Here is a 72,089-nt window from a genome sequence, read left to right on the forward strand (position 1 = left end):
GACACAAGCCTCAGTTCTGAGAGTAAATAAACACAATGTTGTTTTGAAATGCATTTATATCTCTGGACTGCCAAAGTCACCTTGTATGCAGTCTACAACCTGCACTAGGTTACAACGTGGGCCTCAGTTGACGTCTAAGCTGCGCTTCCTGGGTATAACTGGGCAAAGCAGCTGCGCAATGACAACATTCAAATTGCAATTCAGTGATGGGTAGAAAAATGGGGCACCTGGATTAGAATTGCATCTCAAATCGTGTTCGCAACACCATTCCAAACAAGTTTTGAAACATGATTCTCTCTCTTTTAAAAGTTAGATAAATGCAGCCAATGAGATTGATCAAAGTAAATCACAGATAAAAGTTCAATCATTGAAGTCAATGTTGCTGGCCTCTTATATGCAGTCACATTAAGTCGTATGACAAAACATTTTCACTTGCGTTGTGTAAATCGCACTGGTCTGGAATTCCAACTATCCCTAGTAGTCTATGTGCCAGACCCATCATCTCCTGCACCCTTCACTAGCCTTTAAGTTCCCCATGGGAATGGCAATATGGCTGTAGATGTAGCTGTATAGCAAATGAAAAGAAAAAAAAATGTGCTATAACAGTTTTTTCCAAAGTAGTGGATATCATATATCCCTTCTTTTGTCACAAGTAAACCTGCCCTGAATGTGCAAATACTGCTTCACTGTTTAGCCATTTCATGACTGCCGCTTCATAATTGCTCTGCATGCAAACAAGCGAACTCTTGTTCTCACCGAGTTTAATCATCTTAAATGTGTCCATGCATCTCAAAACAAGCAAAAACTTGCATGCAGTGATTTTCTGTGAGGACTAGAAATAGGTGAAATGGTTCAACCTAGGCAATCTTCAATTTTTCGTATTATCTGAAAGAGCAAGTCTTCTTCTACATTATGTTAAAGTTTTGGATCATAAAACAAACAGGAAACTGTGTTTTTAGCAGTTTTTCTCAAACACTTTATTGTAAAACAGTGTGATAAGAAGTTCTAATAGAGTTCCCTTTCCATTTGTTAAAAACCCTGTACACACTCTTCGCTTTTAACTAAAAAAACTTTTGAAATGATTATGCTACTGCTTTAAAAATTGTCATTAATCATGGACAAAATGTGTTGATAAAGCATGCCTGATTTCAGCTTAATCTGATAATCCCTTCATTATAATTGCTCTGGTGGGTAACACTGTTTTTTGTCCCATTCATGGCACAGCTAGCGTGACTTGGAAAGGATTAAGTGCTTGAATGGACTCTTTATTTCAGAGCCTCTTTTCTCAGTTCACACTTTTCCAGAGTGTGTGTTTTCTTTTGAATATTTAGATAGGTTAGGAGAGTCCATTTGAATTGAGTTATGAAATACATCATTTTAAAGCTTAGGTTCTAATCTTTCAGAATCTGCCCTCACTAAAAATCCATGTCTGGCGACTTTTTGTCTGTTTTGTGGTGCAGGGTCGTGAATAGAATGATAAATTTTAATACCATCTGTAATTCTAGATAGACCATATGTTCAGGAAGTAAATTTCCATTTTCTGTAAGTGCATGTATGTTGGGGGTGGAGTGAGGTTGGGGGAGCTGATAAATCAATGGAACAAGCATTGATTTTGTGAAGTACAGTGTTGATTTAGTGAATAGAGAGAGAGAGAGAAAGATGCACACACACACACACACACACACACACACACACACACACACACACACACACACACACACACACACACTCTCACCCTCTACTGAGAACCAGTTTACGTATGTAGATGAGATTTATGTTCCAGAGTTAGATATTTGATATCCTAAAGTACATTGTTTGCTCTAGTAAATGTGGAGATTGAATAACATATGACAGGTGATGAAATCCTAAAAGCTGTTGGCATGTTGAATTGTGAACTTAAAGGGACTGTACAGTACTGGTTGAGGTCAGGATTCAGGTTTATAACATTCCTAAGTGAGATAATGAGAAACCTTTCATGAAATATGAAGAGCATGTAATTTTATAAGGGATTCAACATTTACTTGATGAAAATTGGTTTTCAACTGGCTGAAATATCCGAAAAAAAAAAAGTGATGATGATAAAAGACGACAGGCCACATCTTTTATTAGGATCTCTTTGTTTCACTTTGTTTTTGGATATCTCAGCCATTTCAAAACCGATTTTCATCAAATAAACATTTGATTCCCCTTAGAATTGTATGCTCTTTGACATCTCATAGAGTGGTTTCTGAATATCTCACAAACGTTAAAAGCTAAATCCTCACCTCAACCAGAACTGTACAGTCTCTTCAAGCAGTGGCTGGCAGTGAAACAAGAGACATGAAATGTGGAAACCACCCACCGTGTCCTCAAATATCTCTGTCATGAAAACGAGGAATGCCTATTCATTTCCGAACATCTGTTGCTGCTGTCTCCCCGTCACATATTGGACCCCATGATGCGGGAACATGCTAGAGATCTCATTGTTTTTTATGACTATCCATCCACACTGTTATCTCAACTCATCGTTGAAATTTATTGAAAATTATTGGAATAACATCATGGTACAGATGTATAGAATACCTTGTTGAATACTACAATTATATTAAGTCTACAGATTGGAAGATATCCTTAAATGTGAGAGGGTTTGCACTGACCCTAACTTGAAATTGAAATCCTTTGTGGGAGCTAGTCCCTGCAATCAGTATGGCTTTTTGACAATGCCCTTTTGCTGCATGATGGCTGTAATGGGTGAGCAAAGCAAGCCCAGCCGAGCGTGACACCATAAAGGGCCTTTTGAGATCTTCCTCACACATAATGAGTTGTGGTTAGCCAGTAGAATTGCGTGCTGCTGACATCCTCTGTCTTGGCATTATCCCGCATGTTTGTATACTGTATGTAAATTGGGCTCGGGCAGATAAGACATGCAGATTGGGTAGCAAAAACTGGTAATTCGAAGGGCTATCACAAGGATGCAAAATCAGGGTCCCGTTACATAAAGCTTATTATCAGTGACAACTGCTACATTCTGTCACAAATTTGCTCTCAGCCAATCATATGCAAGGATTTCTGTAGCTTGTAACAACTTGTCACTGATAACAAGTTTTATGAAACTGGGCCTCAATCTCAAAAGGCCCTCGCACCATCGCACTCAGCAAGGCTCACTTTGCTAGCTCCGTTCGCTTGCCACCACACAGCGGAGGGCCTTGGTAAAAGGCTACAACTACCATCAGTACAGTTAGCGAACTTCCAAATCACCTTCAACTTGTGCATGCCCAGTGTGAACCAGGCTCAATATTTGTACATAAAATGTATGTATGTGACTCTTCTTTATCTCCACTGCCCAGGTCGTGTACTTCACAGCCACTTTCCCCTTCCTCGTCCTCTTCATCCTCCTCATCCGAGGGGCCACTCTGGAAGGGGCGGGCCAGGGCATTCTCTACTTCATCAGGCCAAGGTTCGAAAAGCTCAAGGAGGCGAAGGTATGGCTTTTCATTTTTCCGACAAATGCCCGTCGCTGCCTATATTTACCACATTGTCCATCAGAGATGGAGTTGTTGCACTCAGAGCAAATGCCACTTTTAAAATGCAGAAATTATTCCTTGTCTCTCTCCATCAAGAAACTTGATGAAGTCAATTTATAGTAGTGATTTACTTCAACAGAATATGACTGCATAATCAAACCTTTGCTATCATGCAAGAGTATCCTATGTAAACTTCATGGCAGTGCTCACTTGAATTCTACTGGCTTCTGGACACCTGCTGAAAATTGATGTTATTCTGAAGCTGTAGATGAATATCCACATTTGTCCTGCCAAATGAGCAAGTGAAATTTTTACTTTTGTTTTCCCCACCTGAGCTCTCAGTGTAGTGGCTGAAGTAAAACTGAGTGCAAAACTTTGTCTCTTGAATGGCATTTCATATAAGAGCTGTATGAGGTCATTTTGCCTTGAATTTATGAGAGCAATGGAAAGCACTGTCAAGACCATCTGTTCAAAAGGTTTATAACATTTTGAGACACAAGCAGACTGCTTATCATAATTGTGGTTGTTTTGCAATTCAAATGCTCTTTTTAAACCTTTACATTCCTTGTTAAAATATTTCTACTATTCACTATGTACATGTACATTATATTTCAAAGTCATCTGTTTCAATTTTGAGAAAGCCAGAAACTGAGCTTCAGTAAGATTTACAAAGCCAGTTAAATGTGTTCTGTTCCCAAACACCGAAATGATTTCTATACCACTCAATACTACATGTCTTTCCCTTTAACGGTATTAGTCTATGTTTTCACCTTGTATTTGATGAACTAATTCAGTCATGGTGAACAGATACTATCCTTTTTTGTCTCTTTGTAAACGGTATGTGTATTGTCGTGAAAGGTCATGTGAAAATGTTCACACAGTGTGTATGAGAGATACAGGACTTGTGCGTTTTGTAGTATGTAGTTCTTGCAAGATAATTCCAGAGTTACCAGTCCTTTCTTTAAAGTTCCACAGCGACTGCAATCCAGCCATGTGCAAGTCTGATCAATTCACAATGTGTTTGTCCATCCTCTCATGGCCTTTTGTCAAGGCCTTCTCGCTGAATGATGGCTGTAATGGGCGAGCGGAGCAAGCCCAGCCAAGCGCAACAGCGCGAGGGCCTTTTGAGATCTACTTCACACATTATTCATGACTCATGAACCTTACTGAACCTTACTAGTCATGATATTAACGGGTTCCTGTTGACCGATGGAATGGTGCACTCCCCACATCATCCATCTTGGGGTCATCTGGCCTGTTCGCATGCATCTCTGACCACCCATGGAGGTCTGTGGTGTGCATTCGCTGTGTGCAAATCGAGTTTCAGGCAGACAGACACGCGGATTGGTTGATTTTAGCTTCCAAAATCAGGAAGCACAAAGTAGGTATTTCATAAGGATGCAAATCAGATCTCACAAGGCCCTTGTGCTGTCCAATTCAGCTGAGCTGGCTCACCACCATATAGCAAGAAGGCCTTGGCAAAAGGCTAATCCTCTCCTGGCTTGTAGAGCTGTTACATTGCTGCCTGATCATTCCTTCAGGGGCCATGGAACTTGAAGGGGGAGGGGGGCAATTACACCTCCAGATTCCTCCTTAGTCCGTTTTTCCCCTCCACCCCTCCAGGAATTGTCAGATGGACACCCCCTCACCCCCTTGCCCCCCACCCCCTTTAAAAAATGGTCCGCAGCCCCTCATTGTTTTCAGCATGCATGGATGTGTCTATGTGCTGTACATTGCGTGGCTGGATGCTTCTTTTTTCTCAATGCCTAGAACATTCCACTTTGCTTCTGTTTATGTGTGTGTGTTTGTGTGTTTCAAATTGTAATTTTTGGCTGAAATTTGTATCATTTTCTTTCTTTTTTTTTTAGGAAAAAAAATCAGGATGTGTTTTGCATACAGTCATCATCCATTTCCAAGGGTAAAAAATTTCACAAACATAACATTATTTGAGTTTCCATGAATAGCCATTATGAAAATGTGTGTGAAATTAGCTTGCGCTATTCATGGTAAACTTGGTTCTAGAAAATGGTCTTTCATCATCCACAGGTACTTCTTTTATCTGCAATTAGTCGTTGTAACATAATGATATTATTGACAAACCAACTTCATTTGTAAACAGAAATCAAAGAATAAAGATAATAGAACAAGCAGAATTCACATACCCCAGAAAATTCAAAATGAAAATTTGGAAATGATTTATGTTGTTCATTTATATGTTTATTACGTACCAAATTGTAGTGAATCATGAAAGTACAAATACAATGTAAATATAAATTCTGTGAACCAAATTACAATTTACAATTACATTCACTCCTGAATTTGTTTGGCAAGAGCTGTATTGCATTGAAAGAAAGGAAGGTATAATTTTTTGGTTTTTCAAAATATATCAAATGTATGCAGACCAACTTGAGACCAAATAGGTTGAGCCAGTTCAAACTGATAGTTCCTCGCTTTGAAAAGAAATATCTCACAGTATGCCTGGTTGAAATTCTACATAATACAGCATGAATTATTTTTTATTGCCAATTCCATATATGGCTTCCCCAAAGCTCCCAAGCAAATTGCTATAAAGCCTAGCAAATGACCAATGTATGCTGTGCCCTGTATCTAGTGTTTATTAAACATACGGGTCACGAAACAGCTCAGTGGCTTTTTGTGCTCTTCATCAGACACTGGTCCCGAAACACCCATTTAAAAAAACTAGAAAATAAAACGGGCTTGTGAAAATTTGTTCGCTGACCTTTACAGTTCGTTATGTCTTTTCTCTATTATATTGCTATGTCGTGTTGTTTGATGTCCACGTACCTGTACACCTTCCTTTCTTTCAGAAGTTGTGTGCAAGGGCAGCTATTTCTGGAGCCTAGAGTATTTCATAAAGATAGTGTCTGTCTGCATGGCCTTGCTCCTATTGATGGTAATCTACATCAATAGACAAGTCTACTACAGTTCGACCTCGATTATCCGGCCATGTCGGGACCGGCGCTCATCCGGATAAGCGAATTGGCCGGATATGGGAGACACAATGTTAATGTATATAGCTGCCATCCAACCTGCCTTCCCAGTGCACTGGCAGCTAGGCAGGTAGCGTACCCCGCAACGGTGGTGTAATCTATGCTAGCCTGCGCAAAATTGTAGTCCCTTCTTCACAAAAATAAAGTATATGATTTATGTGAAAATCATACATGTTTTACCTCATCAGATATTGAGAAGCCTATCATGCGCACATCTTATGAAATTAGTGTTTTTTCTCAATTATTGGATGAAAAAAAAAAGTCCTTCACTGCATGAACGCGTCTGGATAAAAGAGATTTCCGGATAAGAGGAGGCCGGCTTGTCGAGGTCGAACTGTAATATACCGGTATTCAAAAATTGTCTTATTGTCCTAGACAGCCAGAAAACGTGCCCAATGCTTGCCAGACAAAGCAACGCCTCAAGCATGCAAACAAGAGTCCATAGGAGCAGGGAGAAGTGAATAGGAGTGATATTTTAGAGGCTGGGGGGGGGGGGGGTGGGGAAGAAGAGGCTACCCATCAGATTCTAAAATTGTTAAGTAAGCTAGGGATGGGTGTGTGGTGCCGTCACCCTGCAAAGAATTTATTCCATGTGCTTGCTAACATTTCACTAAGAGTCTCGTGAATGACATTTGGTTTGCATAATATGCCAGATTTTGCTTTGTCGTGTGAAACTGATGAAAAGTTTCAGGGCTGCTAGGGGAAAGAAGTTATGAAAAGGAAATTTACAGAAGAATTACAGAATACATCAGTAGCACTATTCCAGTGGCAGTAATCTTCCAAGAAATGTAATGCCAATACATGCCCACATCTACGCAAGCACACAAACACACACTTTTTTGGGGGGACAGTGATCTGTATTGATTTCATGGAAGTCATACAGATGATGGGTAAAAAAACACACAACAAAAAAATAGAAACACATACACTTCAAGACAAATTTTACATAATTTTGCACGATTTACCTCAATAATCTCTTAAACTGTGACAGTGATGATATTTCCGAATAACCACACACACACACACACACACACACACACACACACACACACACACACACACACAAATGCACATGCAGTTCACAAGCACACACACACCCACATACACATTGTAAACATCTTTAATGCACAAATGGAATTTGCAACAATTGTACTACAGCAAGTAGAAACATCAGCAGTAGTGATAGAAGTAGTGTCAGAAGTAACAATTAGTAGTAGTAGAAGTAGTAGTTCGTAGTTGTAGCTAAATAGTAGTAGTAATAGTGGCAGAAGAAATAGCAGCAGCAGCAGCAGCAGCAGCAGAATAAGTGCCAACGTAGAAATATTTGTGGAAATGCTGAAATGCAGTGTTGTAGAGCTACTTGCAGTTGTGAAGCTTGATGAGTGTGTCAGGTAAGTGGAGAAACAGAAAGTTGTACAAAGTTCTCACAAACCCCTACAATTATGAATAAATAGCATTTGTACAAAGTTAGTTTCGAAAAAAAAAATATGTATGGTTTTACACCAAATATGTATGGAAGTACTTCTGGCTTCAACATGATTAGGCACCTGTTAGATATTACAGTGTTGAAATAATTCCACTTGCTTTTGTGAAATTTGGGAGAGCTCTATCATCATTGAAAAGATTCAAAGATAGTGGAAATGAATGAAATGAGACTATGAATTTCTGAAAAAGAGAATTTGTGTCTACTTGCATTGTAAACCCAGCAGTTGATCAGGTCAATGAAATATCCCCCTCCCAAAAAAAAAAAATTAATAAATAAATCCAGTTTGGCAAGTTCATGTGTTGGACAAGAAATATGTGTACACTTTCAGATGCAGTATTAGCCTTGATTAACCCCTTTAGTTTGACAGGTTAATGAATGAGCATGGCGTAAATTGTTTCAACACTGTATATGAAGACGAGAACATTTTTGGAATTTTTGTTGTTCCTGGCTTGCATGTGAATGTGAATGACTCAAAAAAGTGTGTGTGCTCTGCTCTCGGTGTTTCCCTTAACTTCTGTTATTGTACCGTATGTCCCCCCCCCCCCCAAAAAAAAAAAAAAAAAAATTACAATGGTACCCTCCGCAACAATAACTGAAAATAGTGAATCAATCCAAATACAATTCCAGGTAATGAAACTATAAGTCATTGCCCACATCTTACAGAAAACCCATTAGATTTGCTTCAGTGATCAAAGAGAAATGAGGAATTTTGTAGAGCATGTCAGGAATCTCTTCCCTCCAAGTTCTGTCTATTGTGTTCACATGTTAATATGCAGTTCCAAGAGCATCCAAGTGCTAAACTTTAAAGAATCGGACTCATGACATGCTTTACAGCAATCCACATTTCTTTGTGACTGCTTAACCAAATTGAATAGGGTTTCCTGCAAAATAGAGCTAAGATGTTATATTTTAAGACCCTGAAGAGATAGTTTAATTATATTGGGTGTTATCAATGTGAAAATCTGATTGTAATTTTTTTGGGGGACATACTTTATAGTGATTCCCTACATGCTTTTCCCCTTCCTCATGTCCAAGAAATGTTTATTCGTGTTTAACAGTATTTTCTTACATGCCAAAATTACACCAGTCATTCATTTGCCCTGCTGCCTTTTAATGAAAGATCTACTGCAAGCTGCTTCAGTTGACAAAAAGACATGCTGTTTGTTCTTTTTATGCCTCCACCCGAAGGGTGCCGGAGGCATTATTTATTTTTTTTCTGGGATGTGTTTTGATCAGTTGCATGTGGCTGGCTTTTAAGAATAAACAAAAAGAAATTGAAAATAAAAAGAAGGAATAACCTACCAAAGCAACATTTAACAGCATTTTGTAACAACTGCTTTATCATTGCATGTCCTTCATGAATTTTATGTCACTTTCAGACACAAGACCAGAAAACTTGCTGTTGTTTCTGTTTGTGTATGTATAACTGAACTTTTTCAAAGATTGTATCATTATACTGGGCCTCAGTTACAAGTTCAAAAAAAAAAGAGAAAAATGTCTGTGTGTCTTCATGAGCTTGAGATTTTCAGGAGTCAGCATTCTCTAATTTTCCATTTGTGATTGGGACTCCAAATTAATCCCTTTGAAGAGGCAGTTGGCACGAGTCTGTCTTCAAATCTTGTTTGGGAAATCTGTTGCATGTTTTTGAAAGCAGTGGGCTCCTCCTCCTCATTCATGTTTATAAGAATAAATTCTTGTCGAAACCCCGCAGGTCGTTAAGTCTGCCTCACTGAGCAGCAAAAAAACCAAAACAAAACACTAAGCCCTATCTCCGTCTTGAGCTCGTGAAGACGTCACGGTGTTGTATTACTGTGAGAATGTTGGTGTCATTTTTATGAGTCAGGAAGCACACTCTGCTGGAGTTAGTGTTCCATACTGGCACCAGTCTATTCCCCATATACTGGTCTGATCTTTTGTCGTCACCTTCAAGCACACTGCGGCTCATGTTCAACCCATTAAGTCAGGCCCATTCATTCCATCAAAATGGTGGTATGACTATAAAATGCCATTTCTATACAACACACCCTTACTCCTTGAAAATGGTGAGATGCACTGCATTGAATTGTCTCTGTTTCTTGAATAGAATTGCAGAAATTGCATCTACATACAAACACTTCACTGAGCTTCACACAGCCTCTTTTGTGTGTGTCCCATTGAATTTTGAAAAAGAGAAAATGCAAAGTCAGTCATAAAGCCCCCCCCCCCCCCATCTCTCATTGCATCATACATAAACTTTAAGTCCAAAGATATCAAACAGTTGTCTAACTTTACCAGTTTGAATGTGAGCTGCCCTGTGTCACTGGCAGAAGCTCTATCAAGTGCTGGTTTCACAATTCTACAAGTTGAAACAAAAGTAAAGGTAGTAGATTGTCCATTCTGTGACGTTCTCAAAGCGGTACCTTTAGTTTTTTTAAAAATAGACAAAAGAAGAAAAAACTCAAGATGGGAATACTGCACTTAAAATTGCAGGTGAAGGAGTGACACAACTTGTTTTGTTCAGTTTACAGTATTCCACGTCTGAAAAAGTGGGAGAGCCTTTTATCTCAGACTGCTGATATGAATGTGATTGGAAAGCCACATAGCTTGGAAGGGATTGTGCAGTTGTGATCCGGCCATCTACATTTCCAAATTTCTTGGGGTAGATCAACTTATAATTTTGTGGACAATTTGTGCTCCATAATACCTCAACAGTGTCAAAATGGCACATCAAATTTCCAAAAGTTTCATTAAAACTTTATGCCATTCTCTCAGAGTTGAAAATAGTAATTTTCTTTTATACTGTTTTGTAAGTGTCACAGCTAGCAAACTCACAACTGTCCAACTCCCCAAAGGGCATTTCCAGGGAAAAAGTAACTGGCATTCTGTAGGATTGTCATAAAATCTGCTTACTCCCTCTGGCCACTTTGAGATCAAATGCCACTTTCGGAAAATATTCCACATGACACTAGTACAGTTAGCAAATGGTGGTAAATATCCTTCTATGTTGGATAATTCAATTTTACTGTCATATTCTTAAAATGCTGTAGAGTCATGTGTACAGTGACATATACTGCAGCATATTCTTGGAGAATTGATTCACATTCTCAACTCCCTTTGATTTCAACTTTACAAAACAAAGCGGGTCAGAGGGACAGTAAGCAGTCACTGTTTGTAATAGGCTGTCAAAACATACGCATACTTCACGGCATATCTGCTGGTGTAATGTTTCTGAAATTTTAAGTCAAAAGCTTTGTAGGCGTGAAGTTTTTTCTTCAGTGAGTTTGGTCCATGGAATCTGGTTTTTAAAAGTGAAGGGTTTGGAAAGTTATTCAAGAGTGAAATTGTGAGAAAGAATGGAGGAGGTACATTTTACCATTGAACTTATTCAGTGTTCCGAACTTTTTAAGTGTATTGTGTTACTGAAATATGGAAGGCCAAGCACTGAATCACATACACATGAGCTGTTCACACAGAAATTGTTTGATTCAAACATTTGAATCAACATCAAGTACTTCAGTTTCTGTTTCTTCTGTCTATCTGTCTCTCTTTTTGTGTGTGAAGAAACCCAAAATATCACAAATGATGACCTGCCATATGATGTGTTGACGTAGTTCATGACTGGGGTTGCAAATCATCCGTCATCTGAATATTGCCCCAAAAGTGATTTTTCCTCTTAAACGAAACTAGATTTGCCCTCCACAAAAGTGTCAGATGAGAATGATATTGAAAATGTGATTGGAACCAACTTTTGTGCATGTGTGAACAGCCCCATTGTTATGTGCAGGGTTTACATGTACCTATAATCAATAAGGAACATAAACCAGTGGTGTGGCGTTCATACCAGTCTTCCCTAGAATGAGGCACAGAAATGGAACTATGATCAGCTGTCATGGCAGCAAGCAGAAATCACGGAGGCTGATTGGCCGTTGGTATGGCAAGTTTTAATCTGACGTTTTGTAAAATTTGTAAGAACAGAGCCCTGCTTCCATTAGTCATGGCATCCTGAAATTTGGCTTTTTTAGAATTATATAGTAATAATAATGTCAAGTAATAATGATGATAAAGCAAGATGAATATACCGCTTGAAGTCGCTGTCGATTGAAGTGCCTTGATTGATTGAATTACAGGGACTGTTCGATTAAACTAAACAAGCTTAACGTGAGTTTTAAACATTTCAAACAGTAGAGGCATTGCAGTCTACTTGTGTAGCTTGTTGTAAAGGTGTGTGACACCTACTACAAAAGTTGAAAAAAAAGTTCCGTAACTGTGCCTGTTGTAGGGAATGGTAGAACATGCCTGCACATTTACAAATTTATCCGTTTGTCACTCATGGGGAAAAATTCAACAGTTGATGCCGGATTCAACCCCCCCCCCCCCATTTTTTTTTTTAATCTGCCCAAAGTTTTGCCTGTGAGAAGATGTGTGTGGGGAAGGGTGCAATAGTCTGTGAAATGTTTTTCGTAACGATCCTTCATGATTTCCATGGTAACGCTGACATCTATGTAAATGAGCCATCTCTCTCCTCCATTCTAATCTTGTTTCTTTGTATCCAGCCGTCGGTCGCTTGGGGAAGTCGCGTTGACATTCGATTTCTCTCAAGCGCAGACTTCCCGCAGGCTTTTCATTGCTTTACCCGAGAGGGTCCCACCTTAGCAAATTTGTCGTAAGTCCACAACGAAGTATTGAACAGTATGTCAATGTCATGTGATGATGTTACGATGCACACAATAAGTAATCATATCGCTATTTTGAGTGTATGTGTTTATATTTATTTAATGGAAAATAATTTTTTTTTAAAGATGTAATAATGTAATGACATGTTATGCATTGTCTTTGATAATATGAGGTACAATGTGTATGAAGTACCAGTTCACCTACATATGTTGTATGTACATCATGTAAGTCGTCGTGCATACTGGAAATATGAATGTAAGAGAAGATTTGAATACTGGTATTATGCTTGGTTGTATGTAATCAGATAAGGGATGCATTGATTTCATTTGGATGTATTCAGCATGTTTATCTGCTACTTGCGGCAGGCATTCATGTGCATACATGAACTCATAATGACATATTCACATTTCTGCAGTATTACATGTATCACATTTTTTGCTGTCTGTGAATGTTGTAGATTGATTAGTACATGTGTCTGGTTTGTTATGTACCAGAGGTGTGGCAAAGTCAATTGATTAAACTGTGTTACACCTCATGTATATTCTTCAAAACTAATGTGAATGTTTAATGCCATTTACTGTACAATCTGTCCAGTTTTCTTCGTATGGGACTACAATATATACTGAAAACGGGACTTAGATTGTCTCGGGTTTTTACCCTCTCTGTGATGAAAAACCAGGAGAGTCTGAACAGAAAAGAAAATGCAGACTCTTCCTTGTCACATTCAAATTTTGAATGTGGATGGTACAGTCAAACATGTGATGTGCTATACTTATTATACTAACACATGACTTGGGTAGACAGGCATGAAGGAGCTATGGTCACTGATGAAAAAAAAAAAAGAAGAAGTAGAAAACAACGACATGGATGACATACCACAGGACCATAATTCTCATGTCACATGATATGCCGTTCGTATGTATGTGTATTTGTTTGTTTGTTGGCCTGCCTGTGTGTGTGTTTGTTTGTGTTTGTGTGTGTGTAAGTAAATGGTGACTCAACGGGCCTGCCCAAGTGATCGCACACTATGGATAATTGGAATTAGCTCAAGCTATGTAGATACATGCAGTACTAATCACTTTAGCTTCATCAGAACATCGCCATGGTTATGGGTGCACTCAAAGTCATTGTACTCTCTGCCTGCTTTTTTGACGGGTCTTGGTGATTTTCATCTCATGTCTGATGGCATTTTACTCTTCAGTGACGTCTCAACTTTGCCCCATCACTATGTAATAGAAGGATGCATCTCTTACAGATTAATGACTGTAAAAGAAGAAATTTTCATCCATTTTGCATGACACACACACACAAACACAAAAGTAGATTGCTTGCTATACGTGTAATATTATAAACATGTATCTGTCATTCATCAGAAATGAAATCACACAAAACTCATCCCACCCAGCTCAGTATGAGAAATTTTCTGAAAATTTCAACTTGTACAGTATACAACAAAATAGCCAGAACTAGACAGAAGTGGAAGGACTCGTGTACACTTATCTTTAATACACATCCGATACTAGTGGAACACATTGACTGGATTTAGAACAAAATTTACACAAGCAAAAAAATGGAATCGGGTTCTATGTGTAGGAGCAGTATATAGTTTCATGCAGATTATCATGCCAAATTGCAGTGGACAATGCAGCCAGAGTATTATGTAGCAAGATACAAGATACAGGGAACTCCCCAATGAACAAAGGCTTGGTCATGATGTTCATTTCTCTCTCTCTCTCTCTCTCTCTCTCTCTCTAATGTTTTGAGGCACATCTTCAGCATCTGCATTGCCATTGAGTACTTATTGCGTGTTGTATTTTTAGCTCACCTGAGCCAAAGGCTCAAGTGAGCTATTGCGATCGCCCTTCGTCCGGCGTCCGTCGTGCGTCGTCCGTCGTCCGTCGTCCGTCGTCCGTCGTGCGTCGTCCGTCGTGCGTCGTGCGTAAACTTTTTACATTTTCATCTTCTTCTTGAAAACCCCAAGACCGATTTTCATCAAACTTGGCAGGTAGCATCCCTATCTAATGGGGCCTAAATTGTACATTTTCATCGTCTTCTTGAGAACCCCATGACCCATTTTCACCAAACTTGGTAGGTAGCATCCCTAGGGGGTTAGGAAATCAATTTGTGAAAATGGGCACCATGCCCCACCCAGGGGGCCCCCAGGGGGCCCAAACCCCCCAAAATTAAGGAATATCTGCAAAAATCTTCTTCTCTAGAACCAGAAGTGATAGAGCTAAGTTAATACTATGAGTTAGTACATTGATGACTGTAGTTTCAAGTTTGTTCATGGCAGAATCAGGGGTGCCCCCCTTGGGACCCAGGGGAGGGGGTGAGGAGGGGTCCTAATGGGGCCTAAATTGTACATTTTTATCTTCTTCTTGAGAACCCCATGACCTATTTTCACCAAACTTGGCAGGTAGCATCCCTAGGGGGTTAGGATCTCAATTTGTTAAAATGGGCACCATGCCCCACCCAGGGGGCCCCCAGGGGTCCCAAATCCCCCAAATGAAGGAATCTTTATAAATCTTCTCTAGAATCAGAAGTTATATATAGAGCTGAGATAATACTATGAGTGAGTACATCAATGACTGTAGTTTCAAGTTTGTTCATAGGAGATCCAGGGGTGCCCCTCTTGGGTAGGGGGGGGGGGTGGTTGGAAGGGTCCAAATGGGGGCCTGAATTGTACATTTTCATCTTCTTCCTGAAAACCTCATGATGGATTTTTGTCAAACTTGGCAGGTAGCATCCCTAGGGGGTCAGGATCTCAATTTATCAAAATGGGCACCATGCCCCACCCAGAGGGCCCCAGGGGGCCCCAATCCCCCCAAATTAAGGAATCTTAATTGGGCCCTTATTGTACATTTTCACCTTCTACTTGAGAATGCCTGGTCAAATTTTGGTAGAGCTGTGAATAATTTAGATTAGTGACTGCGTGAAAGGTGAACTTGCGATACTCAGGTGAGCGCTAGACCCGCGGGTCTCTTGTTTAGTCTTTTTGGAGTTGATTAAAAACATACCCGGGTAGTCTATGACTTCATTTTTCATTGTAAGTGAGTGAATTTTTTGGAGACATATGTAGGCCTACACTTCTCTCACTGTCTGATTGTACATCATGTCAAAGCTGGAAGTTTAAAATGTTGTTCCACACCAAAAATGTGTGTAGGTGCAGTGCAAAGGTCATAGTAAAGGATGTTTGACATCTTTTTCTAATAGCACTCATTTATGCTTGTAGAAGTTTAGATTTAGGTGGTGTTGCTCACAGAAGTGTTGTGTTACACTTGTGTTGTTTAGGGCCATATTTCTTTTGAATGTAAACTGATCATTTGGACAGTATACTATAGAATTGATGCAGTATGCCGTGCCTATCGTCAAAATAAGCTTTTATGCAAAATATCAAGAAGGTGAGATGGCTCCTTATGAGCCCAAATATTACTTTTGATGAAACATTCTGACACCACTTCAAATGGTGATCCCCACTGACTCTGCTTGTGATCCCCACTGACTCTGCTTGTGATCCCCACTGACTCTGCTGGTGATTCCCACTGACTCTGCTGGTGATCCTCACTAACTCTGAACTGTTGTTCCCCACTGACTCTGCTGGCGGTCCCCATTGACTCTGCTTGTGATCCCCACTGACTCTGCTGGTGATACCCACGGACTCTGCTGGTGATCCTCACTAACTCTGAACTGTTGTTTCCCACTGACTCTGCTGGCGGTCCCCATTGACTCTGCTTGTGATCCCCACTGACTCCGATGGTGATCCCTGCTGACTTTACTGTTCTTTTTACACTGAATATATATAAATGTATATACACATATATATTTATATATATATATATATAAAGCTCACAAATAAAAGTAGATATTCTGTACAATGCCATGCATCGCATAATTTGACAAAGGCATGGGCTGTCTTTTCTCATGCCCTGCTTAGCACCACTTTCCTCTTGGTACTGCAAAAGTTGAACTTACTGTACTGCTGTTGAATATTATGCCAGATAGCTTTTGCTTTTATACCACAAACCTGAAGAAAAAGGAGGAAAAGAAGAAGAATAAGAAGAAAGAAAAACCCTCTTACAATGTGTTATTTCATAGCCAAACCTAAGTTGGTAGAAGGAAGGAAAAAGAGATTTCAAGTGTCCATTTTGTGATTGGTGAAATTTTTGGTCCCCTGTTCTTGAGAATCCATTGGGTGTGGTATGTCTTCTGCATCAAGGGGTTTTGATCTGCGGTAATTTTATTTCTAGAGAGCAATAATACAACTGCAAGATAAGCTTATTTACTTCTCTAATTATTTGCGTTTTAGTGGGAGGAAATGTTGTCTCCCAATTTTGTTAGAGACTGCATTTGGTGCTGTCATGTGTGCAGTCTCACTGAAGCATCTTTCTTTCTCTCTTTCTTTCTCTCTTTTAAAAAAAAAAAACTGTTAATCAATTATCTTGGAAAGGAATTCAGGAGTTTAATCTTCATTAGATGTGAAGTATGTGTGTCTTCATAACCAGGGCCTACATTTAGTAACGTTAAAAACAAAAGGTGGATTGTGATTTTTAGCATTGATCATGATTGGGGGGGGGGGGGGGGGGGGGGTATTGATGCAGTTAGGTAATCAATAGTAAAACATACACATAATCAACCAATAACTGATAATTAGATCCTACCTGAATATTTTTTGGTCATTGAAGAGCCCACATATTTTGTCATTCAAGCATCCATACATATCGGTCTGTGTTTAAGAATTAAACTATCTCTCCCAATGCGGGATAATCTCTCTGTTATCCTCCTATTCAAGTAGCCAATTTGAAGACTATGACCTATCCGTAAACTCATGCGGAAATTAAGGTGTGCATCAATTGGGCAGTTGTGTGTACTCTAATAGATCATGCTGGCTCATAATAATGCATTCTCCAGTCGGTGTTGGTATGGTAGATGTGATGATGAATACTGTGTGGTAATTGCATTCTTGCCACTTGTCTCACCACTGAGGAGTGAGGCTATTTGAAATGCTCATATCCCTCTGTCAAACAGCTGAAAACAGAACGGTGGTCAGGCTCTCCCAAGCGTTTCCCCTTCCATCTTGAGAAAGAAGGATGCTATTTGTATATATCCTGCAGCATTTTGAGACCCTAATTCCTAGTAAACTTACCGTTGAGTCTTAAAAGCAATGAAGAATGCGCTTTCTGTTTTTCTCTTCATTTGCTATTGAAAAAAAGAAATATCCTTTGATTTTCGGGCTGGTAAATTATTCTCAACCAGAGCAACATAGTACTCCTTGAATATAAGATGGGCAGTGAAATTGGGAGGTGACAATTTAACAATAATAAGATGATGATTTCTGTGGCAAACTCTTCTATAAGTGAGAGATTGGATAGTTTTGGTTGAGACCTAACATCAGGTTTCTAACATTTTTTGATGAGATTTATTATGAGACACCTCTAATGAAATATGAAAGACCATGTAATTCCAAAAGGAATTCAATGTTGATTTGATGAGCAATCCTAATTAAAGGTGGGACCCACCTTTTATTACAGTTGCTTGTTTTTCTCTGTTTTTGACTGTCTCGGCCATTTCAAAACCAATTTTCATGAAAAAAGACCTTTGAATTCCTCTAAGAATGGTATGCTCTGTACTATTTGATATGTGGTGTCTTGGTATCTCACAGAAAGTCAAAAGCCCAATCCTCATCTCCACTGAATATTAAACCATCTCTCTAAATCTTCCCAGCCTTCCCTTCTAGACCATGTTGAAGTCAAGGTCTTCGACGATTTCATCAACATATTGCGCGTCTTGTTTCATCGGGCCAAATTTTGTTAAACAAAAGTCACTGGGCCTGTCTACACATATCCCAATTCAATGGTTTTCAAAAAAATCTTTTTGAAATGAGCTGTAAAAACTGACAGTTCTTGTCTGTAGACACAAAAACATCACCTTCACAAATTCAAAATCTGTCCATCATGCTTCTCGTTTTCTTTACCATTTTCTTTTGTTCAAACCGTTGTTATATTGTGTTTCACACAGTGTGTGCAACAAAAAATGTTTTTTTTTTTAATTTATTTATTTTTTTAGTCTCATTCAACTGACTGCATTATGCAGTGCACTGTTTGGAGATAGTGCTTTGGGTGTAGCAGTTACATGTATGTGAAGTTGTTTGTTCTTTGTGTTTTGGTGGTGTTTTTTTTTTTTTTTTAGTTTTTTTTTGTTGGTTTTTTTTGCCCTGTATCTGTAACGAAGGTGAATAAACTAAGTTTTGCTGTGCAAGCTAAAAACCGATAATGCTTGCCTAGGCCTATTGCATCCATTACCCTCAGTGTCATCTGTTATTAAGATCAGTTTCATTCCAGCAGGGTAGAGGCTCTTACAATCTGTAAATTCAAGGAGTTGGATCAATATTTGCACAATTGTCCCCTGTAATTCATCGTGTGTTATAGATTTATGATTCTAAAGATCACATTATGAATGTCATAGTGTTTTAAAGATGTATAAGAAGATGACAATAAATCATTAAAACAAAAAGAGTAGGAATATAAAAGAAGAAGAGGCTGTTTTTAAAAGCATTAAAGAAGAGTGACAGACAGATACTGATAAAACTTGAACAGAGACTACAGTGCATATGGGGGGATGGGGTTGCATGATGTGAATCGCAGCTTACTGGGTAGGGAATTTACCTTATCTCAAGAGTTAGAGGAAACTTTTAAAAAAAACTTGGAATAACATTTACCTTAGTGGTGTTAGAGGGAACTTTTTTTATTAAACATGGGATAACGTCATCTTTAAATACTGCACAGTCAGGCAATTGTATTTTAACATGGGATAATGTCATCTTACAGCACAGTCTAGCAAGTTCTACAATTTTTTTTTTACTTCAGCCACCAAAATGTTAAACTGTGTCTTTATTCATAGGAAAATTTTTCACATGGCACTTCGATAAATGCATATTCCATGGTTTATTATTTATCAGCTGACACTAAAACAAGTCCAAACTTTAATGGATGTGAGACATTATGTCAACATTGCAGTCCAAACCCTGTAAATCATCAGATGAAATAAAAATGTCAGAAAAATGATACAACCTCAGATTCACCTCAACACTCTTTACAACTTTGTTATCTGATGCCATCGTGACGGACGCTTAATAATGCCTTGAGCTTTCCACGAGAGTGTCATGCAGTGGTATTCAGCAAACAAAATGATAGAAATTTTGAGTTCTTTTGGGCCCTTTGCCACAGTACAGAACACCAATGCAGAGAATATTCTTGGTCCAGGGCCCGTATGTGGCACCAATTTTTTCCTCTGGTGGCCCATTTGGCCCGTTTGGCCCAACTGGCGCACTGAAATCTTTTATCTGAAATGTTTGCATCCGGAGAAGTATACTGTAAAACAAGATATATTCGCGGCATTAAATTTTTTGCGAATTGGAGCTGACAGCCTTTTTCGTGGCATGAAATTTTCGCGAAGTGCCACTGGCGTTCAATGCATATAGTGTAAACATGAACTTTCGCGTGCATTCTAATTTCGCGATTCTTTGCGCTCGCGAAATTCGCGAAATTAAAGTGCATGCGAAAATTCCTCGTTTTACAGTAGTGGCTCGCAATAGGGGAAACCTGGCAATCCATTTTGAATCTTATTTGCCAGATTGGGCCACCACGTGATATCCTGTGCGGACATTTTGGCGGCCAAACATCACTGTTTGTTGGCCACCACTAATGTCAAGCCCTATTCGACCAATCACTTTGATTGGTCATGTCTGCAAGTGAAGTCATTGGCATGAATGCTGTCTTCAGCCAAATGTTACAAGATGATGTATTCAATCCGTTGAGCCCTAGATTCATTTTGATGCATAAATCATCTTGCATATCTTACCTGGAATAAAAAACAAAAACAAAAAAACAAAACAAAACATTAGATGGAACTGCTTGATTATATGGAACTGCTTGATATTCCATCTACACAAAATCCGAAAACAGACAAAAATATTATGCAAAGATATACCCAATTTCGAATAAGATTATTAACTTTAATCTTGTAAAAGTGTTGGCCAACTAAGTATCAGTTTATGCATTTAGCAGATTTGATGATTTTGATAATTCTCCAACTGAATTTACGATGGAAGGTATATTACCATTACATAGGGCTGAAATTTAAAGTTCTCATTCTAAATGGAGAAATGCTAGTGAAGAGTGAAAATAATGATGCTAAGATACAGCACCGAATCACAGAAACATTATTAGTTTCTGGGACTCTGCGGGTGGTGACATATGGTCTATTCACAGAAATACATACCACTTCCCAGGAGATGTGGTCTTCCCTTTAAAGATCTGATCTTCACTCTAAAAAATATAATGACATGTTTAATCCAACATTTTAGATGTTGTCACCCTCAAACCTTTTGCAAATGTTAAATGAAACACAATGTTGGTTTTTCCATTTAGCTAAAAAATTAGATGGTGTGTAGAGTGTTAAATTTAACAATTACCAAAGTTTTCAGGAGTGACAACATTTAAAATGTTGGATTTACCATTTCATTATGTTTTGAGTGCTCTTACAAGATGAAGTCACACTGGAAGAACCTTTCAAAGGTTTAAGTTCTTTAGGTTTTTCCAGTGTGGCCACAGACTTTGCAAAAACTTCTCATGAAACTTCCACTAAAACTAGGGAAATTTCCTGAACCCTTCAAAATCTTCTAGGAGTTTTTATGCTTGTGAAGTTTGTCATGTGATCAGTCCACTTCCAATTTGTGGTGCCTCCAAAGCTGTGAGACAGCACACACTCTCTTCTGTTGTGCATGTGCGCTACTGACCCAATCTTTGAGAACAGAAACTTTAAGAATTTTGGCTGCCATAGTGAATGGATGAACAGACTTCACAGAGTGTTCTGAAAGTTGAATTTTGTATAGTTTTGCTAGAAAGTGAAACTGCAGCTTTCTTGCAGATAGCAGAAACACTTATGATGGACACTGTATGTTCTAGTGAAATCTCGACGTCATAGGCATCAGCAGAATTCTTGTATAGCATTTCACCTCCAAATATTGTAACATTTGCTTGATTGTGATGATTGATAGCCATGTAGAATCAACAAACGACTAGGGTTGTTGGTGGAATATTTCACCTCAGAGCGATGGTTAACAGATAAGGGATGATGCGAGAGTGTACACTTCAGGTACAGTAGCAGCCTCCATTGGCTGGATCAGGCTATCTTTTGTCTAGTTCTGGAGATACAGCTAAATAGAGATAACATTAGTAAATAATACTGAATGCCCCGAAGACCCATGGCCTACCCAGTTTGATTGCAGTTCAAATATTGACAGACTAAACTCAAGCGAAGATTAATCTTGCAAAGATGGAGCATTGATAGAGACTATTTGGTGTCTGTTTGTGCGCGAACTGCCAGAAGTGCTCAATCGTCAACAAAATCAGCAATTTACATGGTCTGCTGCCAAAATGGTACATCTGTCATAATTCATAATTACACATATTATGCACACATGGCAATCCAAAGTCACATCTTAACAGAGCCTTTCAAATTAGGGTCATCGCATCAGTGGACACACCCCCTTCATGGAAACCCACCCTGAGGTTTTTGGTGTGTGTCTGAATGGTACCTCTTGATCTCTCCCGCATTATTATTGCTCAAGGCAAAGAATTTTGACCTCCGGATGTTGTTGCAACATTGTTGCTGAAAGGTCTGTTAAAACAGGGTTGAGGCAGGACTAACAAGTGACGTAGATTTTTTTTTTTTTCACAGTGTTCTGCCTGTCTGCAAATGAAAGCACTTAATACAAAAGATTGCAGGTTGAAGTGTTGTACTGTAAAAGTGGAAATTTCCATATGTTGAGGTTTTGCTGAGAGAGTTAGTTACCTTGTTCTCAAGATGGTTTGCCAAATTGGTCCCGAGAGGATCAACTAACTTTGTCATGAAATGGTTAGCTCGCTTTTTCCCAAGATGGTTAGCTAGCTTGGTCCTGATAGGGTTAGTCAACCCAGTCCCGAGAAGGTTAGTCAACTTGGTCCCAAGAGGATTAGTCAACCTCATCTGGAGAGGGCTAGTCAGTTTGGTCCCAGGAGGGTTACTCAACCCAGTCCCAAAAGGATTAGTCAAGTCAGTCCCGAGAGGGTTAGTCAACCCAGTCCCGAGAAGGTTAGGTAACCTGGTCCGCGAGGGTTACTCAACCCAATCACGCGAAGGTTTGTCAACCTGGTCCCACAAGGGTCAGTCAACCCCGTCTCGTGAGGGTTAGTCAACCCGGTCATGCGAAGGTTTGTCAGCCTGGTCCCGCAAGGGTCAGTCTAAACAGTCCCAAGAGGTTTAGTCAACCTGGTCATGTGAGGGTTATTCAACCCAGTCACACATAAAGGTTAGTCAACCCAGTCATGCGGTTTGTCAACCTGGTCCCACAAGGGTCAGTCAACCCTGTCATGTGAGGGTTAGTCAACCTGATCATGCAAGGGTTAGTCAACCCGATCACACAAAGGTTTGTCAGCCTGGTCCTGCAAGGGTCAGTCTACACAGTCCCAAGAGGGTTAGTCAACCAGGTCAAATGAGGGTTTGTAAACCTGGTCCAGCAAGGGTTAGTCAACTTGGTCCAATCTTTTCTGGAGTATAAAACATCAATTGCAAGGTTTCATTATACAAAAATCCAACAGCAAGTCATCACAGAAACACCAAAGCAATACCTGATTTTGGTACAAATTGTATTCTTGTCCCAGACCTACCACACCTCAAAATCAGGCATGACAGTCATACCTCAGGGGTTTCTCTCACACTCACACAGACTCACAAGCAAAAAGTCACATTTTTTGACTTATCTAATGAGAATATTAAAGCCCAAATATTATTTTTTGTATTCACCAGAGTGCATGATTAGGAGCTTTAAAAATGCCAAAGCTTCTTTATGAGGGGAACACTCCGCTCCCACGCCCTCCTCCTCCCCATCAAAAATTGGACAAAAAGAACAACATGTGTAGAAGTGTCAAAGTTTTATTGACATCTGAAAGAAGTTTCCATACATTCTAAAATTCCCTCACACACAATAGCTTGGCAGAGACATCTTTAAAAAAGATTTTTATTTCAGGTAACTATTGATGAGCTCACTAGATTGAACATCACAAGAATTGTATTTCATGATCACTTTGTTGCGTGTACTGCCATTTTACAGATTCCATCATTTCACTGTTGCCATTGAGAAATCCTAAACGTTATGATTTTCAATTGAACAGTGTTTATCATTTGGTGAGGACCAGAAGTATTTTGCTCTCCAGGCCCCGAGTGAAAACCTTCAGAAATGTGTGAATGGAAAAGATCATTGCAGTGTTCATAAAAGGCATTGTCAACACATGCCCTATCCAGTGGCACTGCTTGAAGTTGGATAATGTATGCCTTATTCAGATGCAGCCAGGAGCTATTTACAGTCACAGTACTGTAGTATTAAGATTTTGTTTTTTCCTCTCTGAAAGCAACATTTTACCTTTCTCCGTGGCTAGAAAGTTTTTGTTGTCCTTTGAATTGAATGAAGGTGTGGTGACAATGTGTACTTTTCTTTGATGTACTCTGGATACACCTGGAATGAATAGACCTGTTTGAAGGTTGTGCAGTTTAGATCTAATGGCAGCATTTTCAAATCAGCATGGTGATAATGTTATGCAGACTGAATTCAGGGAATATTGTGTGTAGCCTCAGTGGTTCGTCTTCAGGCAGAGATGAAAGAAAGAAAGAAAGAAAGAGAGAGAGGGATAGAGTGAGAGAAATTCTCAAGGTGAAGAATGCAGTGATCAAAGACAGGCAAGTGTTGTAGAATGGAGAGAAAGAGAGGGAAAGAGATTATAATGCCACAGCTTGAAAAACCAAGGAAGGCGTGATGAGACAAGATAGTCTTCTTCCAGACACCAGGACCATTATTGCCATTTTGTCCCTCATTCTGTTAACTCTACATGGATTGTTCCAGCAGGCATATATACCCACTTCCATGCACCATACCCACCCACATTATTCATTATTCACCATTGCAACAGCAGAATGTTGGTGTAGAGGAACTGTTTGAAGTGTTGATATCATGGATGAGTAATGAGTGCAGGATATTTGTGTGAATGCAGACAATAGCCTCCTTTCTAGACACTGTTTCTACCTTTTTTGGTCAGAATGAAAGGAATATTCTGTGAATATGAGAGTGGCAGTGGCTCATTGAATGCAGAAAGTTCACCCAAATGCCACCCTCACCACCATACCTTTAAGAAACACTGTACATACACTTGCATACACCAAGCAGCATAATTATATAAGCAGTGCATCATAAACTTAAGTCAGTGTTATGTGCACACAGAACTACCAGTGTCCCCCGTCCCTGTGGAATCTTAAAGGGAAAGTGTCTCTTAATTTAATGTTGCTTTGTATGAAAACAGAAAAATCACAGAAGCAGTTACGTGAAAATTTTGGGGGAAAGTCAGATACATTTTAAAAAGTTGTTAATTGTAATTAGAGAGTGAGACAAGTTGGCAACTCTGTGTTATCTTGGTGTTGATTAGCTCTTTCATCAATTTGTCACACAAATTCCCCAATTTTCATTTTTCTCTCAAGAAAAACATTTCTTCAGTCCTGTTCCTGGCATATAGTCCGAGTAATGTTTTTGTTCATCTTCCTCAGGGGGCATCTGTTCCTGCTGAAATATTTGAGAAAAATTAAAATTCTTGGTGAAATTTTTTTGTATAAATCAAATGAAGAGCTGCTCAACATCAGTTTCATTCAGAGTTGCCAATTTGCCTTACTCTTCAAAATTTGACAATTTACAATTACACCTTTTTATTATGTGACTGATTTTTCTCAGTCATTCACTGATCTGCTTTTCTGAATTTTCTACTTCCATTCAAATTGAACCAAGCATTACAAAACTAAGTTGGACTTGCCCTTTAAATCACATTGCAGGCAATTTACACATCAAGTACTTTGGATATCAAGTACCCAGTACACTCTATGCTTGAAAATCTATTGTTAAGTGCCTGTAGGTGACCTAGAAGTGTTCAATTAATAGATATACATTGTAGCTGGAATATGAATTATTTTAATTTGGCTCAAAATGCTTGGACACCCAGTGCTGAATGTGGTACATGTGTCGTTCTGTAGGATGTCAATTTCTTCTATTATGTGTGTATGTGTGTAGTCTTTTAAAGAAGAGTGAGCTATTTTGAGCGGCACATGATGTAATGAAATTTAAGCTGGTACAGATGGATAAAGATGTAAATGTTGTTATGTGATGTGTGCATCAAGATTTGGAATAAGATTCTGGTTTTCATTTCTTGCGCTCGTTGACTTGCCTCATTTTGAATCTTCCTACACTCTTCAGAACCGTATGTAAAATGTAGTAGAGTCAGCTATTTTCTCATAATGTGAAGTGTCTTTTTTTATGCCTCTTTCCTAACTGATGATTGGCTGGTTCTTTCTCCACTGCATGCCCAGGTGTGGCTATCGGCGGCCAATCAGGTGTTCCTCTCGTACGGGGCCGGCTGGGGCGGATTCCTGACCCTCTCGAGCTACAACAAGTTTAACAAGCACTGCATCAGGTGACCATATGAATGATATCCAACTACTTTAACATTACAATGACTCTGACAATGCCATTGATAAGGAGGTTCAAGAGTTCCAACTGGCTGTGAGTAGTCAAACTGAAACAGCTCTTGGTTTTTGGTGGATGCACAAAAGAATTCTACAGGTGCGTTGTTTTGTGCCTTTGGTGATCAGGGTTCAATGCCACCTCCTTCCTGAACAGCCTTGGATTCATTTGAACTCTTAGCATGATACCCAAATTATGTTTTGCATGTTTATTCATTAAATGAAATGAAATTTCTCCTAATGATAAAGCATATAGAACAGAAGTAGATCCCGTCCAGAAATATCTGCTCAAGTGTGAATCACAGCTTTATGTTGCGAAAGTGTTTGAAACTGTACCCTTGTTGAAAGCTGATTTATCACTTCTCCACTTAATTCGGACAAATAAGACAAATATGGTGTAATCTTTGATTATAGCTCCTCAATTATTTTATCATATTAGTGCCCAGACATGCCCAGTTGAGGAATTCTATTATACCCCCGCCAAACGAAGTTTGAAGGGGGTATATAGGAATCAGCGGACGGTCAGGCGGTCGGGCGGTCGGGCGGTCGGGCGGTCGGTCCGTTGCAAATCTTGCGTCGCGAACTACTTCCTCAGTTTTCAACCGATTCCCATAAAACTTGGCACAGATGTGTGCCCTGGGTTGTAGATGTGCAAGACGTATTTTTTGACAGTACCCAAAAGTACGTTGCCATGGTAATGGCATATTATGGGCAAAAATGGGTACAAATCTTGCGTCGCGAACTCCCACAGTTTTTGATCAATTTTTATGAAATTAGGTACAGATGTTCATCTGAATATGTAAATGTGCGAGACACATATTTCCACAGTGGCAAAAAGTGCGTTGCCATGGTAACGGCATGTTATTGGTAAAATATAGGGCAAAATGCTTCATGGCAAAACTGCTTCATCAGTGTTCTTCCAATTCTCATGGAATTCATATTGAATGTTTGTCTTAGGATATAGGTCAGCATGACACATTTCTTGACAGTGACAAAAAGTATGTTGCCATGGTAACAGCTTACATATTATGAGCCAAAATGATGGAAAATTTTGTGTTGCAAACTACTTCCTCAGTTTTTGCCCAATTTCCATGAAACTTGGTACAGATGTGTGCCTTTGGTTGTAGATGTGCAAGACGCATTTTTCGACAGTACCCGAAAGTACGTTGCCATGGTAACGGCATATTAATGGCAGAAGATCAAGGAAAGATCTTGCGGATTTAACTACTTCCTCAGTTTTTTGACCAAAGCTTATGAAATGTTGTTTTGACCAAAGCTTATGAAATGTTGTTTGGCGGGGGTATAACCAGTCGCTTTTATTAGATTTCATCAAACTTTCCGCAATTTGTGTTCGGTCATCCCATGTCTTTACCATTATATACCACTCATCTTTTATAAGTAGGGATGGTGAAAAGTTGTTGCCATCATAAAGACGTATCTCCCTAGAAGAGACTGGCTGGCATGCAAGGCAATGAACTTGTTTCATGTGATGTGGTGTCTCGTTCAAACGTTCCTTAAGTCATGTGAACTTGTCGACCTTTGCAGGGATGCGATCATCATCGTCATCTCTGGATCCTTCACGAGCATCCTCGCCGGCTTTGTCATCTTCGCCGTCCTGGGCTTCATGGCCCACGACGCCGGTGCTGACATCGAAGACGTTGTGTCGTCAGGTGAGAAAGGGTCCTTGGAAGTGATAAATACAGAAGAGAGTCAGCTAGAATTCGTTTGCATTGTCCATTTTCCCAGAAAAAAATAATGTTTGTCATAATTGTAATGCAGAATTTGGCAATAACGTTATTGTGTTCTTACTTATCACTGTATGTAACTACCAAATGTCAATGTGATTAATTATGTCGTAAAAGGTTTGTATTCGTCGTATGATGTAACTAAGTTTACTCTTGTGAAAACCTTGTACCTAATTTTTTCGTTAATTTATGTAATCTTTTGTAGCGTTTGATGATAGATAACTTTCTCTATTGGCCATAAAAAACACATCGTCATAATTCCTACTTTTATTGTTAATACTAATATGTGAAATGCATGTTAATTCAGTTGATATAATTAATCCACACTGCTGTGCTTTTCCTTGCCACTCACCAGGGCCTGGTTTGGCATTTGTAGCCTACCCCGAGGCTCTTTCCAGACTGCCGCTCCCCCAGCTCTGGGCATTCTTGTTTTTCTTCATGCTTCTAACCCTTGGACTGGACAGTGAGGTGAGCATCTTACCTCCCCAGATGCAAGGGACTCTTTTTTTTACTTTACACGTCACTTGAAGGAAAAGATATAAATCTCCTGTATATGTTTTTAGCTCACCGAAGCCAAAGGCTCGAGTGAGCTATTGCAATCATTCATCGTCTGGCTTGCATCTTTCTTAAACTTTTTACAGTTCCACCTTCTTCGTGAGAACCCCATGACAGATGTTCACCAAACTATCAAAGCTAGAATTGTAGGATGATGGGATCATAATTTGTTCAAATGGGTTGTCATTTGTAGAAGGTGAACTTATTGTTCTCAGGTGAGCACGAGACCCCCGGGTCTCTTGTTTTTGTGTTGTTGTTTTTTGAAGTTGTTCATGCAAGAAATAAAATATATTATGAAAGAAAATATGGGAAAAATAGAAAAGAGTATGAAAAGATTGCAACTGGTCAACAAATTGCTCTTCATCATTGTATTATAAACACTGATTAATTCAGTGTTTTTGTTGTAGCCATGATAAAAATCATGGGTATACATACTCGGGTTGAGCTCAAACCAATTATCTCCTGAGTACCAGACAGTTGTCGTATGCGCTAGTCTCCTGAGCCAATGCCCGTACTAATTCTTTATAGCAGAGGGTAATTCATATTTCTTTAGATTAATGAATTCCTTCTTTGAGTTGTTTTTAATGCAACCAATTCTGAAGGTGAGAAAGTTACAATCATGGATATTTCCTGTTCTCATCTATTGATGATTCTACAAGTACTAAAACTGCAAAACTCATTGAGAACATTTTCTGTGTTTTGCTCTGTGTGTGTGTGTGTCTGTGTGTCTCTGTGTGTGTGGTTTATTACAGCAGGAGAAGGTGATAAAACATAAGAAGGAAGTATGGTAGGGAGAGATTGAATAGAAATTCATACCCTCATTATTGCTCGAGTCATTGTCTGTTTACGCAATTTATGTGATTCATGGTCACAGCGCTAAAAGAACCTGTTTTTTCCTCGAGTATTATATCACTGAGAATTTGGGAGGAAGTCACATTCACATTTAATTGACCCAACCTATATTGTAGCACTTGAATAGGTCACGGTCTGTGGCTACAGTAGTTTTCATGGCAATGGAAAGGTTGTCTTTGTTATTTCTGCCTTCATGCTTTGAAGAGCTTCACATCCCAACTTGGTGTAAAGCCATTGTATGCCTGTTTGCCAGTCCCCTAAAACATATGTTCTGAGCATAAGTGGAAAATTTTCTGAGCTATTAGGAGGTTTATTGCGTGCACAGAACTGTGCAGACTCTTTGCCTTCATAGTAGCGGGGGCACCGCAAAAAAAACTCAACAAGATATCTCTTCAATAGCGTTCAGTTTTATTACTGATTTCTATTCAATTACCCACATAGCCAAAGAATCTCGACCGGGGTCAATCACTACGAATGAGCAAACGCCTCAATGCATATATTCGCTGATGGACAATGCTACTCCCACAGGCCTGCATTGCTTACGTTTTTCCAGTGTACCCCTGTAGACGACGAATTAAGTTCAATTCAATCTGGGCAACCCTTGCCTTCCCACGCTCCCAACCTAGCTTTTACTTTTTAGTGGAAAAAAGATATCACTAGAATATTTTCACTCACCCTGCTGCAGATGCATTAGGATCGAAGATGAAATATGATAAGTGAGAAATTCAGTCACATCAGAATGAATTGTTTGCTTGTTTGTTCATTTTCCATCTCAGAATATGGCTGGATAGCCCATATTCAGCTACGCTACGCTGGTCTTCCATGGGGTCCAGTTTGATGTGAGGCTTGACCACTTCACTGGGTTAACTCTTAATGTGCCAGGCCCAAAACCCCTAACGTGCCAGAGGTTTTTACCTAACGCCAGAACGTTTGGAAACTGGACTGACAGTGAAATTTAAAACTGCCATATCTCTGAAACTATTGACTGTTTTGAATTGAGTTCTACACAACAATTATCAAGAAACGTTTGCTCTTTGGTGTCATGCAGTCAGTTTGCCACAATATCTATCTGAATCTGAAATATTGCAGAAATATTTGATACATCAAAAAAATTATTAGAAATTTTTGTGTAGTATGGGAAAAAAGAGTCAGTCGTGTTTTTTCTTCAATGGTACGCTCCCTTGACTCTGTGAGAAAGTTTTAGAGCAACATCTCCTCTTTCAAATGAAAACAAACTTGCCTTCTAGAATTGTATGATTCCAAAGATACTAGCTGTTTATTTTGTCCTAGCAATTTCTCTTTCTGCCTCAGTAATCCATTCCCAAATCTGAGTCCCTTAGTCCCAGATCCTGTATTTGAAACTAAAGTAATTGTCCCGGGCCCTGGAATAGTGTCTTTTGTCCACCTGAGAAGGAAGAACCTGCTAATTCATCCTCCTTTTGTCTAAGCGGACCGCGGGCGGGCGTACTCTATTGAAATCGGTAGGCCTTTGTCCGCGCGCAATTCCTATGCTAGCGTGGGGACGATTAGTGACGTTCACCAAAACAAAAGAATGAAAGACTTGACCGACGAACGAAAGCTGACCCTCTTTGAGGGACAAAATCAAAGCAGCTTCCCGCAGGACAGCGTCCAAGCGGAACAATGCGAGTAGAACCGCATAGACAATACACACAGAGTCAATAGCATACACACGCGTGGTTTATCTATGAGAGTTTTGATCCATACACATCTCGCAAAGGGTGCGCCCGCTGCGGATTTTCCCGATGTGAAAAAAATACATGTAGCTGAAAAATCGTGTATTTACTCAAAATTTTCCAATGTAAGCATGCTCATATTTTTAGAGGAAAGGATGGCTATTCTAATCAGCTGCCAGTACATATCATTGGCAGTTGCTTGGTGTAACACATTACGGTACCACAAGAACCTAAATGATCAATGCTTTTCTCGCTGTTCTTAGTCGCCGATCGGCGACCATGGCACGTCAGGACTAAGGTCGCCGTTCGGCGACCATGGCACGTTAAGAGTTAAACACCCTGCTCTTTGCGATGAATGAATGAAGCAATATCTTTTACGTGCATGAGTTGTGACTCTCTCACACACGGGACCTCCATTTTATGTCCTATCTAAGGGACAGAGTGTTTTGCCTCTCGCTAGAGGGGATGGTGTGATTGCACACAACATTGTTCAGTCCAGACTCGGGTTCGAACCCGGGTCCTTAGGATCGTGAGGCAGATGCGCTACTGGCTGAGCCAACTCACCGCCCTAATTCTGGACACATTCCCTGCTTTTTGCTTCACTGCATTCTTAATTCTTTAAAACACACAATTAAAGATAGGCTGGTAGGAAGAAAAGCCAAAGTTAATCACAGGTCTCCTGTTTTCTGAAAGGCTGCTTGAAAACTTCAAAGTGTCCCCCAAGCAACCACTACCACTCAAAGCTATGGCAAAGCTGCTTTACTCACAGTGGCTGTTGTGGGGGGGGGGGGGGATTTGAAGCCCCCAAACTTGACGATCACAAATCCCTCTTTGCCAATGATCAAAGGGTGGCATATTTCACGGAGGCTCTCTTTTAAGATCCCTCATTGTGCTGAGAAAGGGGGATAAAATCTTTGAAAGTTTGACCCCCTGCAAATATGAGACCGACATAACGTGGCATCTAGTGGATGTCACGCTCTGTTATCTGCTTCTTGAGACTGTTCCATCACATACATAGTACTCACTTGCTTTGCTCTGAAGTAGATAGGGTGAATAATATAATGACAAATGTATGATGGAAAAGTACAGCATTAAACTACAGAAATGAGGTTTTGAGACTTGATGGAAAAAAAAATGCCTAAAAAAAAAGGTACAGTGGTTACGCCCCATAGTTTGCAAATTTATAAAATTTGCAGCTAATCAGTTTTTATTTCGCTTTCCCAGCACCTTTTGATATTCATACCAGGGAGGTGGTTCCCATACCCCTGTTCATACTTGCATGATATTTAAGACAATCAGAATGTGAATTCTCTATGATTACCTGGTAGAGCATGACTTGGTCTGTTGTTCATCAGCCACAATCTATTTTTGGGTTTGAAATACTTTGTCTTTTATGTCTGCCTCTTTGATTCTGCTTGTTGTTACGCTCAATTAGTCAGTGGATAAAGATATTACGAATACACAAGCATAGTCAACACAATTGTAATACAATATTTTTGATTGTAGGCAGACATCAAGATCAGCCCACATTTTTTTTTCTTATCCTGTGGAATTGTCTTAGGTCCTATGTGTCAATGCATAATTATTCACGATTTGTGGTTGCAGTTATTTATGGTGTGTAGTTAAATATAACGCTTTGTGTGGGAGTGCACGTATTAAATTGTTGAGCTGTGCTGGGCGCATATAGATCCATGTAAATAGACTGCACGTCTTGAGAATGTGTCTCATGGTATTCAAGGCAACTTCATTATCTTGGCTTTGTTCACCAATCAAGTTCACATGAGCACTACTCATAAGGCACTCATTTTATATACTCTTTAAATGTTATCCATTTGATTATCAACTATCCTCTTCTATTCAAATTCATGAAAATCTTGCATCAAGTTGCTTTTATTGTCACTGATTGACAAATTTTCCTACGTCGACGTAAATAAGCACTGAATTGATTGGTGTTTTAGTAGTAGCCACAAAAAAAAAAATAATAAAAATCATGAGATGAAATTTCTGATGAAGCTGGTACAATTTCAGTACACCAGTATGCTAGCATATTCAGATTTTATGCACGCCTTTCTGACAATGGTCCTTCTTGACAACCTGAAAGCTTTCCCATTGGTTAGCCAAACATAGCAACAATTATTAATGTATATGCAAACTGGGTTCTAAGTAGCGAAAAGTGTTTTTGAAGTACAGGTTGATAATGATGAAAGCTCATTACTATGTAAGGGGGAAGAAAATTCCATGAATTTGAATGTGTTCAAGCGGTCTATTGAGGAGGTTCTACAGTCTAACAATACCACTCCCGAACACACTACAATGTATAAAATAATCAGTTGTTTATTTCACACCTCGTGATCATTCCAGGAAATAGATTTAAACAGATAAAGACAGCATGTTTGATTTTACAGAGGAAGTTCAGGTGTAGTTCAAACTGGCCATAATTATTCAAACAGCTGTTAGTTTTCTGTGGATGCACAAAAGAATTCCACAGGTGCATTTTATACTTTGATAATCGAGGGTTTGATACCGCCTCTTTCCTATGCAATCTGAAGATTCATTTTGAACTCTAACATAATGTTGGGTATATTTCTCCTGTTTATTCATTAAATGAAATGATTTCACCTAATGATTACTGCCTCCTTTCTGTGCAATCTGAAGATTCATTTTGAACTCTAACATAATGTTGGGTATATTTCTCCTGTTTATTCATTAAATGAAATGATTTCACCTAATGATTACTGCCTCCTTCCTGTGCAATCTGAAGATTCATTTTGAACTCTAACATAATGTTGGGTATATTTCTCCTGTTTATTTATTAAATGAAATGATTTCACCTAATGATAAAATACATTAGACTGAAGTCAATCCTGTCCAGAAATATGAGCAAAAGTGTTGATCAAAGCTGTATATTGTGAAAATGGTTGAAACTGGACCCCACCTTGGAAGCTGATTTTGTCATGTTTCTAATTTGAACAAATAAAGCTGATATGGTAGAATCTTCAAGTATACTTTTGTATTACTGTAACAGTGGAAATTTTTGTGGCGTTGAAATTTTTGCACATTTCACGCAATCAGAAGCTAGAGGGAAAATAAAAGCACACAAATATGTTGGTATACCATATGTTCCAGTAGTTAGCTTCCTGACTCTGCAGAATTAAAAAACACGCAAAATTCATCTTTCCCAGCTGAGCGGAAAAAATTACTCGCGCAAAAATATCCATTTTTACAGTAATTGACATGTCAGACTAGTGTCCAAATATATCCAGCCAAGTAATTTTAAGTCTTAGTTCATCAATCTTTGCCAATTTCTATTTGCAAATCCCCTTGTCTTCACCAAATTTTGAACAACTCAGCATTTATGAGTAGGGAAGGTAAAAAGTAATTACCATCATAAAGATTCATTTTTTTCTTCTATAGAGAGTGGCTGGTCATTATGCAGTGGGACATGGATCAGCTGTCTTTGTATTTGTGAGACAGATCTAGTTTGGTACATATACTTCAATCAGATATTTTTAAGTAGCAGCATCAAACATAGGTTCACGGAGAATAAGACCCCGTTTACAGTGCGGGGCTGGGCTGGGCCGAGCCGCGGCCGAGCCCAGCCTCAATTGCGAGGCTGGGCCCAGCAATTTTGCCCGTTTACACTGCCGGGCTCGGCCGCGCTTTTGATTCAAACCTTTCAATATTTTGTCGTAGTGGCGCTCTGCTTGTAAACAAATGCAATTTGGTATTGTCTGGTTTTCAGACCCTTTGCCAAATGAATTCCGTGGCGACGATTGCCGTTCGGGCAAAGGCCTTTGCCGAAGGAAAGAATCCTTTGCAGGACAAAACCACCTTAAACTATACTAGTTTTCGACGTTGAGGGGGTTAATATCCTGAATAACAAAAGATACAGGCAGAGGGTTTGGAAGCCAGACTAAAATTGGCCGCGCAATTGGCCGCGCATTTGGCCCAGTTTGCGTTTACACCAAGAAAAGGCCAGGCTTGGCCGTGGCTCGGCTGCGGCCGAGACCACCTCCAGAGCAAGGCCAAATGCTAGGCCAATTTTTGCCTCGCATTTGGCCTTTTGCGCGTTTACACTGAAGCAGGGCTGGGCACGGCCGCGGCCGAGCCGCGGCCGAGCCTCGCACTGTAAACAGGTCTACGACTATTGGGGCACTAATCTCTTGAACCTCCTGATTTGACTTGCCTGGAGTGGATCGAATGTATCCGGTTAGCGCAAACAAATGTGTTCTATTTGGATGCACTTAGGCCATCCCCGGAAAAATAACAGATCATTTTCCTTTTTTGTGTTGTGGAATGTCATGGGTCATGGTTGGTTGCTGAAGTGGAATGTATTCGATTGCAGGCTTTCTTTGCACATTGCTGCAAATTGCTTTCCCAGCAATGCATACTTTTGTGCCAACTCATATTTCACTGACAACTTCATTGTCTAAATTTGTTAGCCTTACACACAGACACACACAGGTTCCTCCACAGTAAAGATGTGTCATGAAAAGATCGATGTACTGTATGCGCTGTATATTTCGTGAGGTTTTTATTTTTGCAAATTTTATGAGCTGGTGCTCTTTGCGAATTTAAAAACGTGCAGAAATATTCACTCTGAGTGTGACATGAATGCCGCATGCAGGCATTCGTTTCTCCATTACAGTACTGTACTCCACAATCATGAATTTAATCACTCACGAAGTTATTGGGAAGTCTCGATTCATAAAAGATTAGACTCACTATTCCTGCCCTATACAGCACCTGCTTGTTATCAGGAGAGCTATCTACTCGGCTTTCTCATAACCCTCTTTCTTCTCGTTTCAGTTCGTCACCCTGGAGACATGCATCACAGCGCTGGTTGACGAGTTCAAGGATGACTACCCCATTCTGCACAAGAAGCGCTACTTCGTTATCCTCGGCACCTGCATCTTCATGCTGTTCCTGGGACTTCCCCTGACAACCCAGGTCACTAATCCTCATCTTGCACATACTATAAAAGTGGATATTTTTGCAGTGTGAAAGTTCTCTTCCATTTCGCATGACTGGAAGCTGGCTCAAAAATATAAGGACGCAAATATTTTTATCTGTGGAAATCTCTCAAAATCTTATAAAGTTGGAAGTTACGAGATATATGTTCCCTTACCTTATGAGTCATTTTTGCTCTTACTTTTGCAAGCTCTTTAACTTGTGAGGGGAAAAAAAAAACATGTTCCTAATACCAAATGGGTTATTTTCATCGTCTTTTATATGTTGTAAATTCGTAGGCTATGAGAAAAGCTTTTTCCAATCCATATGAGTCATATTCACTCTTTTAATGTTCTGCAGTGTTGAAGGTATACAAGAAAACATTTTCAATACTGTATCAATCATTCACTGTCACAATGCCCTTCAGCTCCAAAGTTTTGAGAAAAACGAGTTGTACCCAATACCTTATCAGCAAATTTCACCCTTGTGTTTAAAGTTCTTCTACAATGAGAGGAAAAATGTTTTCTCAGTACCGCATCAGTCATATTCATTTTGGTTAAATTCTCGAGATACCACATTTGTCAAATTTCTTTCTTTCTTGTTTGAATTGTTCTTGTTTTGTGAGAGCCTGCGTGTTATTTTGATTTTGTAATTTTGCATTTGTATTTTTATGTAATGCTGTGTATGTATATCTTTCACTTTTGTAAAATCATTTGTAATTCAGCCTCTGGCTGCAATTAATGATTTGTTGAATAAAGATACTATTAATAATAATAATAATGATAATCATAATAATGATAATAATAATAATAATAATAATAATAATAATAATAATAATAAATTCACTCTTCTTTTGTCCCTACCTGATATATCCAGGGAGGCGTCTATGTCTTTGAGCTCTTCAATTGGTACTCAGCGGGTTTCACACCTATGATTATTGTCATCTTTGAATCCTTGGCAGTAAGCTATGTGTATGGTAAGTTATTTCTCAACTCAATAGGTAAAACGTAATATTCATATATTTGCAGAAACGGTTGATTTTTGCTCTAAGATGGAGGCATATGCATAAGAAATATCTGAAATAACACTGTGATAACTCTTTTTCAGTTCAAATTCAAATTCAAATTCAAGTGAATTCATTAGGAATTTTCTGCATCAAATATTAGAGTTGGATTACTACAATGAAAATGCAAAGTATTACCCCAAAAGGTACACCAGAAGTATTGCAGTCCCGGAACATTCCTGATCATGATTGCCGAAGTGATATTTTAAAAACGATTACATCAATTACAATATATCTAGACAGAGCAGTATCCCTTTGCATGAGAGTTAGTCACATGGGCAGCTATTCAGCTACATGGGATTTAATTCTACTGCTACTAGGGCACATTTTGATCATCATGTAGTTGTAAACTCAGGACTGTAAATTGGGTATGCCTACAGTGTACTTGTATTACTTCGCACTTTTGATCTCAAAATACTTCAAAAATAAGTCATTATCCTAGCAAATTGTGTCGGCCAAATCAGTTTCTTGGTAGAACCTTTCAATATGTTGCAAGCAAATTCCAAATGGACGAAGATGAATTTTGAGCCCTTCTTAAAACTATGTTTTTGCTTTAAAAAAAAATGCTCATAAATAGGGGAATTATTATTTTTTTTTAATCTTTCCAGCACAAGCAACAGTGTTACACTAGCATGTTGTATTCATGCTGTAGTACTTCAGTTGTAAAACTTCAGTGGGAATTCATTGGTAGAGATAATCAGGGTTTAATTGTTAATCTGCTGTTGAAGTCTGGAGATTGTGTCTCTATGAAATTTCTTGAGAAAACTTTCAACTTTGAGGCCGTTATAGGGCGTCATCAGTCTTTGAGGGACATGTGACATAAAGTTCATGTCAACTGATTTCTAAGCATACAATTGTATCCTGATGCTCTCTCACCTACCTGTCTCTGCCCTTGATTCCTAGGTGGACGCCGTTTCCTCAAGGACATATCCTACATGATCGGCGATGTTCCCTTCTTGTGGTGGTGGATGGCCATGTGGTATGCAGTCGTGCCCATCTTCATTGTGGTATGTGGATATGCATTCTCTCACCTCACCCAACCTCCTCCTTACACCCAGAGAATATAAAGTAGTATGAATTTTGCAGAATCCTTCCCATGTAGTAGGCATTGGGAAAGATGCTCCACTTCGTTTAAAAAAAAAAAAGATGTGCATGTTCATAAGCTCAACCTCCAAAAGATATCATTCTGTGCAGTTGCAACAGCGCAGGGTGCTGGTCCCATGTACTGTATTTTTTGCAATGTAATGTTTGATATTTCTGCTTGAATGTACATTGAAAGGGGTAAGAGCGAGAGTCTTATATAGTGCTTTTCCTACATGTGTTATGTCATGACTGCATGTATACGTGCTCATTGTCATTCAGATATCTACTTTGTCGATTATGCATGAAACTGGAATATACAGAGAAACACCAATTTGATTATTGTGAAGATGAGTATCTAGTGTCTTTTTCCAACTCTATTTGTCTTATTTTCATCTGTCGGGTCTACATTTTGCATGAATGCAGACATAGCTTGCTAAATATTATAAAACCAGAAATATTTGTGCGTGAAATTTTTTTTTGCAAATTGAAGCTGATGGCCTTGTTCACAGCATTAGATTTTAATGTATTTCCTCTACCATTCAGTGCATTATATATTATGTTAACGAGAACTTTTGTGTGTATTTTAATTTCACAAATCTTGGCTTGCAAAGTTTGTGGAAATTTCTTCAAGTGAGCAAATATTTCTGGTTTTACAGTGTAGAGAGCAGTGTATTTGAATTTCATTTATATATGCATGCAAGCATTAATGATAGCCTCCCCTAAAGGCTTGCGCATGATATCATTTCTTCTGCACACAGGTGATCATGATCTTCGGCTTTGTGGATCAGGTGCCCGCTTACTATGATGACTATGTGTTCCCACCCTGGGCCCAGGCCATTGGCTGGAGTCTCACCATGTCCTCCATACTTCTTATATTTGTCTATGCCATCTACATCGTCATCAGGCAGAAGTCGGGCTCCCTAATGGAGGTGAGACCACTAGAGTGGCCCAGTGGGGCCCAATAGGTAGCAGTTTAAAGGGGAATGGCACCCAAAAATGCATGTGGATTTAGCAAACATAATATGCAACTTAACAGGGTACTGGGCGGGTTGAAATTTTTGCATGAAAATTATACCTCTGAACCATGAAAATAAAAATGTGTGAAAATAAAACTGAGCAACAACAACAACACATGAAAATATCATAGTAGTAATATAAAAAATTAAAAAAATAAGCCATGCCAGCGGCAATGGATCACTCACAACTAGCACCACTTTAGATACGGTTTAGCACGCTGCGTAGTCTATAGCGATACCTGGGGCGTAACATCATGTAATGACTGATCTATGTCGCATTGTTTTCATTAATTTTCTGTTGAAATCATAAAGTGTAACTCATTACTGAATTCATGTCTGGTTTCATTTAAACTTCTATTGTCTCTGCATGTGACTTCACCAAATCAGAGATGCCAACTGTGACTTTCTTTCAAAACAATATTTTGTACTGTTCTTTTTCCCCAAAAATGTCCAAGTTTCATGGAAAACACTGTTTTTCCAAAATTACACTTCTGCATGTCTATTGCAGGAAATGTGAAATTACTGTTTTTTCACCAAAAAATGCCTTTCAAGCCTTCGGAATACTTCAGTGCTGTTTGCAAGGTTTGCTTGCATCCCTGTTACAACCATCAAAGTTGAGTAGAACATCTAAGGGCCTTTTGCATGAATGCAAAGGTGATTCTGGTTGACTATTTGACAAACTGCTTCGCTCTCTAACAAAATAATGTGTGAGAGGAAGATGTGGAGTTTGCTAAGAAAGTTTCTACTTGTAAATCCAGCTTTAGAGATTGCTGGACTCGGATGACCGGAAATCGTTGATCCAAAGCTATGGCAGAGCAGTGCTACTGTAAAAGTGGAAATTTTCGCGGTGTTAGAATTTTCGCGCATCTCACGCAACCTGAAACTAGCGCGAAAATAAAAACACATGAATATTTTTGCTTACCATATGTTCAAGTAGTCGATGTCTTGATTCTGCGGAATTAAAAACACCCGATACTCTTCTTACCCCGCCGAGTGCAAAAAATTAGTTGCGCGAAAATATCCACTTTTACGAAATATGAGAATTGAGGAAGAGAACCTCTCATAATTTCCCTTTGTCTCTGTGCTTGTCTTTCCAGCGGCTAAGAGCGACTTCCAGACCATCGGAGTTGTGGGGTCCTGCCCTGCCGGAGAATCGCGAGAAGGCTGGTTATCCTCCCATTCCAAACAGAAACAAGTTTGAGCTGAAAGTCGTGGACCAGAAAGTATAAAAGCTCGACCTCGGCACGTACAAGATAGCATTTGCATCTTTCTTTGATTTTTTTCTTAAGTTTTTCGCTTTCACATGACTGAATCATGTATACGTGATTTGTTTACTGTACTTGTGCTGAAGTGGGCACTCAGCAAAACAAAGTAGGATGTAGTACTGTATACGCTATATATTTCGCGGGGGTTTTATTTTCGCGAATTTCGCGAGTCGGGAGCTATTCGCGAAATTAACAACACGCGAAAATATTACCTTCCAAAATGAATCCCTTGCTTTGATGATACGACCATTTCAGTACTAGTATACCATGTCACGGCTTACCGAACAGACCATACTGGCTAAGCTTGTTTACGCTCGTCCACGTCTACTTACGAATACTGTAGAGAGCCAATCCATTATCGCAAGGGGACCACTCGTCAGAAATCTAGCGCGATGGACTTAACCACTTCAAAAATGTTGAATTCTAACTTACTAGTTTGCAGAGTTTGGTAAGTTTTTTTCATGCAGTATATAACTAGTATCATTCTTATTTGCTAGTAAGTTGAAAATTCACACTTTCTTTGCCACTTCATATTTTCTCTGGTCCCCCAATCGCGAATTTAACCACTCGCGAAAATGTGTGACAGCGGCAATTCGCGAAAATTTATGTACGCAAAAATTATAGCGTATACAGTAGTATTCTTGCAAAGCAGGATCAAAAGTCCCTTTGTGTAAATACTTATACTGGCCCTTTTTCTATTTTGTGAGATTAGCTGGGCCAAAAAGAAATGAAAACCTTATTAAGGCAGGTGATAAGGTGCCTATTTGCGTTCGTTTCATATGTTGGCAATTATATGTTGGACTTCCTGTATTATATACACCGTATTTACACTTCTTCATTGTAATCACTCTGCAGTTAAACGGGCACATAAATGCCATAAGATTAGAAAGTGAGTCAATCCTTTACTTGATCCCTTTTGCCACTGAAGATTCTGTACATAATGGCCTATTTTACACTGGAATGTACAGCAATATTGCTCTCATTTTGACAACATTCTAAATGGTATGCTATAGCTCACTGCATGTTTATTTTTGTCTTTTATCAATTTATGTTTATTTGAATGCCTGAAACTTTACCAAGAGAACGGTGCGTCACAGAGGTAGTTTTGACATACATTTGTTGACCTTTGACCTTTTTCAAATTACATAATTATATATTCTATGTGAAAACAAAAAATGGTAAAGCATAAAACGGCTTTTTTTTTTAAAATACAGATGGATGGTTTTAGGCATTTCAGGGATTAACAAGATGGGTGGTTTGGGGCATTTCAGTGGCTAATGGATTAATTTCACATCACCATCAGATGTGAAACAAATCAAATTTTCTATAACAGTATTAAATTTTGGAGGGCACTATGTCGCCAGCAGTGTGTGATCGTATGTAACAATATTGCTAGTCAAAACACACACGTTGTGCAATAACTAGGAATATATGTATTTTTTTTATTTTTTTATTTTTTTTTATTCCATGATGACTGCCCAGAGTTTGTAGATGGTGACTCACTCTACCTGGCTTGATGGTAGACATGATTTTGAAAACTTTGTGATAAAGATTTTGCGTATCCCGTGGGATAGGTTATGGAATTACACTGCCATGTGTAAGCATGTGCAGAGGATATGGGCTGTAGTTGATGTTCTGTGCCGAGGGAAAACCAGATGGAAATATATATAAAAGAAGCAATGCTAAGAGGAAATATTCATGTTATGACGTCAAAGTTTGTACCATATGGCGGCACCATCCACAGGCGGGATGTGATTTCCCTTTTGTTTACAAGAAGAAATGTGCTCTGAATGATGTCCCCAAGCCCTTCCAAGGATGGGGACTTTGTCCTCAATTTTGGAATGGGCTATCTGTTTTATGAATTATTTTTTCCTATCATATAGTGTATCATGTCAGTTTGTCATGCATTCTTATTAAGAGTTCTCTCTCCTCCTTTAAGATGCCAACTCCTGAGCCGTGTGAAAAATGTTGAGTCGCACAAAGGGTTTTTTTTTTTTTCATCATTGTTATTTTCATTATACCCCCGTCAAACGAAATTTGAAGGGGGTATATAGGAATCAGCGGACGGTCGGGCAGTCGGGCGGTCGGTCGGTCGGGCGGTCGGTCCGTTGCAAATCTTGCGTCGCGAACTACTTCCTCATTTTTCAACCGATTCCCATAAAACTTGGCACAGATGTGTGCCTTGGGTTGTAGATGTGCAAGACGTATTTTTTGACAGTACCCAAAAGTACGTTGCCATGGTAACGGCATATTATGGGCAAAAATGGGTACAAATCTTGCGTCGCGAACTCCTCCCACAGTTTTTGATCAATTTTTATGAAATTAGGTACAGATGTTCATCTGAATATGTTAATGTGCAAGACACATATTTCTGCAGTGGCAAAAAGTACGTTGCCATGGTAACGGCATGTTATTGGTAAAATATAGGGCAAAATGCTTCATGGCAAAACTGCTTCATCAGTGTTCTTCCAATTCTCATGGAATTCATATTGAATGTTTGTCTTAGGATATAGGTCAGCATGACACATTTCTTGACAGTGACAAAAAGTATGTTGCCATGGTAACAGCTCACATATTATGAGCCAAAATGATGGAAAATTTTGTGTTGCAAACTACTTCCTCAGTTTTTGCCCAATTTCCATGAAACTTGGTACAGATGTGTGCCTTTGGTTGTAGATGTGCAAGACGCATTTTTTGACAGTACCCGAAAGTACGTTGCCATGGTAACGGCATATTAATGGCAGAAGATCAAGGAAAGATCTTGCGGATTTAACTACTTCCTCAGTTTTTTGACCAAAGCTTATGAAATGTGGCACACACCTTGATCTTGGTGGGAAGATGTGGAAGACATATTTTTCAGACGTGTCGGAAGCTGCGTTGCCATGGTAACGGCATATAAATGGCAGAAGATCAAGGAAAGATCTTGCGGATTGAACTACTTCCTCTGTATTCGACTGAAGCTCATGAAATGTGGCACACACATTGGTCTTGGTGGGAAGATGTGCAAGACATTTTTTGGACGTGTCGGAAGCTGCGTTGCCATGGTAACGGCATATTAATGGCGGAAGATCAAGGAAAGATCTTGTGGATTGAACTACTTCCTCAGTTTTTGACAAAAGCTTATGAAATGTGGCACACACAATAGTCTTGGTGGGAAGATGTGCAAGACATATTTTTCGGACGTGTCGGAAGCTGCGTTGCCATGGTAACGGCATTTAAATGGCAGAAGATCAAGGAAAGATCATTCCTTGGGTAAGACTGTCGTCACGGGGCGGGGGTATTAATCACCTTAAGTGATATTTTTTTTTTGTCTATTCGTCTATTTGTGTTTCTTGCATTATCTACTCATTTATTTTCTATGCTCAAGGGGTGTTGTCACTGCCACTGATTGTGAAGAGGCATGAATGGTTTTACAGTAGGAGTTTTCTACCAATCACACGATGCCCAGTAGGTCTTGAGAACTTGGCTGAGAGTGTGTACCAATTCATTGACTCCTGAAGAGGTCTCTTGTACAGTACTCTAATCTGCATCTCTACCATTCATAAATAAACATCATGTTCTGTTGTATAACGTTTTATTGCATTCTTCACAATCTGCCCACCTCAATAGCTCTCTGTAGACTGGGACAGAGCAACAACAGTGGTGCATGAAAAATGAAAATACCATGAAGTCGGAATATTTGCACTGCCATTGAGCTTTGATATTAAAGACATTAGAGGTTTGTGGTGTAGCTTTATTAGGTGGTCTGAGAAATTTTTGAATGTGCTGAAATTTCATCTGTGTATAGAGTTTGCAGGCATTTGATGAATCTAGCCACGAGGCACCATTTTGATATCTGTTTCGAAGTGCACAAGATTGTGATCAAAGAAAGCTTTCTTTCAATTGCGCTGTGCTGCTCAGGTCGTCGATGTTGCACATTCAAGATACACTCAGTATGGGATGTGGCAGTGGGGCTGCACGATGGCCAGTGACTTTAATGCTTGCGTGTGAACAGTTCCAAAGACAAAGAAGTTATGGCCGTGAAGGGAAAATCCAGTTACTGAAGTGTGCAAAGGGTAACATTTCATAGCATATTGTACAAGGAAAGTAAATCAATGCAATACTCAAGGAATTATCTTGTTATTCAAGTGCACATGTACAATGTATACATGTATGTGTGTTGTATCTATGTACATAAAAGTTTGACTGTTAATGGACTTGTATGTACTTCAGTGACACAGTTTTTTGTATGCCCATGAAGCATGAATGGAATGCCATGATTGTACAACCAAAGGGATTTATACTTTGATATTGCTGTCGATGGCTCAAGCGTCTTTCATTTCTGTAAATCAGCATTAAGATTTGTTCATCCACACCCTCATCGTAGATTGTGCAAAAAGTATATTGTACTTGAAATTGAGCAGTGACAATTGGTACCAAAGATAAAAATCTTGACATTATGCATGATTACATTTACACTTTCTTAGTATCCCAGGAGTATCTATCCCTTCTTGATCCTGTTTTGTCTGTTATGTTGATGAACATTGTCTGAATTCTTTTGATATTGAAAATCAACTCATTTGCAGATATTGCAAGATGTCTCTGATAATTAGTGTTCATAATCAATGGAATATCTGTCCAATATGATAAAGCAAAGTGATGCTGATGGGTATTGCTTAATATGAAAGACAAAGAGCCCTTGATCTAATCGGTTTGAAATATTCCTCCATCAGAATATTAGAAAAATACAAGAAGAACTGAAATACTGTGTTAGCATACAAAGTTTACAGCAAAAAGGACATGTCCTTTCTTAGTTTGTTGCATTGCTATTGAAAGGAAGAAAAGTGAATGAAATTGCCCATAGTTGAGAGATGTACATGTATACGCTTTATTATGCCCATTGTAGGAGGGGCAGAACCCAAAGTAATCTTTGTTTGTGAGTATAGCTAGTGCCCTAGAGGTCAAAGGTTATCTCTTCATTCTCACCATCTGGAAGTGCCAACACTACTGCCTACGATGCAAACATTTATTGTCATGAAATCCGCCCAACTCATTTTTTTTTGTTGTGTGTGTTATTTCTTATGTACTGATCCATGCTTCTCAATCTTTTTCAACCCAAGGCCCACAATGGCTCCTACAAATAGTTTTGAGGCCCAGTCAGATTAATTATGACTCTTTGTATTTTATTTTATTTCATTTTTTGCCGACATTGTGAGAAGCACGATTATAGATGATATTCAAAGTCAGCAAGATTCTTCCTTTTTTTTTTTCACTTTTATCAAGTTTGCTCTGCAACAACAGACCTAGGGCCAAAAGTTGCAAAGGCAACAGTATTGGTTATCACATGGCCCCCACTGTGGCAATGGTTATCCAACTAATTTCAATTCCGTAACTTGCACGTTGCCACACAATGCACGGACATTATAGATGTTGCATACAGTGAGTAGTAGAAGGTGCCTTGGGTTTAGAATCAGATCATGGTTTGGCTCTCGAGTGAAATGCCAATAAGTTTAGGATACGAAGCAGATTGGATGGATAAATCTGAATCCAAAGTGCATGCATCAGTGTACTGTAGAACCAGAAATGTCCGCAGCATGAAACTTTCGCCATTTGGAGCCGATGGCCTTTTTCACGGCATGAAAAATATCGTGAAATGCCACCATCACTCAGTGCATTGAGATACAATGGTGTAACAACTATTGCGTGCACTTTACTTTTGCTAATCTTAACTTAATAAAAGTTTTGAAAAAAGTTTCGTGCAAGCCAAAATTTCTGGTTTATTGTAAGACATCTCCATTTAGACATTACCTCGTCCTTGGTTTGCTTGAATCATCTACCACCCTCTACTAGTATAGAGGTCTAATGAAGTGAGCAATATATTTGTGTACAACCCTGTGAGTTCTGTGGTAATCTGAATTTTGCCTTTGTCAAAACACAACACAGTGCCTCCATACATCTTCCTTATCGTGAATGCTGCGATGAAGTGAATTTCTCATAGGTGATGGTGCTTAAACTGAAATTTTTATCAGAAATGGTGATGCTCAGCTGGAATTTAGCCAGGAATGTGTCAGATACTTGACACACAGGTGTTCAATTTTGTGACTTTTGCGAGTTGACCAAAAATTTCCAAAATCAACAACTCAAAGAAATATTGCATCCCATAACATACTTGTATTGAATGTTGTCAGCAAGGTGTGAAATTCTTTATTTTTCTCTTGAAAGCAGCATGCTTCTGTCACCTTCTGCTAATTTGGTTCTTGATTGCAATTTCAATAACTCACTGAAATTGTCTTAGAATTTTCCCAAATACACTCTAAATGGGATACACAGTTGCCAAAATGTTACCGCTAATGAAAAAAAAAAAAAATAGATAGCCGTCAGTAAGTATAAATGAATAGATTGTCTTTGTTTGTGTATTTCCAATGCCCCTATTGAGTTTTACAGCCAGTGCCAAGATCCAGTGCCAGATTTCTGTAGAGATGTGAAAGAAACGCACAATGAAATCAATACAATACGGATCACTGATTAATGAACATAGACAATGAATGTGTAGGTAATCGCAACATCCCCATCGTGTGCTAGTTAATAATCATGTATGTGGGACTCTATGGAAAGCAGTTCCTCTTGAACATGCTGCAGTGTACGTCACAAACTTGTAATGATTATGTAAATTACACCTTGTTAATGTGCTTCCATTTTTGATGTGTGATGCCACTATCTTTCTTAATATTTCTTGTTGAAAAGAATGGTTATTGGTCACGTGACATAGGGGTAAAGTTGTCATTTGGTGATGTCTTTGACATTCTGAATAGTTTTGCAATTTTATCTTTATTTTTGATGCTTGTGCCAAGATGTGACCAGAAGTAGATGTAGTTTGTACAAGTTCCATGATAGTTTTGTCAAATGATAGAGAAGGTAATATTCTCGTATTTAGATACTAGTAGTCCACTCTTTGTTATGATGTTTTTATGTGACTATAGATTACTAAATTGTGTGAACCGTGAGTTTTTTAGGATTGTCTACAATTTGAGTTTCCCGTTAAGCTCATCTTCCATTCATTGCACTCTGAAAAAAATACTCAGAAAATAGAAAACAAAACTATGAATAGAAACCTTAGGTGTAGCAGCTAGGAACACCACCGCCACTCAACACCCATTTCCTAACACCCATCACCCAACATCCAACACTCAGAACGTAACACCATACACCAAACACACAACACCTTACACCCAAAACCATAATCCTCCCAACATCCAGCAACCTACAAACCCGAACTTTTTTTTTTATTACATTGCTTTTGGGTGTTTTTTGTTTGTTTGTTTGTTTGGGGTTTTTTGTTATTTGTTTTTCAAGGAGGTTGCTATCAGGTAGTGTATTCCACAATGATTGGACGCATGTAAATCTGATACAATTCTAGGAATTACAGGCACACAACAGATGTGTGTGATGACCCAACGTGTAAATTGTGGAGAAGGCAGTAAAAGAGGACACGAGACCTTATACGCCAATAGTCAGAGCTTTGATTATGGTGAAAGAAACTTAATCTGTTCCCTATGGGAACCTGGTAGTATGTGTACTAAGTTTTATGGGGATTTCAGAATTCAGTATGGAGTGGGTTAAATAAAGAGGGAAAGACATTAAACATAATTTACAACATTAGTGTTTGCTGTATCCTATATATACTGTATCAGTGTTGTGATCATACTGTCATTCATTCAATTTCAAGTATGATGGCCAGTTATCATGCAAAGTATAATGCTTTCTATGATTTGATGGATAGCAACATGAACAAGTGCTCATGAGAAAGAAAAAGAGTTAATGATGTGCATTCTTATATGATTGGAAATGAATTAATGTGATGAAACATTTTATATGTTGGCATGTTTCAAGATTTGTGAAATAGGCAAATATTTCACAGGGAGAGGGAAAAAAATGAAAGGAAAAAAAAGAAGTAGCATATCATTTACTTGCAGTGGTGAGGAAGGAAAAATCTCAAAGGTGTTATTTCAGGCTGAAATTGATACTTGTACAAGCAAACATGTCCAGAAGGATGTGAATACCAATTATTTTGTAGCTTGATTGAATGTTTGAATTCATAAGATTTTAAATGCTTGTGGAGAAAATGACATGTACCAACTGAAAGAAACTGAAATACCCTTCTTTGGGTAGCGCTGTTGCCAGTATGGGTGATAGCTTGCTATCAGATTTAGCAAAGAACTCAGCAGGAGCAAATGCAATGCTGCAGTCAAATTTTATTTGGCGGCTGGAAAACAACTCTTACTAGGCATAGAGGTGAAATGATTCAGCAGTAGACATGGATGCATGGGGTTTTATTTCATTGAAATCAAATAACTTTGCCCTACTTCATCGTCTGATGGGCTGTAAAGCTCAAAAACAAACCAGTGAACTACTTAAATTCAGCATATATATCGTTCATGCTTTAATAGTCTCTTTTATTTCTTTGAATGATTATGATGCTCTATCTGAAGTTTATGTCTTCCTAGTAGGAGACAAACTAAATCAAGCATCACGTTATAAGATTTGGGGGAAGGGGGTGTGGGGGGGGGGGGTGCAGACTGCACTTTTTTTTCCATGTTCATGATTCAAATTTCCAGCTGGAAGAGATTTCAAAAAGAGAGCTAGACACTGGACTTACACAATTAGTCTGAAATTGGTTCTTTAGATCACTCCCATCATATTTCTACCTGTCAAACTTCCTCTGTCTTCTTTTTCAGTGGGTCAAATAGTATCGTACTTATGCTTACACTTTGGGCCTTGGGAGATTTTGGTGCACATCCATTCAAAGATTACTGTATAGCTGTGCTTAAACAAAACATATTTCCCAGATTATAGAGTATCTGTCAATTGGTAGTAAAGTGTCATTTGTAGTCTGAACAGCAGTCGATGACTCCTTAAACTATCAATACTCAGGATCAATATTGCTATTGACTCGTTTGAATAATATATGTACTCTTATAATGACTTGTACTTTCTTATTGCCCTCAGATAAATGTATAGTTTTGTACTCATTACTGAATTGAATTGCTGGTGCATGTATAAATTTGTTTAAGAAGATAAAGCCTCTGTCATTTATGTGTGCAAAATATTTTGTTGCTATATTATGTTCCAGATAAATTGAACGGGCAAGTTATAGCCTATTAATTGGAAAGAAAACGTGTGCGTCTTTTTATTTCTCTCTGTGCACCTCTGTTGATATTCAGTGATTGTAGCATTGTTTTAAAGTACTCTATAGTAATCAGCCAGTTATGACACGTTGAACATATGCAACTTTATGTGTGGTGTTATGGTGTGTGTGTGTGTGTGGGTGTGAGTGTGGGTGTGTGTTTGTTTAATAATGATGAATGTTCGACACATCACCTAAATTTAAAAAAAAAAAAAATGTTGCGCTCACAGGATGACAGATGTGAAGTCATATCGACTGGGTCCCAATGTCTAATCGGACAAATGCAAATTTACGACGGGTTACCTGTTCGACAGTGAATTGTTGTAACCCTGAGCAAGAGGGTATTTTGGTTTGCAGCACCTTCAAGCCGTGCCAAGTGAAGACTTGTCAAAAGCGGAAAAGCTCTCGAATAACCAATTTAACTCCCCCCGGCCAACCCCCCCCCCCCCCCCCCCCGTCAACTTCCATACACTTGGTACGCAGTGATGACAAACGAGCGGATCAAGAGCTGAGATACCGCGATTTAGTCATTGAAGATTATTTCTGTGAATGTTTAGTTTTCTTGCTTTCTGGATAAGATTAAAAAATCCAAAAATTTCACCCAAAGTGTGCACCAGATTGCTGAATTTAAGGTCTGAAAATGCAAAGTCTCGCTCCCTCGTGTGGGATCCCTCTTCCACACCCTCTCCCAGCTCGGTTGCTCCGCTCCCTCGCACGATCGTCCCCCCCCCCCCCCCCCCCCCCCATGGTGAAAACGGATCGAGGCCCCTGCTTCTTGAATTTAAAAAAAAATGAATTTTTGATAGAAAAAAAAAAAGTCTTTACATCAAGAGTTATTTTTTTTTCAATTTAAAAAAGAAAAGTACATGTGTATATTTTTTGTTGTGAACAAGTGAGAATTCTTCACACCAAGAATCGAATTTGCGACTAATTGTTCAGAAATGTTTGTGATTTTTGCATATTGTACAAAAACATTGAAACAGCAATTAATATTCATCCGCGCTTAGATTTATTCTGAAGGCTCGTTAATCCGAAAATGGAAAAATTATGGTGTTTGCATCGTTCGTTCGTTCTTCTTCTTCTGTTTATTCTGCATCCTTCAGTCCTGAAGATTACTGCAGATGAACTGCAAATTACTTCGTTGTAGTGTATGTATCGGGGGCCGCAGAACGTTTAAGGGTAGGGGAGCTGCTGGGTACAAGAGGGAATTCTTCTTACCAAGATCCCCATCCCAGAATGAAATAAGGTTCGTAATTCCGAAGAGGCGTTCATCCGGAAATTAGAAAACAAACAAACAAAGAAAGTGTGCTATTCTAAATGTTCGTAGGAGTGTATGTATCAGAGACCATGGAACTTTTTTGTCCCCCCCCCCCCTCCCTTGCTTGTAGACGAGAAGAATATGAACCATGGAAGTCAGAGGTGTTAATATTTCTTTTCCGCTTTTTTTTTTGTGTGTGGTAAAATAAAAAAAGAAAGAACAGAAAGAAGACCTTGTGGCTGAAGTCCTCCCCTCCCGTTCCGCCGCCCCTGTGTTTGTATAGTTTATGTATTCTTGATCGTGTGTACGTGTGTGTGTGTGTGTGTGTGTGTGTGTGTGTGTGTGTGTGTATGTATGTGTGTGCTATGTATGTCTGTAAGTCTGTAAAATGTGCACCTCTCTATATCTGTTTGACAATCTTTACCTATCTTTCTCTGCCTATAGGCTCTTTGAGTCGCTATGAGTTTAATTTATTTGCACTCCTAACGTTCAGAGCGAGAATGTAGTGTGTAGCGAAGGGTCAATGCAATCAAATCTTGTTTTTCTAGTATTCTTCTCCAATACGATACACAGATAAGATTGCTCACTTACATCATGTCAAAACCTTGGTTTAATCGACCAAACTTTGGCGGAGAATCTTCAGACGGTCTCGCTCTGACGATTGGTAAACATTGTGTAAGGCAAAGGCAAGTGATACATACTCCCCCTATCAAGTTTTCAGTAATATGCTGCACACGAAAGAAAAACGCGTCTGACATCAACTGCAATCACAGAAATAATCAGTCCTTCTAAAGACTTCGGTAACGGGACCATCGTTATTTGGTAGTGAGAAGTCCAGTTTCCGATTTCATGATGCAGTCATTTCGCACCATCTGGGCGGTTTTCGGTGTCCTCGTGACGGTTAACTCCCAGAATCCTCAAGTGAGAGTCAAGGAGGGAATCCTTGTTGGCAAGACTGTGCACTTCAGCGAAGACGTGTACATCGGGAAATCACGTGACATTGACGTCTTTCTGGTAGGAGGGACTGCTTGTCGATTTCACTTCTTTCATTTATAATATTATTCTGCTCACGGGTGCATATTGAAGTTAAAGAATATTTGTCAAAATAATTTCATCTTCTGAAGTGTCCATCGATACAAGGCGTGCAATCATTATGTTGAGAAAGTAGAAAATATTGTTGATCCAGTTTGGGCCGATATAAGGGAAAGCGGGTTTTGTTACCATCGACCGTTATTCTCTCACTGGCAAAAATTAATGTAAACATCGATTTATTTACCAGCAAGCACATAATGTACACAGTTGTAAACATCTGTAAATCAAAATGCATCATAGGCCTTAAATATACTGTTAAAACATATTTTTAAAGAAAAAAATAATGTTGGTTTGAAAATCGAAAAATTGCACACACTAATGATTCTAGATCAAATTTCTGTATTTTTCAATGTTCTTCTTAATGTTTTGATTAAACAAAACATTCTAAATATTAACAGCATACTAAGTGTTATTTATCAGCACTGCATGTATATTAAAGCGGAAACGTGGGACAAAAAAAAGCGACTTGGTAACGACACGCGTATTATTCAGACGCCTTTTTGTAGAACAATTATGTGCCATTTCACCTCCTCGGCAAGTTACGTTGCCTTCTCGCCTTCTTGAGCTTTGCCAGACCGCCAACTCTTGATTATCATACAGTGTACTAAATAAGGTGCCTATAACATAGCCTATAGTTTAGCATAATGCCTGTCAACTTCTTACCTTCTCATCCCCGACAAAATGCCTATATGGAAAATTTCAACAAAATGCTTCATTTGGGGAGCGTGTTGACGAACGTCACACTGGGAAGGACCAGACCAATCTGCCTTAGTTTTGAGCCAGGGTTATATCTTGCATGTGTAAACTTCTGTGTTTGCATTCTGATAAAAGACGAGTGTGAGTCATGTAACCCCATGATCGTCTTATGGGGGTCTAATCCATTTCTACTCTTTAAGGGTTAAGTAAGAAAACTCAAATAGATGCCGCAACTTCAATAATGCTATCTTCTTCTTTTTTCATCGCGGATGTATAAAAAGAAGAAAAATAAGACACTCTTCTGAACTCATGAAGCTGCTGTAATGAACAGGTAAATATCTAAGATTTAAAAATTATTCGAAAGTCCTCGCCAACAAATGCGATTTTGGAACTGTTTCATTTATGTCGGCACATAATTATCACGGCGTAGGTTGACGACTACACCAGCCGCCTATAGTATTTCAGTCTCTGACAGTGTATACATCATCTGTACATGCAAGTAAATCTGGAGCTCTAGTCAAATATCATTTATATACTGTCTGCGTTCTAAATCTTTATAATCATTTCAGCATTATCATTATCAGTATTATTATTGCCATTATCATAAATACCATTATCATAATTATTTTCATCATCATCATCATCATGTCATTATTATCATTATTATGCCATCATTCTGTGTTCAAGTACAGAGATCATGGCTTGTACACAGGGCTTAATACCTACTCGTCTTTGGGAGGAAAGCTACGTTGATTGTATCTTGGTGAACGTCATAGGCTTGTACGTGGTTCTTATAATGCTAAAGCAAATTCAGGGCTGTACGTCCCTGAAGGATAGGCTTAAGTGAGTTACCCGTTAGTCATGCTCTCTTTTTATTTTTTTTTTCTTTTTTTTTTTGTCAGGGAGTCCCTTACGCCGATCCTCCGGAGCGATTTGTCCCACCACAGCCTAAGGCGGCATGGGACGGCGAGAGGAATGCTTCGGAGTTTTCACCGGGTTGTCTCCAGACGCCGTACGAGAGTTCGCCCGTACCCGTGATGTCGGAGGATTGTTTGTACCTTAACATTTACGCCCCAAGTCCAGTGCAGGTAAATTGCTAGGTAAAGTGGGTATCTCACTGGCTTGGAGATAGGTGGCGACCTGGTGGCGACTCGCGAGCCTTAATTGCTGGTCGCGGAATGGTGGCGGCATGGTCGCAAAGACTACCCTGGCCTCCGGGGAGTCGCGAGAGAATCGAACATGTTCGATTTTTTTTTTTCTCGAGACTTTATCCAGTCTCCAGCTAGTCTCGGAGACGTCTCTGCAATGTCTCTGCGACGTCTCCCTAGTCACGGCCATGAGTCGAGGAGACTCATTTTAGAGTCCGCGAGGTCTCCAAGACGTCTCCGCGACCTAATTGTTGAGACCCATTGGCGACCTATAGAAGACGTCGCGGCGACGTCTTCGAGACTTCTTGTCGATTAAATTGTCACCGTGTTTCGAGACGTCTCGGACCTCGTCTTCGAGTCGCCTTCTTGGTCGCCATTTCTTGGTCTTGAGAGTCGCAGGAGTCACGCCAGTCACGGCGGTCGCGGCGAAGTCTCCTCCAGTGAGATAGGCCTTCTACAGTAAACCGTGATCTTTCTTATTATTTTAAGGAATAACCGTCATCAATCAGTGGAGGTTTCTGGTTCGACTCTCGTCAAGAGCCTACGTCCTTGGACAGGATGAATAACATTTATACACCGTGTACCTCTCTACCCCTGTGAATAAATGGGTACCTGGCATAGGGTAATGATAATGACGGAGCCCTTTGGTATAGCAGTGGCGACACTAAATAGTTAACCCTGGATAAAGAAGACAATACCAATCATGATGCAACACTACACAGTGCAATGATGTGGAAAAATTGTTGGAACAAGTTTTTTTTTTTTTTTCTGTCACGTGTTAGTCGAGAATTTCAATGAGTTAACTTGTCCGTTTGAAATATATAGGAGCGTGATGATGATAATGATGTTAAACACACTAATATTCATATCCACAGAAGAGCAAAAAGAGAAAAAGAAGAAAAAAATCCGTTCTCATTAAGAGCAAAGAGCAAAGTGTTTTTAGAACTCCGGTAGTCTGACTGAAGCCAAGCCTTATGGACAGGAATCAAAAGAAAGCTATATACGAAGATCCTGCATGATACAGTATCCGATAATCTAGCAGTTTGCTTGATACTTTCTTACAGTATAAAAAGTACGAACCATTTAGTTGCAAATTTTTACCACTTTAAAGGAGAAGTTCACCTTCATAAACATGAGGATTGAGAGAATGCAGCAATATTAGTAGAACACATCATTGAAAGTTTGAGGAAAATAAGACAATCCGTTCAAAAGTTATGAATTTTTGAAGTTTTTGTGCAGTACCCGCTGGATGAGAAGACTACTGCAGTGTATGAATAACTTAGATGTCACATGCGTACAACAATATAAGGAAAATATAAAGAGAATTTCATAAAATTCCATCTTTTGAAAAAAGTACACATTCCCCTGACTCGTTACCGATAAATGTTATGGGTAATATTATTCCCCCTGCCTTTAGAAAGAGGCAAGTCAATTGCTCTTTTATTATGCGAAAAAAGTGAAAATATGTTGAATTTTCTTTTATATTTTCTTTATACTGTTGTACGCATATGACTCACAAGCTGTAGTAGTCTCCTCATCCAGCGGTTCCAACACAAAAATTTAAAAAATTCATAACTTTTGCATCGATTGTCCAATTTTCCTCAAACTTTCACTGATGTGTTCTACTAATATTGTTGCATTTTCTCAATCCTTATGTTTATGAAGGTGAACTTGTCCTTTAAGTCAGGCTTGCTTCAGGCTCGCAGAAATGGCCGTGATTTACGGCCGTGGTGCTTTTTTTTTTCATGCAGAGGAGACGATCAAATGAATTATCTTCACTGAAAAACCTTTCTTGTCGTCATTATTCCATCATGCAGTCTTCTACTGGCATCCCTGTAATGGTGTGGATTCATGGGGGTAGCTTCAGTGCCGACACGGCCATGTCGTACGATTACAGTGGCATCCCATTGGTAACCGTCGGCGACGTCATAATGGTGGCCATAAATTACCGCCTTGGCGTATTTGCACAGTTTTCAACAGGTGAGATTTTGTTCCCCCCATGCAATCTGAAGTATGACTTGTTTTTATTGCAACTAATTTATTCATGAATTTGAATGAATTATTTTGTTTTGTTCTGTTTTGTTTTGCATCGCGAGAGCAGTATGCTTCTATCTTCCGATAGCTTGACACCCCAATACATATCTACATACTGTAATCTAGGTTCAACGTGCTCCCTCTGCCCCATGCCCTCCAAACTTGATGGGGATAATCTCAGGGTAGAACTCTTGAAAGTACTAGCTTCTATACGTGTGTTTATTTTTTTTCTCAACTTTTTTTTTTATAACGAACCCGGATTCCTATGCAGCCCCAACTTGCATTCCGTGACTCCTGCATTATCTGTAAAACAGGAATGTTCGCGTGCATTTTAATTTCGCGAATTTCGCGAGCGTCAAGATTTGCGAAATTAAAATGCACGCGAAAGTTCTTGTCTACACTATATGCATTGAATGCCAGTGGCAATTCGCGAAAATGTCATGCCACAAAAAAGGCCGTCGGCTCCAATTCGCGAAAATTTCATGCCGCGAATATATCATGTTTTACAGGTAGTAAGTAAAAGGAATCAACCAACACATGCATTGATAAATATTTTCCTCCTTTGTATTTCTCTCCAATTTCCTTCTTTTTTATTACCTATTTTGTTTTTCTTTTTCTAGTTACCTTTACCTTAATATGCCTCCTCGGTGCTATGATGCATTTGTTATTTCATGCTCCCTTCCTGTATCTGTAGAGGATGACGTTGCTCCTGGAAATTTTGGAATGATGGACCAAGTGGCTGCCCTGAAATGGATCAATGAAAACATCGCTGGTACGAGTACAATGGTTTTTATCTTAAGTTTGTGATCAAATTTGGATTATCGAGTCTTTTTGAAATGTTTTGATATAATTATTGTAAGATACTTGGATCGAAATACATCAGCTTTAGATGACGACACAGGGTGGACAAGTAACCATCAGTCAACAAGCCGACAGTGATATGTTGCACTGGAGACTGTGATGGTTAATTGCATGTTTTAGTTGCGTGTATATAATCATGTGATTTTTTCCCCTTCTGTATACTATCTCCAATAGTTGTTCATCTTTTCTTAACATGTGTCGGCTACTTTACTTATTCTGTTGTGAGACCTTAGGGAAAAAAAAAATCAAGATCAAACAAGCGTATACTTCAGGAGGTGGAAGTAAGGTAGTTCCCTGATCCTACATCTCAGCAGACGTACACTTGTTGGAGAGTTTGTTGAAAGATTGGTATAGCTCCTATGTGATAGTTATCAGGTTAACAAGGATAAAATAACGTCAGTGCAATTTATCATTTTAGAGGAAAGAAAAAAAAAGTATGTCCATAGTTACCTTTTGCGTCGTAGATAATAAACTGAAGAGAGAGGAGAATGTATTATGGGTAGTCTGTGTCTGCGACCAGTGCGAAACGTAAGGCTGCCACTCGCGTTTTACCATCTCCATTCTGTAGCCTTCGGAGGAGACAAGGACAAGATCACCATTTTCGGGGAAAGCGCAGGCTCGTCCAGTGTCGGTTTTCATATCCTGTCCAAGCTTAGCCGGGGATACTTTACTCAGGCTATGATGCAGGTAAGCAATAGTCTGCATAGACTAAAAATTAAAGTGTAGTGAACTATTTACGCATCAACGCTTTGTGACAAAAGGTAAGAAACCTGATACTAGTAATAAGCTGTAGTGAATGTACATTCGTCATGCATTACACTAGCAGGTTTAAAGTGTACATCACAGATAAATCAAAACAATATTACTGCTGGCACTTATGTGAAAAAGTTTGATACGAGTACCACCATCTTCTCGTGTGTCAACGAAAAACTGCGTTGCACAACAATTATCATTATACTGGCATATGACGTCAGTGACGTCATTTGCAACTATATAGAATGTAAAGTAGTGAGATACGATATACTGCAGCATCAAGGCCAGTTGCAGCGTATAACGTTATTTGATTTGTGTTTATGAGGGTGGGGTGGAATGGGGATGTGGGGCCTGTTGCATAAAACATTTTTACCTGAGAAAAATTGGGTTACTTTTAAGCAGATTTTTTTTCCTGTTTTGAAGTCAATGTCAGAATCATACCAACCTCAGTTTTCAGTGCTTACCCGAGTTTCTATCAGGTAAAAAAAGTTTCATACAACAGACCACTGGAGTCCATCTTGCTGCTTATGGTTTGATCCAAGGTCATAACGATTGATGGTCTGGCTGGGGATCGAGGGGGGGGGGGGACGATGTAAAACCAAGGAGTTGATCTAGGCGCCTATAGGTATACCTCCTTGGTAAAAACCTACTTTACTATTAATTGTTGGTTTGTATATTTTCTATATCCATAGTATTACCAATATTTCCTCTCTTTTTTTTTTTTGCAGTCAAACTGTATTCTTTATTCCTATTTTTTCCGTTTGTCAGTTTGTGGCCAAAAGAGTTTGTTCCTGAATCCTCAGTACCCCCTTTCTGTGGCATGTAACTTTCGTGTATAAGGCTTCTACCATTCCCTATCTCATGTGCACTATGAAGGGAAGTTTGCATTGCAAATTATGTCACCGCTGACAAATACCAAGAAGACTTTAACAAGGGCCTGAATGTACTGTGCACGTGTAAAACAAACAGTATGAGCCAGTATGTCAACTGATCGCATGGCTATACATTGCTGTGAGGTAACTGCTCTCTTGTAAACTATGTTAGTTTTTTTTTCCACATCCGACCGGCGATTACTGCGGGTTGATGAGCGTCCTCCAAAAGAAAAGCTGACTTGAAGTTTATGGCTAGCAGGCCACAAGACATTTTACAGATCTCATGAAGTAAGCTATAGTGGTATAGCTATCTGCTGAGTGGACAAAACCGACGTGAAGTAACTTCATTTCTCCCACATATCCGTATATGAATCTAATGAAGATGGCATTATGCTTGTGTTGTTAAATGTAACTAATATGATCTATTCATGTTATTTCCAGACTCTATTTTTATTTCACTTACTGTTGGACTTGAAATAATTCCCTTTATCATCATTTCTTTTTTGGTACTGATTTAATTTTTTTTTCTTGAGTAAATGATGCGGACACTGTAACCATATACATTATCTACCATGTGCGTCCATGCTCTCAGAAAACAAAATGGTATGATTAATAACATTATTAGAAAAGAGTATCCGTGCGGTTATAGGGTTTCGTTCTTCTGAAGACTCGTTAATTGTAATAAATCAAAACTTCTCGTTATTCCGGAGGCCCGTTATTAGTTTTTTGTTCGTTTGTTTGTTGTTGTTGTTGTTTGTTGTTGTTGTTTTCATTCTTGAATTAATGAATCTTCGGAATAAGAAACACTTCTTTCATTTTCGGATTGACAAATCTTCCGAATAACATACATGATTCAATTTTCGGAATAATGAACCTCATTTCATTTCCGGACTAACGACGTTTCGGAGTAACGAACATTATACCCATCCCCTCATGCAACCCTAAATGAATTCATCTATAAACACTCTGGTAAAAACAGAGTGGAAGTGCCTTCGATCTCTGGGCCTTCCTGGACGACCCCGAGAGAGAGCGGCGTTTGTCTACACAGCTCGGGGTAGCCATGGGGTGCGACACGTCATCTTCCGATGCCTTGGTGGAATGTCTCAAACTCCAAGATGGCATGGCACTTTTAGCTGCTGCCGATGAGGTAGATTATCAAAATAAATCAGTCGTATGAATACTAATATTATTTTGAAAATCATTTATATCATCGATGTTGATATCTTATTAGTGATCAGGTATATTGTAAAATCCTGTATGACGTTGACCCTATTAGGTGACACAGTTATGATTGTGAAGTACAATGTAATTCATTCATTCAAATTGTAATAATCATCGGAATCAATGTGAAAATAATACATCGTGTATTTTTGTAACATTTCGTTTCATCGAAAACAATAGAACGTTCTTTATAGCAATAACAAAATATTTATGATACTCAATAATGGTTATAACAATGATAAAATATTTATGGTACTAGTTTATGCTATTGACGGTACCATAAGACTAACGTACGCACGTACATACTCTTAGCATGGATGTACAAGAGGTATGCTCATAGCCTGTTGTGGTTTGTTGTTGTTATCACAATGTACTGGTCATGTCACCTTTTAAAACTTTTAAAACTACATGTATCTCATATATAATACAAAGGAAGTGATATGACTGAATATATAGACTTTCTTTAAATTTTTGCCAAGTTTTGTTTTCTGTTGGTTATATTTTCTTTTTTGATTTTTGTGTGTGTTTGGTATGATATTGACTTTAAACCACGTCTATTCTTTTTTGTCTGTTTACCTCAATTCAATGTATTTTTTTCTTAGATATATTGGTCAGACGGCGGATATCCTGTTACCCTGGACGGTACATTTTTGGACGACACGCCCAAAAATCTCTACGAGAAGGGAGACTTTGCCCGGGTACCGCTCCTCATTGGTTTCAACAGGGACGAAGGCACGCTGACGCCGTTTTCCTACTTTCCGCGATACGTGGGCAGCCCCACCCCGCCTCAAATCAGCCGCGATTTTTTCGAGTGGTATGTAGGTTACATCCTGACCAGCTACGGGATGGGCGATGCAGTCCTCATCGACGCCGCTTGGCAGGAGTACGCTAACTGGACGATCGCCGATGACCCGTCGGCGGACTACTTCCGACCACTCGTCGATTTTGGGACCGATTTCGACGTTGCTTCCCACATGGACCGCACTGCTCGGATCCATGCCTCGGCCAACCTGCCCGTATTCAAGTACTTCATGACCCACGAACCATCAAAGTAATATACAGGCGACTCCTGCTGCAACAAAATTTTCGAGACCGGCAGTTTCCTTTCGTTATATCGAAATTTCGTTAGAGATAACAGATAAAGTAGGATAGTTGATGATTTTCGTTTTACCCCGTTAATTGAAATTTCGTTATAACCGTGTTCGTTATAATTATAAGTGATTACTATGCAGGGTTTGCTTTCAGGATTCCTAACTAAGATGTTTTTATTGATGAACAAGTCATCCACGCTTTGATATTGTGTTTTATTTTGTTGGTTTTTAATCGAGAACGCTGTGTTTTGCTCAACACAATTAGATAGTTTGTTATCGTAGTTACAAATGTTAGAAAGTCAACATCAAGTTAAGATCTTCCAAAAAAGTCCAGAGTATTTTATCTCAGAGTTGAAAAGGTGTCGCAGAAAAATGCAGATTTCGGTTATACATGCTGGAAAGCAATAATTCGCTGACTGTGAATGAATTCTCCCCCATCTTAACTGAACAGAATAATTAATTTTTGTGCGATCGTTTCTCAGATTTTGACAAAAATTGCAGCTGTCTCTCTCTTCTCAAAAGTGTAATACAGAGAGATCCTTGTTGTCTTTTTGTGAAATATATTATCTTTGTTTATATCTTGATATCCGCGCACACTCAAGGAGTTTCTTCCAGTACGGAGACTCGTATCCGTCCACGCCTTGGCTAGGGGCGGGGCACGGGGAAGACTTGACCTTTGTCTTCGGTATACCTTTCATTGACGAGCTCTACAACATCAAGGGCCACAATATGACTGAAGAGGAAAATGAACTCTCAGTCAAATTCATGGAATTCTGGACAAACTTCGTTAAATCTGGGTAAAGTTTCAAGCACTTCTCCTTTCTGTCTATCTTTTTCTCTCTTTTTTTTTGACCTGTTTGGACCGACTGCCGGTAATCATTGAGCCGAACAAAATCGAGTGTCATTCTCTTGTAGAACCTTGTTTATTCAACATGTTCACTGTTATACAATCTTGTTGACTCATTGCAAACAAAACATGATAATGTATGTTTTCTTTATTTTTCGTTAATTAGCTTGAGCGGTCATGCAACAAAACAAACGCAAACTGCATTCGGTATCAGCAACTAATGGAAAGACGTAATATTTTTCATGCTTCTGGATATAAGTGGTATTTGCGCAGTTTGGTAATTTGAATTACAACCTAGATCCTTTTCGAGAGTTGTAGCGTGAACGTCTTGTCGTCTCATGCCCAAAATCGACCATCGCTTCAACCCTCAAACGCAACAGAAGTAGAGGATTTATTGTATTGTCAAACTAATTGTTATCTTTTCATTTGCTTCTCTTTCTCTATATATTGCTATTATGATCATTAATTTCACGTTCATAGATGTCGATGACTGAAGACATTTTCAAAGCGTTTTTAAAATGACTTCGAATAATGTTAATGCAATGCTTCGTGGTATTCTTACTTGTCATTTTTGTTTTCTTGGCGTTCAGCTAAGTTCAATTCTATTTCTGCACTCCGTTGTCAATACAGTGATACAAGAACTTACCCAGTGTCAGCATTATTGTATTCTCTAAAAAAAATTCGAGTGAAAATATTCACTCTTAAAAGAGTGAATAAAAAAAGAGTGAATTTGGAGTGAAATAAGAGTGAATTTTGAGTGAAAATGTTCATTTTCACTCATTTTGGAGTGACCTCAGGGATCACTCGAAGATTTTGGAGTGATCCCTGAGGTCACTCTAAAACGAGTGAAAATGAACATTTTCACTCAAAATTCACTCCAATTTCACTCTAAATTCACTCTTTTTTGTATTCACTCTTTTAGGAGTGAATATTTTCACTCGATTTTTTTTTTAGAGAGTATGTAAAATAACATCTTTGGGAAATAGTGGGTAAAAGCTATGAAAGGAGACCGCAAACATCCTTCCCCGGCTTCATGCCTTGTCCAAAGGGACAGCCCTTATAGGTTGGATTTTGTGATGGAGTAAAATACGAATAGTGTTTCTAGATCTTGATAAGATAACGACTTCACTGTTCGCAGAGATCCGAGTAAACCCAGCGAGGGTGCACCAGAGGGGAGTGGGAGGGATCTCTGGCCCCCTTACACCATCCCCGAGCTCCACCACAAGGAGATGGCACCTGAACTCAGAGTAGGGAGAGCTGTGAGGGCCAGAGGCTGCCACTTCTGGAATGTCCATATCCCGTCCTTGATGGTCTTTACGAGTAAGTAGACTTATATCTCATGAAAAAGGGAATGTCTCTTAGACTCTCATATTAAGAAACATGTTGTGTAAAATCTGTTGTGGTAGTGACGATCTCTATTTGTCATGTCGTATTGCAAGATTGGGCTATGGGTTACGCTCCTTAGATCCGAAGGTTCGTTATCCCGAAACACACAATTTCGTATTACGTACACGTTCTTTAATCGGAACATTAATTGTAACATTATTCAGAAGATTCGTTATTGAGAAGGTTCGTTAATCCGAAAATGAGAAGAAAAACGAATAGTCGGAATTACGAACCTTATTTCGTTTTCGGAATAACGCACCTTCGTAATAACGAAGCATAACCGATGGTGGTTGTATCTGTATTGTAACCTTGTTGATACCATCCTTGACTTTTAATGTAACTTCCTCAGGTAGTATGGCTGTTGATCCACGAAAGTTCAAAGATTGCTCCTTTTCCTTTCATTGTTTGCAGGTGACATTGGTGAAGAGGAAAAGGAGTGGCGGGAAGGCTATGCCGGCTGGAAGGACGACATGGCATCGTGGCAGCAGACGTTTGAAGATTACAAGAATGGCGCCATTTGTAACTAAAGCCATACATCGACTGCACACTGGATAACAGCTTTGATGTAAAAGAAACGGTTTCAAAAAGCTTCAAAAATCAACAACCATAAATTCCCTGTCTGAAGGTAGAATTGTTACAGCCGTGAACTATACCAAATGTATTCATCGTAATAAATGGCGTGACAGTTAAAGACGCATCTTAACTTAATTGTACAAGAGCAATATTTTCTGCATTTGCGTACCTCACTCTGAAATGAGGGTTGAAACTTCTTGCACACTAGTACCCGTGAGTGCAACTTTTGAGGTAATTTTCCGTATGATTATAAGGTTAACGAGTTTGTATTTTGACTTAAAGACGATCGAATGATGTACGCATAAATGTCTATATTATGATAATATTTGAAAGGAATAGTGCTGTTGCATAATGATCAGTGGCGGATCTACGGGGGGGGGGGGGGTTAGGGGGTTTAAACCCCCCCCCCCCCCCTTGGGCTGCCAAAAATAAATGAATAAACAAAGAAAATAAAATAAATATGTATATATATGAATAAAAGGGAAAAAATATAGCTACAAACGGCAGCTTTTGGACTGTAAAGTGTCAAAATTTTCAAGCTCGCTCGCTTCTCTCGCTCGCATCCAGCAGTTGAGCCCGGTGCGCCTCCCCCTTAATTTCTAAAGCGAAAAACATAGCTACGACGGCAGTTGTTGGACTCTAGAATGTCAAAATTTTCAAGCTCGCTCGCATTGAATCGTTATGCCATTCTCCTAATGTTGCTGACAGTAACTGCCAGTAGTTGCGCCCGATGCCCCCACCCCTTAAGTTCCAAAGCGAAAGATAAATATAGCTACAAACGGGAGTTTTTGGACTGTAACATGTCAAAATTTTCAAGCTCGCTCGCTTCGCTCGCTCGCATTGAATCGTTATGCCACTCTCCTAACGTTACTGCCAGTAATTGCCAGCAGTTGCGCCCGATGCCCCCCCCTTAATTTCCAAAGCGAAAGATATAGCTACAAACGGGAGTTTTTGGACTGTAAAATGTCAAAATTCTCAAGCTCGCTCGCTTTGCTCGCTCGCATTGAATCGTTATGCCATTCTCCTAATGTTGCTGCCAGTAATTGCCAGCAGTTGCGCCCGATGCGCCGCCCCATTAATTTCCAAAGTGAAAGATACACTGTAGCTACAAACCCCTTTTTGGGACTGTAGAATGTCAAAATTTTCAAGCTTGCTCGCTTCGCTCGCTCGCATTGAATCGTTATGCCATTCTCCTAATGTTGCTGCCAATAATTGCCAGCAGTTGCGCCCGATGCGCTCCCATTTATTTCCAAAACGAAATATATAGCTACAAAACTCCAGTTTTGGAACTGCAGAATATCAAAATTTTCAAGCTCGCTCGCTTCGCTCGCTCGCATTTTATTGTTATGCCATTCACCTTATGTTGCTGACAGTATATAATTTGTCGATCGTTTCACACCGTCATTCCATAATCCATGTAAGGAAAACTTACAATGTTCCTCAATGACTGCGTTGTTGAATGTATCACATTCCGTAATGTATTGTAGTCCCATTATTGCTTACGCACACACGCACAAGCATACAGACCGTCAAAATTACTTTATGGTTCCCCCATGTTTCGACCCACCGTACGCCACTTTACATATATATATATATATATATATATATATATATATATATATATATATAATAGATGTGTGTGCCTGTGCGTGTGTGTGTGTGTATGTGTATATTGTGTAACATATGCATGGTCTAATCTTGAGCCCCCTCCAATGTTTGCCCCCCCCCCCCCAATCCAAAACTGCTTCCGGCGCGCCTGTTTTAAACTCTTATTTCATCTTATTCTAATAAGACGTAATATCATGGACTGCTTTTTATGTTCTCCATTACGTTAGTAGATGCCAGGAAAACATCACTTACGGGGTTCAAATAGCTAAAAAAAAAAAAAAATCGGCGCGACGCCACGCGGCTCCACGCGGCTCACAGACATCGCCTTGTGGACGATGCTCTGCATCGCCATTGGGACATCACAAACCCAGGGACCGCGGAGCCAGGGTCGGCAAAAAAGAAAAAAAATAGAGCATGTAAGTATGCTTAAAATCGCAAGCTGGCAACCCTAAAAATGAAAAATCTCCCTCCCCCCCCCCCCCTCGCTCGCTTCGCTCGCTCGGGCTTGGTCGCTACGCTCCCTCGCAATACCCAGCTCAGCCCCTCAACCCCCCCCCCCCCTTGGAAAAAAGCTAGATCCGCCCCTGATGATTAATCGAAAGTGATTGTAATAGAGGACATTATTTGCATCTGTGATTGAAAAAACGGAAAGCTATAGCTCTGTCATTGTATTCGAGTGGTAATTCAACAATCATCAAGTCATTCGATTTTTTTTTGATGAAGAAGAAATTTAGAAAAAAAAAAGATACACCAATCAAAGAATAAACACAGATCTGTGATAGGCCATACAACTACCTTCAGTGATGTTGCACGCCCATAACGATTTACACATGTGTTTATGTCGGGTGGTCATTAAAGCACTAGAGCCCCCCTCGCCCCCCCCCCCCCCATTCCTTTATTGCTACTGTTTGCTCGGAAGCATTTCGTGATTGATTGTGCCGAACATGCTTCAAGAAGTCCAGCAGGTATAGTGCTAGAGACCGTTGACTTTGGCTCCGCCATGCAACCTTAAAGGTCTCAAGTATTTTAAAGGACTATGTGGTTGTGCCCTGCTTGATAAAGCCAAACTGTGCTGTTAGAAAGAATGTTTTGGTCTTCCCAGAAAGATAGTTGTCCTGAATAATCTTTTGAAATGATGGAAGAGTCAATGGAGAAGAGTGGTCGTCTTTTACAGTATCTAGGAAAGAATGCGCTAATTGAAAGTGTTTCACTTTTGAGCCTTTACTTAAAGGACAAGTTCACCTTCATAAGCATAAGGATTGAGAGAATGTAGCAATATTAGTAGAACACATCATTGAAAGTTTGAGGAAAATCAGACAATCCGTTCAAAAGTTATGAATTTTTGAAGTTTTTGTGCAGTACCCGCTGGATGAGAAGACTACTGCAGTGTATGAATAACTTAGATGTCACATGCGTACAACAATATAAGGAAAATATAAAGAGAATTTCACAAAATTCCATCTTTTGAAAAAAGTACACATTCCCCTGACTCGTTACCGATAAATGTTATGGGTAATATTATTCCCCTGCCTTTAGAAAGAGGCAAGTCAATTGCTCTTTTATTATGCGAAAAAAGTGAAAATATGTTGAATTTTCTTTTATATTTTCTTTATACTGTTGTACGCATATGACTCACAAGCTGTAGTAGTCTCCTCATCCAGCGGTTCCAACACAAAAATTTAAACAATTCATAACTTTTGCATCGATTGTCCAATTTTCCTAAAACTTTCACTGATGTGTTCTACTAATATTGTTGCATTTTCTCAATCCTTATGTTTATGAAGGTGAACTTGTCCTTTAAAGTAGGGGGAAAATTACTTTTTGCAGGAAAACTGAACATGATTTTGCCAATATCGGCACTCGCTCTTTGATACAGTGCATGAGAGCTAAATAATAGTCCCCGCCCCGAAACTCGCAAATTCTGTATACCTACATGTCCGTTAATCTCGAACTCTCCACGAACCCATACTCCTCCTTATGACTCCCCCCCCCCCCCCAACACACACACACACACACACACCCGCCTACACACACAGTTGGATGATCTGGGAATTTTCTGCGCAGCCCTGATCATGAGTCAAACATATTCCTTTGACATCGCACGCATGAAATATACACAATCAGATTTATACAACAAAAGCAACTTCTGGACAAAAAAAAAAGTTTACAATACGCAAGTTATTTTGGGCCAACGCTTATTACAGAGTCGTGATTCGCGACCGTGCTTTGAAGGAGTCGACAAGGTCATTCTATAAACTGAAACTTTATCTGTTTGGCGGTTATATACACGTCACTGAACACTTTTGTTGTAGATGAATGTTCAGCTTGCTGATTATGTCAATCAAGACTATGCATTATTTCAATATACAATATGTTTACAACAAAGATGTCATGTGGCTCCTGTGTGAACCTTTAAAGTGCATTGGAGCGGTGAAGGGTGAGCGTTAAAGGTATGCCTATTTCTCAGTATAACATGTGACTGGTTCTCACGATAATGTTTTACAATGCATATTATAGAAAGGTAATAAAGAAACAAAAAGGGAGATAAGTTTATTATATTCTTTTTAGAGACTTGATATCATGAATGTGATGGCAAGAGTCAGCATATAGAAATGATTAACTTGTCGTATATGCGATTAATTAATCCATTGAGAACATCTACTAGTATAGTTACAGCTAGTTGGATTCGGGAACAGTATAATAATTTGTGATGTAGTACGAACGTGTTTCAGAATGTATGTGTGTGTGGTGGGGGGGGGATGTATCAGCAAAACTGATTTTATCCTTGAGACATATATAAGAGAACATGTACAACCCACCATCATGGCCACAAAGACCAAGCACTTAAAGAAAAAAATATATATATATATATCAAGAGTAAAAACTTAGGAGTCAAATAAAAATACCGCAGGAAAAAAAATGCCTCCTGTGGTAATGTTATTAATTTTGTAAATAAAATTGTAAATTAAACCCGTGTCATCAAACGGACAACCTTATCTGGTTGTCCATCAACACTTACGTGTAGCGAGCCATATAGGGAAATATAAACTGTACGTGTATAATAATACAAAAAGAAATATTCTTGTTATACTATCATTGTAGAATAGAGAAGGACCCCCCCCCCCCCACACACACACACATGAAAGAACATTACCCACCCACCCATCGGATGGCAGAAATGTACTTTTACACTACATCTTTTGAATTCGATTTTCAAGTGAACAGAAAAAAGAAAGAAGAAGAGAGACAGACAGGCATACATGTCATATATATCAGAAAACAGTACCAGAAAGAGAAAGAGACAGACAGACAGACAGACAGACAGACAGACAGATATTGTACTTACCAGCTATCAGAGGAAACATAGCTCCAAGATCCCCGATGTATTAAAGGGATCGTACAGTTATGGTTGAGACTTAATTTCAGGTTTCTAAAATTTTTTGGTGAGATAATGAGAAACCTCTTATAAAATGTGAAAGAGCATGTAGTTCTATGAGGAATTCAACGTTTATTTGATGAAAATTGGTCTTGAAATGGCTGAGATATCAAAAAACAGCGATTCTAATAAAGTGTGGGACCCACACTTTATTACGATCGCTTTGTTTTACTTTGTTCTTGGATGTTTCAGTCATTCCAAACCCGATTTTCGTCAAATAAACTTTGAATTCCTCTTAAAATGGTATGTTGTGTACTATATCATAAGTGTTTTCTTGGTATCTCGCAAAAAGTTAAAAGCCAAATTCTCATCTCTACCAAAACTGTACTTTCCCTTTAATATTCCTCTGCAGATATCGCATGTAGAGGGCGATATAGTTGCCTTAATCACTTGCTGGGATGCGCAGGTCCTTGTTGAGAGATATTATTTCTTGTAAGGAGATTTATTCTTCTCTTCTAACAAAGTGTTGAAAAGATGACTGTCAATGTGACAATGTATCGTTATTGATAAGCATGAACCTCTCAAAACAACTATATATATATATTGGAAACCATAATTATAACAAGGATGATGAAGAGAAAGGGTATTTTGGAGATCGATTACAAACAGATTGAGGAGCTACTGACAGGGTAACTGTTATTTCTGGAATATAAGCACCTAAAAGTAGATAATCACGTAATTTCAATCGTCTTTTTAAAATGCCCAGCCCTGCATGCAGCCTTGTCAAAATTATAATTACATTACTGGGTGTGATATTTGCTACATAGATAATACATTATAGCCCGACAGCTTTCTTAATAAATCAAGAAATGTAGACATCCTATAGTTTATAAGAATACACGCCGGAGAGGCCCGCCTCAAAACAGTTAGGAAATGTAAAATATTTACAGCGGTTTCTGATGCTAAGCAGAGACACAATGCACACATTGTTATGTTGATAACATACTTTATTTAATAATGCACATTATTATATCATCATCACGAATATGGCAGGAGTGTACAAACTCGAACAATGCAAAGTATCAACTTTAACATTGTCGCATCATTATGGCTCCAAAAAGTCCAGATTTGTCTTGTGTTCTTCGTTCTTTCTTATTTGTAAAAATTCTTCTGAATCCCAAGGATACACGTAAACGTTTTCGTAAATATGAAGAATGCAAGAAGTGTCCATCAAGTCCAATAATGACCCAGTCGCATGTACCTTGTTCTCATGGTTATTACTACTGTAACTAGAGTATGCTTCATGCGTTTTGTAAGGGATATTGATCAAAATCCGTCTACGCTGAAAAACGAAAAAATCACGTTCGTAGTCATACTTACAGTAGGCGTTTATGAACTCATTGTTTGTGGCTAATCACAATTGTCAAAAAAATGATGCTTAGCTTATACTGATATATTTACAAAAATGAATATACAACGTATGATATTTTTCGTTTACTTTTCATTCAAATCAGGGAAAATGTTTTATATTATGTCTTCTCAGTGGCTTGTATCAGGGGCGGATCCAGGAATTCTGTAAGGGGGGGGGAGGCAACTAATATTTCTGGTGCCACTTCCGGGTTTCATTTCATTTTTTTCTTTTTATTTCTTTTGTTTTTAACGATAAATAAAGGGGGGCGTGCGCCTCTTGCGCCCCCCTCTGGATCCGCCAATGTGGATGTTATTTAATCTACAGCGTATATGGACGGGAAAATACCTTTCTTGATATTTTCTGTCGTACACTAAACAAGCTTCGGGTGCGTTGTATCACGAATTTCGTTGTAACGTTGTTTCGCACCTCGTGAAATGGTACAGAATTTATAATCCTACATTGAAGAAAAACTTTAATGTTCGAGATTATGCGTGTTGAAACTTCACTCAGCCAGTTAATTATACCAGGAAAAGATGTAGCATCGTGGTTTGTGTTTTTATGTAAAAAGTACAATATATTCATCCACAAACCGTTCAGATTGAGCAAAATAGAGTACTGTCATCTAAAATATAAAGAATATCATAAAATATCTTTATTATATGCTACACTTCTATGTACCACATCTCGGGCACATCATCCCTGTAATATCATTCTTCAGTGTTTTGGCAGAAAATAAGTGTGGATATTTATAAATCAAATCAATCTAGTCGGTACATCCAAACATCTCTAGTTTGAAGGCGGGAAAATCCGTGTAGGAGTGGACGTAGAAGTGAAAGAAGCGAGCCGCCAGGAATCCCTGTAAGTCATGTGTGGTGACGCTGCTCACACTCGTGATGTCGAAAACCTGAAGCAAAGAAGACACAGATGAAAAACATTAAATATAATATCTGTCATGTAAATCTATGACCACAATGGTTGATGTTTCAAATTCTTTCGATTTAAACTGTTCTAGTTTATTCATTTATTTTGATGTTGTTGTTGCTGTTGCTGTTGCTGTTGCAAGATCAGTTTGGCGTTTTGCCTTGATGACCTCTTTTCTACCATCTCATCCATCTAATAAATTAAACTTTGGTGACATTCGTTCTTGTTTGTCGATGTCATCAAGACACTTTTTAACTCTGATACATCTGAAAGAAAATGCTTGTAGCCTTATATTGCTTTCCTTCGCGCTCTCTGCTAATTACTTCGAAAAGAGCGACGTTTGATTTACGTAATGCTACGCGGCTCTCATCTATACCTTGCCGGATTGACCAAATGCATATTTATATTATGTACAGCGCATAGTGGCGCATCATTATGCAGACTCAAATCTCTATTATTGATAAAGGATGCATTATATCTTGTTAAAAAATGTACACCTTGTAGTTAGCCTATTATCGGTATCATACGTTGGCCCTATATACTCTCCACATTTCATTGCATGTACTTTTCATTAACATTGCATCTGACAATGATAAAAAAAACCCGGGTTTTTTTTTTTCGTATCAAAAAGACAATATTGCGATGATGGTGACTACTTTTAAGGTGAAGGAATCAACACTTAGCTAAAGTAACGACTACCAATACATCAAAACTGAATGGAGCTTACAACGCATACTTTGGGTCAAGGAAATAAGATATTTCATTAGGGTCTTATGAATTGTGATTCCCGTTCAAAAAGCGATATAAAAAAGAGAAATTTTTATCCTTTTTCCTGGACTGCCAAAGACTGACACTCACCGTGGCCTCCGTGCTGCCTGGGTCCGTGAAGAGTTCGACGTCGTGATCAGTGTCGAGACGGTAGCCCATAGTGAATGACGTCACACCGGTCCATGCCTCAGTACCACTTATATAGATGCCTTTGGTCTTCAGCTATGTAGAGGAAAATATTTGAATGCAACTTTTCGAATATGGTTTGAGATCCCCTCATCAAAAGAGAGAGAGAGAGAGAGAGATAGAGAAAAGCATAAAGGCATATGCTTGCTTTTTTAAAAATAAAAATACACACTTTACTAAAATGGGAATACAGGTATGCTTGTATGTAATATGTATGTATGTTTTATATGTTCGTATGTATGTATGTATGTATGTATGCATGTATGTATATGTACGTATGTATACATACTCTAATAGAAATATGTCTTGCATCATCACGCGGAAAAATTGTGGTTTGGTGGTCAAGCAGTTGCAA

General features: G+C 39.0%; 3 protein-coding genes across 3 annotated transcripts in view; 2 read left to right on the forward strand and 1 right to left on the reverse strand.

The window, feature by feature from the left end:
- Positions 1 to 3,311: 3,311 nt before the first annotated feature.
- Positions 3,312 to 40,433, forward strand: LOC139721671 (sodium- and chloride-dependent glycine transporter 1-like; the record flags this gene model as incomplete). The annotated part of the gene is made up of 9 exons (XM_071633000.1): positions 3,312 to 3,461; positions 26,094 to 26,197; positions 27,792 to 27,916; positions 28,347 to 28,459; positions 35,902 to 36,042; positions 36,919 to 37,018; positions 38,009 to 38,112; positions 38,947 to 39,117; positions 40,302 to 40,433. Coding segments are annotated over 9 exons (1,140 nt in total), but the record flags the coding sequence as incomplete, so codon positions are not given.
- Positions 40,434 to 51,742: 11,309 nt separating this feature from the next.
- Positions 51,743 to 63,418, forward strand: LOC139721614 (acetylcholinesterase-like). Its single transcript, XM_071632945.1, has 10 exons — positions 51,743 to 51,904; positions 53,581 to 53,766; positions 55,644 to 55,806; positions 56,555 to 56,632; positions 57,290 to 57,408; positions 59,326 to 59,493; positions 60,170 to 60,618; positions 61,261 to 61,455; positions 62,644 to 62,825; positions 63,303 to 63,418. Exons 1-10 carry the CDS (start codon positions 51,743 to 51,745, stop codon positions 63,416 to 63,418), a joined length of 1,818 nt encoding a protein of 605 aa, XP_071489046.1.
- A 7,204-nt stretch (positions 63,419 to 70,622) lies between these two features.
- Positions 70,623 to 72,089, reverse strand: part of LOC139721615 (uncharacterized) — a 15,816-nt gene continuing 14,349 nt past the window's right edge. Inside the window, exons 13-14 of the mRNA XM_071632947.1 lie at positions 71,639 to 71,770; positions 70,623 to 70,763 (exon numbers count right to left, since the gene is read on the reverse strand). Of these exons, the coding sequence (XP_071489048.1) occupies positions 70,623 to 70,763; positions 71,639 to 71,770 (273 nt within the window). The remainder of the gene's footprint in view (positions 70,764 to 71,638; positions 71,771 to 72,089) is intronic.

This window comes from Diadema antillarum, unplaced genomic scaffold (genome assembly GCF_040938485.1).
Source record: "Diadema antillarum isolate AM-2024a unplaced genomic scaffold, OU_Dant_1.0 scf00000146, whole genome shotgun sequence".
Lineage (NCBI taxonomy): Eukaryota > Metazoa > Echinodermata > Echinoidea > Diadematoida > Diadematidae > Diadema > Diadema antillarum.

Bases quoted from the DNA above. Each gene is read 5' to 3' on its own strand.
- LOC139721614 (XM_071632945.1), top strand. From the start codon at position 51,743: ATGCAGTCATTTCGCACCATCTGGGCGGTTTTCGGTGTCCTCGTGACG. The intron at 57,409-59,325 runs GTAAGCAATAGT...TGGTAAAAACAG, and splicing joins TTACTCAGGCTATGATGCAG to AGTGGAAGTGCCTTCGATCT. The intron at 61,456-62,643 runs GTAAAGTTTCAA...CACTGTTCGCAG, and splicing joins ACAAACTTCGTTAAATCTGG to AGATCCGAGTAAACCCAGCG.